The 70502-nt window shown below is 45.1% G+C and overlaps 1 protein-coding gene across 1 annotated transcript; it reads right to left on the bottom strand.

Moving 5' to 3' along the window:
• Positions 1 to 10098: 10098 nt before the first annotated feature.
• On the bottom strand, positions 10099 to 55236 carry PALM3 (paralemmin 3). Its single transcript, XM_063449608.1, has 6 exons — positions 55144 to 55236; positions 25592 to 25644; positions 25019 to 25099; positions 22353 to 22474; positions 19541 to 19607; positions 10099 to 12019 (listed from the first exon to the last, which is right to left on the bottom strand). The coding sequence occupies exons 2-6, from the start codon at positions 25634 to 25636 to the stop codon at positions 10508 to 10510; spliced, it is 1827 nt and encodes a 608-aa protein (XP_063305678.1). The 5' UTR covers positions 25637 to 25644; positions 55144 to 55236; the 3' UTR covers positions 10099 to 10507.
• Positions 55237 to 70502: the final 15266 nt, after the last annotated feature.

The following is a 70502-nucleotide window of genomic DNA, read 5'->3' as shown; positions in this document are numbered from 1 at the left end:
CTATCTCAGTGTCCTTTAGAGAGTGTGTTAGAAAGAATCCCCTCCAGGCCCTATTAGAGACTACAATGGAGTCTAATAGGCTTGGAAGGGGGTCTTTCTAACAGAGGCCATCTCAGTGTCCCTGCTGGAAACAGTCGCCTCCAGGCCCCAGTAGAGACTACAATTGAGGGCTAATGGGCCATGGAGGGGGGGGGGGAAGCATTCTAGCAGAGGCTATCTCAGTGTTCTTTAGAGAGTGTGTTAGAAAGAATTTCCTCCAGGTCCCATTAGAGACTACAATGGAGTCTAATGGGGCCTGGAGGGGGGTCTCCAACACTGGTTCCTATTCACAATATAGCTACACAACATAGCTCGCTGATACCTAGGCCAAGTTGGCTCCTCTTACCTTAATTACTGTTGCTGGCTGGCAGTCTGTGGGCTTGCTGGAAGGCTGTGGGCTTACTGGCTGCAGCTGGCAGGCTGTGGGCTTGCTGGCTACTGCCGGCAGGCTGTGGGCTTGCTGGCTGCGACTGGCAGGCTGTGGGTTTGCTGGCTGCGGCTGGCAGGCTGTGGCTTGCTGGCTGGGGCTTGCTGGCTGGCAGGCTGTGGCTTGCTGGCTGCGGTTGGCAGGCTGTGGGCTTGCTGGCTGTAAGCCTAACTGGTGGCCTGTTGGCTGGCTGGCTGGCTACTGGCCAGCCTGTGGGCTGGCTGGCTGGCTGGCCGGCCTGTGGGCTGGCTGGCTTGCTGGCTACTGGGGCACTTGTAGATTATTTAATGAAATAATCCATGCACAATAACCACTACTGCTCTGTGTAGTCGTTATGGTGCCAGGAGGGCCGGGCCCCCCTCCCAGAGTAAGTAGTCAAACCGTTTAAGAACAGTTTGACAACTTACCTGGGGTCTGCTGGGATATGAGGCTGTAGTAGGGTATAGGAGCAGTGGTGCAATGTGTAAGGGGTGCAGTGTGTGTGAAAGGTTCAGTGTGTGTGAGTGGGTGTAGTGTGTAAATGTGTAGGGTGTGTGGGGCAATGTGTGTATGAGGGGGCTGTGTATGTGTGTGGCAATGTTAGTATGGGGGGCTGTGTGTGTATGGGTGGGCAGTGTGTATGTGTGTGTGAGGCAATGTGTGTAAATGTGTATGGTGTGTGTGGGGGCAGTGTGTGTGTGTATGGGGGGCAGTGTGATGAATGTGTATGGTGTGTGGGGGCAGTGTGTTTATGGGGCTAGAGTTCACTCTCACCACTGCGACCACCAGGAATCCCTGGTGGTCACAGTGTTGAGAGTGAACTCTAGCCCGTAGCTCCAGGGCTAGAGTTTACTCTCGCAAGAGCCGTAACGTTGCCGTGGTAACCGCGGCAACGATCTGTGCTCGCGCAAGAAGGACCCAGAGGAGCTGCAGGCTGAGCTCCCGGGTCCTCTCTTCCTCCCTCCCCTGCCGGCTGCCCGCACGGTGCCTGCGGACAGGGGAGGGGGCAATTGCCCTCCTCTTACTCCCCCCTCCCCCTCTTCTTACCCCCCCTCCCCCTCTTCTTACCCCCCTTCTTACTCTCCCCCTCTTCTTACTCCCCCTCCCTCTCTTTTTACCCCCCTCCCTCTCTCTTCTTACCCCCCCTCCCTCTCTTCTTACCCACCCTCCCTCTCTTCTTACCCCTCCCTCTCTCTTCTTACCCCCCCTCCCTCTCTATTTTTACCCCCCTCTCTCTCTTTTTACCCCCCCTCTCTCTTTTTACCCCCTCCCTCTCTCCCCCCCTCCCTCTCTCTTTTTACCCCCTCTCTTTTTACCCCCCTCCCTCTTTACCCCCTTCCCTCTCTCTTTTTACCCCCCTCCCTCTTTACCCCCTCCCTCTTTACCCCCCTCCCTCTTTACCCCATTCCCTCTCTCTTTTTACCCCCCTCCCTCTTTACCCCCTCCCTCTTTACCCCCTTCCCTCTCTCTTTTTACACCCCCTCTCTCTTTTTACCCCCATCCCACTCTCTTTTTACCCCCTCTCTCTTTTTACCCCCCCACTCTCTTTTTACCCCCCCTCCCACTCTCTTTTTAACCCCCCCTCCCAATCTCTTTTTAACCCCCCCCCGTCCCACTCTCTTTTTAACCCCCCCCTCCCACTCTCTTTTTAACCCCCCGTCTCACTCTCTTTTTAACCCCCCCACTCTCTTTTTAACCCCCCCTCCCACTCTCTTTTTAACCCCCCCCCCCCCACTCTCTTTTTACCCCCTCCCCTGTAGCGTGGCCGAGCTGCTGTGTGGTCTGCGGTGCCCGGCCGGAGTGATAGGAACCTTCCTGTCAGTCCGGCCGGGTACAGGAAACAGAAACTCCTGTTCCGCGTGGAACAGAAGTTTCTGTTTCCTGTACCCGGCCGGACTGACAGGAAGGTGCACACTGAGCACCTTCCTATCACTCCGGCCGGGCACCGCGGACCGCACAGCTACAGGGGAGGGGAGGTGAGAAGCTGCAGCCGCCTGAGGCTCTTAAGAGAGCGCTCAGGCGGCTGCAACATTTAAAGGGGCGGCCGGGCCCCCTGATGGCAGGCCCCCCTCCCGGCCGGGCCCTCGGACCATGTCCGAAGTGCCCGACCGGTCAGTCCGCCCCTGCACTCAGACACATTACTGGGGGTATTATTGCTGTGGAGCTCTGTTATACACTCAGACACATTACTGGGGGTATTATTGCTGTGGAGCTCTGTTATACACTCAGACACGTTACTGGGAGTATTATTGCTGTGGAGCTCTGTTATACACTCAGACACATTACTGGGAGTATTATTGCTGTGGAGCTCTTTTATACACTCAGACACATTACTGGGAGTATTATTGCTGTGGAGCTCTGTTATACACTCAGACACGTTACTGGGAGTATTATTGCTGTGGAGCTCTTTTATACACTCAGACACATTACTGGGAGTATTATTGCTGTGGAGCTCTTTTATACACTCAGACACATTACTGGGAGTATTATTGCTGTGGAGCTCTGTTATACACTCAGACACATTACTGGGAGTATTATTGCTGTGGAGCTCTGTTATACACTCAGACACATTACTGGGAGTATTATTGCTGTGGAGCTCTTTTATACACTCAGACACATTACTGGGAGTATTATTGCTGTGGAGCTCTGTTATACACTCAGACACGTTACTGGGAGTATTATTGCTGTGGAGCTCTGTTATACACGCAGACACATTACTGGGAGTATTATTGCTGTGGAGCTCTGTTATACACTCAGACCAGGGCCGGATTAAGAGCCCAGTGGGCCTGGTGCTGACAATTATGATGGGCCTATTTACAGAATCTTATCGACCAAAAACACTAAAACGGTCATACCTCCCAAGCGTCATGTATCTGATGGAGATTTAATTTATGCTTTCATCTTTCCAATAAATCCATACCCCCTAACAGCAGTGTCCAGTGAAGCAGGAAGTCAATGGGCAGGGTAAAAGGGTGGGCCATTGGTGCGAATCACGTCACCAGACCTGCCAAAAGGGGAGAACATGCCCAAAAAGGCGGCATGTCTGTCCAAAGAATTTGAAGGACAGCCTGGCATGAATGCATGTCAGGCTGCCCGCCAATCCTGCAGGCTGGCCAAATAAGGGCATACTATGCAGGCAGCATTCTGAGCTTGACATAAATGCGTCTAATGATGCGCTCACTCCATGCTTTCTAAGGACTGTCCCCTAGCACTCGCTGGTCCACTTGTCTCCTTATCTTCTTACTAGCAGACAGAAGTTCCTGATATACAGTCTGAGACAGAGAAAAGGTGTATGTAGTGAGTGTAGAAGAAAGGAGGGGACATACCACAGTGTTAGAGAGACCAACAGCATTACCTAAACTAATTTTATTGTCAGCCAGTCCACACAGGTTTTGTTCCCATACATCCCTCTTAAGCTTCCAAACTTAAAGGGACACTATAGTCACCAGAACAACTACAGCTTATTGTATTTGTTCTGGTAAGCAGAATCATTCCATTCAGGCCTTTTGCAGTAAACACTGTCTTTTCAGAGAAAATAACTCCACTGGCCACTCCTTAGATGGCTGCTAGAGGTGCTTCATGGGGCAGTACTGCCTAGTGTGCAGCACTGCCATTCAGTGTCTCCACCCTCTGCATGCAGACACTGAACTTTCCTCATAGAGATGCATTGATTCAATTTATCTTTATGAGGAGATGCTGATTGGCCAGGGCTATGTTGGACTTGTGCTGGCTCTGACCCTGATCTGCCTAGTTAACAGTCTCAGCCAATCCTATGGGCAAGTATTGACTGTCTGCTGACATCATCAGACCACCACTTCTGATGATGTCAGCAGACAGTCAGTTCAGAGGCAGAGCCAGCAGTTGCAGACTTGAATACAAGTTATATTTTACTATACTTAGGGAGGCAAGAAGGGGCCAGAGTGGTGGTTTTAACATATCAGGGTCAGAAATACATGATTGTGTTCCTGACCCTGTAGTGCTCCTTTAAGCAAGAGTATGTGAAGAGTAGTTAGGGTTGCCACCTTTCTTGGGGAAAAAATACCAGCCTTAATCATTTGTATAATCACAAGGAGTGACATCAGAGAAAATTCTGTAAAATCACCAACAAACTACTCACAGTTTGATTCTGCTGTATAGATGGATTGCTCCCAAAGTCTCCCTGTCTCCCAGTGTCTCAGTCTCGCAAGTCACCCAGTGTCTCAGTGTCCCTATGTATCACAGTGTCAGTGTACCCATGTCGCCCAGTCCCCTAGTCTCCCAGTGTCTCAGTGTCCCCATTTCTCCCAGTGTCCCAATGTCTCAGTGTGTCCCCATGTCACTAGGAGACCCGGGAACACACAGACATGGGGACACTGGGAGACATGGGGACACTGAGACATTTAGGGAAACTGGGAGAAATGGGGACACTGAGACACTAGGGACACAGACACTGAGACATGGGGAAACTGAAACATTTGGGGACACTAAGACACTAGGGGCACAGAGACATGGGGACACAGACACTGGAAGACTAGGGGACACTGGGAGACTAGGGGACACTGGCTGGGAGACAGACACTTGGGGACACTGGGAGACATGGGGACAGTTGTGGACATAGACATGGGGACACTGGGACATATAGGGACACTAGACACACTGAGAGACATGGGACACAGACACTGGGAGACTTGGGGACACTGAGACACTAGGGACACTGGCTGGGGGACATGGGGACACTGGGAGAAATGGGGACATAGTGTCTCTGTGTCCCAATGTCTCAGTGTCTCCCAATGTCCCCATGTGTCTCAGCGTCCCCATGTGTCTCAGTGTCCCCATGTGTCTCAGCGTCCCCATGTGTCTCAGCGTCCCCATGTGTCCCAGCGTCCCCATGTGTCTGTGTTCCCAGGTCTCCCAGTGTCTGTGTCCCCATATGCCCTAGTGTCTCAGTGTCCCCTAGTGTCTGTGTCCCCTAGGTCCCTTAGTGTCCCCTAGTGTCTCAGTGTCCCCTAGTGTCCCTTAGTGTCCCTACTATCTTTCCCCCCATCCCTCACTTACTGTAGAGCTGTTGTCTGGACTCTGTGCTGTGTAGCTGCTCCCCCACAGATCAGTGAGTAGTAGAGAGAGGCAGGGATATGCTGTAACTTCCTATCCCTGGCTCTCTCCACACACAGTGACCCCTACTGGCCGGTGCTGGTATCGCAGAGTAATCTCCATTTATTCTGAGAAAAATACCTGCATTTGTATTGCTGGTATTACTGCAATACCGGCACGGCCACACAGCCTCAAATACCGGCTGTGCCAGTAAAATACCAGTCAGGTTGCAAACCTAAGAGTAGTGTGTGTAAAAAAAACAAAACTTTTTTTTTTTTTTTTTTTTAAATGGGCCTATTCCATGGGCCTGGAGCTGCAGCTCCATCAGCCCCTATGTTAATCCGGCCCTGACTCAGACACGTTACTGGGAGTATTATTGCTGTGGAGCTCTGTTATACACCCAGACACACCGACAATATGGAGCTCCTAGAAAAGATGGACATGAAGGATTTGGGCCCTAAATTGGGAGAGATGGGAGGTGTGAAAGTGTATTTGTAGATTTTTCCAATATTATTATTTGTTGAATTATTGTGGTCTAAAATTTGAAATTCAATTTGAATTCACAAACTAGCCAATAACCCTCAGAGGATTTGACAATTCTGATACATTTCCAAGATGGCCACCTCCCCCTTCAAGTGCTAATTCCATTACTATAACCCATATCTTACTCCGTCCCCATAGGCGTGCGCACGGGGTGTGCCTGGGCACACGCTAATCACACCTCCGTGCTGCACTGCCTCTGGGCAGACTGACATGTCGGGTCCTCGAACCGACACAGGAGGGGGCCCGGCGGCTTGCCCACAATGCCGCCGGGTGCGAGGCCCCTCCTGTCAGTCTGCCCTGACAGAGATCCGGCCTCAGTCTGCAGTTCCGCTGGGAGTGAGCTGCAGACTGAGGTGTCTCGCGATCTCCAGCCTGTAAGAGCGTTGCCGCGGCAACGCTCTGACTGGAGATCGCGAGACTCACCATGTGGTCTGCAGCTCACTCCCAGCGGAGCTGCAGACTGAAGAGAGAGGGCGGCCACTGGACCACCAGGGCAGGTATTTATAAACCCCCCTTCTACCCTCTGACACTCACTGCTCCACCACCCCATCTACTCACTGCCCCCCCACCCCATTCACTCACCCCCTTCTACCCACTGCCCCCCCACCCCACCCCACCCCCTTCTACCCCCTGTCACTCACTCACTGCCCCCCATCCAACCCCCTGTCACTGCCCCTACCCCCTTCCCCTCTACCCCCTGCCACTGCCCCTCTACCCCGCCAACCCCTGTCACTACCCCTCCACTCCCCCACACCCCCTTTTACTGCCCCTCTACCCCCCTAACCCCTGTCATTGCCCCTCTACCCCCTGCCACTGCCCCTCGACCCCCCTAACCCATGTCACTACCCCCCTACCCCCTGTCACTGCCCCTCCACTCCCCCACAGCCCCTGTTACTGCCCCTCTACCCCCCTAACCCCTGTCACTACCCCCCTACCCTCCCTAACCCCTGTCACTACCCCCTACCCCCTGCCACTGCCCTTCCACTCCCCCACACCCCCTGTTACTGCCCCTTACCCCTGTCAGTACCCCCCAACCCCTGTCACTGCCCCTCTACCCCCTAACCCCCTGTCACTGCCCATCCACTCACCCACGCTGCCCCTCTACCCCCTAACCCCTGTCACTGCCCCTAACCTCTTACACTGCCCCTCTACCCCAACCCCTGTCACTAACATCTACCCCTGCTGCCTCCTGTCACTGCCCCTTGACCCCCCAACCACCTGTCCCTCTACCCCCCTTACCCCCTGTTGCTGCCCCTCCACCCCCCCGTCACTGCCCCTCCAACCACCAAACCCCTGTCACCCACACAGTGCACCCCTCACAATCATACACACTGTACCCCACACACATTGCATCCCTCACAATCACACACACTGTACCCCTCACAATTACACACACTGTACCCCTTACAATTACACACACTGTACCCTTCACAATCATACACACTGCACCCTTCACAATTACAACACACTGTACCTTTCACAATTACACACACACACTGTACCCCTTGCAATCACACACACTGCACCCCTTACACGCTGCACTGCTGACAATCACACACTGCACCTATGTATATTTGTATTTGTGTGTATGCATGTATGTATATATATGTATGTGTGTGTATGTGTATATAAAAATACATATACACGCGGCCTGTGTTTGTGCTTTAGGGTGCACACCCTAATGCAACAGGCTGCGCACGCCTATGTCCGTCCCTCTTGATTTATGTTTTGGACGGCCTCTTTCCTATTTCTAACTGGATAGCTGCTCATTTCCTTAAACTCGACCTCTCCATAACATATCTCCTTAAAACACGGCTACCACTATGCCTGTGGTAACTTATACCACAGACTCGGTTTCTTGCCATTCTGTTTGATTCCAGCCTCTCCTTCACCCCGCATGTCTAGACAACCGCCAAATCCTGCTGCTTCCATCTCAAAATAATAGCTCACATCCACCCCTACCTAACACTGGATGTGGCTAAGTTGTTCGACAATGCCATTATCTTCTACTGCCTTGGGTACTGCAAGCCGCTTCTCACTGGTTTTACATTCACCCAGCTCGCCCTGCTTCATTCTATAATGAATGTTGCAACAAGACTCATCTTCTTGTCCTGCAGCACCTCCCACCGCTGTTAGTCCTTACATTGGCTTTCCCCACGTTGTTTAAAATTTGGGTTCTGACTTACATATCTCTTCATAACACCGCTACCTTGTTATGATTATTTATAAAGCGCCAACAGATTCTGCAGGGCTGTACGATAGGTGGACGAACAGCTAAGTATTTGCAACACGACGTGTCGGACGCACTGGAACAGAAGGTGTTGAGAGCTCTGCTCTTACATTCTAATACACTAATACACAGTATGTCCCATCCAGGCCCCTACGATGTGCAGAAGACCTGTATCTTTTCTCTGATCATACTGGCACGCCTGACTCTCACATTCAAGACTTCTCTAAGATTGCACCATTCCTATGGAACTCCCTATCCTTCCCCATCAGACTCTCACCCAGTCTCAGTTACTTAAAAAAAAAATCACTTAAAACAGACTTCTTTAGCAACGCATATCAATTAAACTAGTAACAGCATTCCCTCCCCTAATCTCAGTAACCAAACTTCTCCCCTGGAACTGCATCATCTAATAAATTAAGCCTTCATTGTAAACTCTTTTAGAAACCTAATTTTCCATTACATGAGATACACCTTAACTCTTGTGCCATTTTACCCCACTCTCCTTAAAACAGGGGTCCTCAAACTCAGGCCCCCCCGGATGTTGCTGAACTACAGCTCCCATGATTCTTTGCATTACATAGATAGCCAGAGAATCATGGGAGTTATAGTTCAGCAACATCTGGGGGGCCGGAGTTTGAGGACCCCTGCCTTAGAAGGTAAGTTGCTTGAGCAGGGCCCTCAGCATTGTCTGTTCCTGTGTGCCCAACATGTCTTGCTGTGACTATTGTTTGTTAGTCCCTCTATTGTACAGCACTGCGGAATTTGTTGGCATTTTATTATATAAATATATTATACATACAGTGTGACTTGTGGTAATACATCACAAGTTATAATATATTTATTTCAGACTCCGTATTATGCAGCTTCTACACATGCAGCACAATCTGATGGGTAATGTAAGAACAGTTTATTCTTATTACTGATTTGTGGTTTCCTGATACACTCAGCGGAGGAACGGATATTCAGTTAGCAGAGCAAACCCAGCCCAATGGCATTTAACTGAGCAGAATATTCAACAGAAAGGATAACCAGAATTACTGGTTCAGTGGTTGTAGTAATAAACCTGTGCCATTATGAACCATGACAATGATTTGCATGGGACTACGCTTGATTTAGGTTTAAAACAGCGTGTATTCCTGTGCCCCTCCCCCTTTTTTTGAAACACGGCGTTCTATCCTACCCTCCGTGACATTCTGCACAACGACCCAGCCATAAAGGCATTGCAATGGGAATGAAAACTGCTCAGAACCCCACAATTCCAGAGCAGCGATTCAAATCAAAATTAGTTTCACTGATTCTGGAGATTTAAAGGGGAACTGTCACTTCTGTGGAATTTACACCATTGAATAAAAAAATTGTAAACAATTATAACTTGGGCAAACCATTTTTAATAAGATTTTTTTTTTTTGTAAATTAATTTTAAAGATTTAACAAATGGCATAATGATTCCATTCAGACAAGGCAATGCCATGACAAATAGTACAAATGAAGGGGTGAAATAAAAGCATGGCTTCATTTCTCCCCCTCCTCTGTGTGCTACCCTCTATGGTGCCTGCCAGGTGCAAAGTAAAGAGTTTATAACAATGAATGACAGGAAGCTAAGATGGCAGCGCCCATTTGCAGGATAAATAGGTGTAGATTTTAAATGTTATTTCAATTGTTAAATATACAAGTAAGTAAACGTCATGCTGAAAATCCTGGGAAGTGACAGTGTCCCTTTAAAAAAAAACAGTTTATCGTGTTATTTGGTCACTGTGCAAAAGCAATAATTTTAAAATAAAAGAAAATAAAACTTTGATATAAAGCAAAATTAGGGAAATACTCTTACATTTTATTATGAATATTTCATGATCGCTATAATTAATAACATTTTAAATTGTTATCTACTACCCATTGTGTGCATTAAAATAAAAAGCTAACCATAAAAGGAAATAATATAATAATATATATTTCTATAAAGCAAAATTCATACCAGTGCTTATTGCTCATTTCACCAGCTTCACAAGTCAGTCTCCAGGGTACGGCATTTTTTAAAAGCAAGAATAATATTAGTTGGATCTAAAAATAAATGCTTCACCCTTTGCCTTTTAACATACAGTTTGATGCAGAGTGTCGTAACCGCCCCATATACACACTGTTTATTCTATATTATAATGTACATTATTTGTTTTCTCCACTTGTTTGTTCCTGGTCTTGTTAAATCAGGAACAATAGAGATCTCACATGACGACACAGCATTGGCATGTTTTTTCCTTTACCCGAGCCTTCTCCTTTCGTGATTCCGCTGTGTTGGAACTGGCATTTAGCTTCTCATCTTTCTTCAGTAATGGCTCAACTTCAAGAGGATATATTGCAGCACTGGAAACCTGCTGACTATTCGAGATATACTGGCCCGGGCCTGAATCAGAGGTATTGTACGCAACTACAACAACGTCATGGGAAATATGAGCTTGTGTCTCATGAACTAGGTTTTTAGACTGGAGTACAGTGCTTGGTTTCTGATCTTCAGAAAATGGAAAATATTCCTCATTTTGGTCTTCACAAGGTGGTGATATTTTCTGGCTTTGATCTTGGTCTGGCAGTGTTAAATCCTGAATTTGGGCATGATCATGAGATAACAGTTCTGTTATCTGTCCCTGATTTTGGTCTTGTGCTGTTAATATAAGTTCTTGGTTTTGGTCTTGGGTCACTGGAATGTGCTCAATGTTTTGGTCATTGGTTAGAACTAAGGTTGGGGTAATTGAAGCTGGTTCTTGGCTTTGGTCTTGGGTCAGTAATTTGTAGTCTTGGTCCTGGGTCGTTAGAGCAGGATTCAAATTTTGGTCTTTGGTAGATGAAGCGCACTCTTGGTTTCGGTCTTGCGTCTCTGATACTGGATCTAGGTAATGATCTTGTGAGGATGATTTGAGTTCTTGGTTTTGGTTTTCATTTGGTGACTGAATAACCAGGTTTTGGTCTTGGATAAATGCATGAAGATCTGCATTTTGGTCTTTGGTCTTTGTTGTGTCATCGTGCTTTTGGTCTAGGTTCACAGACATAAACTCCTGGTTTTGGTCAATCTCCTGATTGTTATCTGATGGAACTGATTCTTCAACATGGTCGCTGATAGTTGATGCTGATTTGTCATTTTGGTCCTGGGACTTGTATTCGGTTGTTACTATATCCACATCACTAATTTCTGAAGGCACTGCAATGGGTTTATGATCCAGTGTCTGGTCTCCACTCATTATTCCAGATTCTTGGCTTTGTGCTAATAATTTGGGCGATGGATTGTGCATTTCATCCACCTCTTCAGTGTTGGACAACGCTGAGTGTATGATGTCTCCTGGATTAAAGTGTTTTTCACTCTGATTTTGAAGTTCTTGGTTTTTGTCTGGAAGTCTCTCTTTCTGATTGTCAATGGCCTGCTCTTGAAATCCAACGTTTTTGTCCATTTGTCCAAAGTTATGATGTTTCTGGCCCTCAACCGGATCTTCTTGATTTTGGTCTAGAATTTTCACATTCTGTTTTTCATATATTTCAGACTGCTTGTCATCATTATGTACATCATGATTTTGGGTTTTTTCTGGAGCTCTGTTTGCTCTCAGAGCAGGAATGGGGCGTCCTGAGGCACTTTTATTCTCAATGTGGACGTTCAATAGGGAACTGTCATCTTTGTGGTCTTCAGTAGATTTTGAAATATTCTGGTCTTGATCGCCATTCACAAGATGTGTTTCTGGAGTAGGAGTAACCTAAAAGAAAATCAGAGTTTCATCTGTTACTATTGACACAATCGTTATTTTCACATATGCTTCAAACCTTAAACGTGGCAACCAATGTCATGTTTTTTTTAAACCAACGTATTACAGTTATACAAAAACACACATAAAATGCACACATCAAAGGTTTCTCGATTACCATCCTCCCCCTAACTCCAACACAGTAACACACACAAAGTTTCACAAAGAAGAATGACGTTACAATCTGTAAAAGATGATTGGTCAGTGAAATTCTTCAACACCAGACCAGTGACATAATGCTCAAGACAATGTGCTGCAGCAACTAAAGAAAGTTAATATAAACAAAGCTCCAGGGCCTGACGGTATCCATCCACGTGTACTTAAGGAACTAAGTGTAGAAATAAGTGAACCTCTGTTTTTAATCTTTCAAGATTCTTTTCTTTCAGGAAGTGTTCCGGAGGATTGGAGGAAGGCAGATGTGGTTCCTATATTCAAAAAGGGTTCAAAATCCTTGCCTGGAAATTATAGACCTGTGAGCTTAACTTCTGTGGCTGGTAAAATATTTGAAAGGTTATTAAGGGATAATATTCAAGAATTCCTTGAGAAGAATATGGTTATCAGCAAAAATCAGCACGGTTTTATGAAGCACAGGTCATGTCAAACTAACTTGATTGCGTTCTACGAAGAAGTAAGTAGAAGTATAGATCAGGGTGTTGCAGTGGATGTGATCTATTTGGATTTTGCCAAGGCATTTGATACAGTTCCACACAAAAGATTAGTGTTCAAACTCAAGGAAATCGGTCTCGATGAAAATGCTTGTTCTTGGGTAGAACATTGGCTTAAAAACAGAATACAAAGAGTTGTCGTTAATGGTAAATTTTCAAGCTGGACAGAGGTGGCAAGTGGTGTCCCTCAGGGGTCTGTTCTGGGACCCCTTCTATTTAACATTTTTATAAATGATCTTGAAGACAGCATTGAAAGTCATGTTTCAGTGTTTGCAGATGACACAAAACTTTGTAAAATAATACAATGTGAGCAAGATATTACTTTGCTGCAGAAGGATTTAGATAGACTGGAGGACTGGGCACTCAAATGGCAGATGAAATTTAATGTTGAAAAATGCAAAGTTATGCACTTCGGCGTAAAGAATACACAAGCAACGTATACCCTTAATGGAAGCGAATTAGGGATAACAACACTCGAAAAGGACTTGGGAATTGTTATAGACAACAAACTATGCAACAATGTGCAATGTCAATCAGCAGTGGCCAAGGCCAGTAAGGTATTGTCATGCATGAAAAAGGGCATTCATTCTCGGGACGAGAATATCATTTTGCCTCTCTATAAATCACTGGTAAGACCACATATTGAATATGCTGTGCAATTTTGGGCACCTGTTCTAAAGAAGGATATCATGGCACTAGAAAAAGTGCAGAGGCGGGCTACAAAATTAATAAAAGGAATGGAACATATCAGCTATGAAGAAAGGTTAACAAATTTAAACCTATTTAGTTTAGAAAAACGTCGCCTGAGAGGGGATATGATAACATTATACAAATATATTCGGGGCCAATACAAACCATTGTGTGGAAATCTATTCACAAACCGGACTTTACATAGGACACGAGGCCATGCGTTTAGACTGGAAGAAAGAAGATTTCGTCTAAGGCAAAGGAAAGGTTTTTTTACTGTAAGAACAATCAGGATGTGGAATTCTCTGCCTGAAGAAGTGGTTTTATCAGAGTCCATACAGATGTTCAAACAGCTACTAGATGCATACTTGCAAAGACAGAATATTCAAGGATATAATCTTTCAATGTAGGGTAATAACTGCTTGATTCAAGGATAAATCTGACTGCCATTCTGGGGTCAAGAAGGAATTTTTTGTCCTAGCTTGTTGCAAAATTGTGCTTCAAACTGGGGTTTTGTTTTTTTTTGTTTTTTTTTTGGATCAACAGCAAAAAACAGGTGTGAGGAAGGCTGAACTTGATGGACGCAAGTCTCTTTTCAGCTATCTAACTATGTAACTATGTAACTATCTCCTGAAACAAGTGTACATCATGTAATGAGCACTCTTCGAACATAACTTTTCAGCTGCCAATGCATCAGAGTGGGGAGAGGACATTGATATGAAAACAATTTTTACTTCTTTATTCAGGAATTTCAGGTAAGGTAAGGTTTTACAATCTGTTTGAAAGCTTTTATTGGTTGCATTTTCTGTACGCAGTTAAACATCTATTTTGTGAAATCCACAAATGAGTGCAGGTAAGCATCAACCGAAAATTGAAGATTACAACTCAAGGACTCGACCAATGAGAAGCAGAGCGCTATCAAAAATATCTGGGAATAAGCTGGTTCCTCAGACTTGCCAATTAGTCATCTTCTGTATGTACTTACACAACCTTTAACCCCTGCAGGACACAATTTGCATTTTTTTTTTGTCATTGTGACTATCCCGATATGCCATCTATCCTGAAGAGCTAATATTTTTCCCCCGGTTATTTTAAAAAAGCAACAACGTTATTCCCTAAAGAAAAATTAACAGAACTGGATACAAAGCTCACTCTTTCCAATTCAGCTATTTTGGCCTTAAATTGGAAATTCACTTTGAATAACCCTGTTTGTTAAAGAAAAACTATAGTGTTAGGAAAACAAAGTTGATTTCCTGGCACAATAGCTCCCTATAGTGCCCCCCCCCCCCCCCACCCCCCATCCTGTGGGGGGTGCTGGCTCGAGGTCTGCCTTTGCTCATCCCCTAATGCACATGCGCGGCAATGGCCACGCTCGCATTAGAACAGCCCCATAGGAAAGCATTATAAAATGCTTTTCTATGAGGTTTTGGGCGACGCTGGATGTCCTTATGCATAGCGTGAGGACGTCCAGCGTCAGATAAGCAACCAAAAGTCGCCAAACGACCTTGAAGTCCCTCTAGTGGCTGGCTGGTAGACAGTCACTAGAGGTGGAGTTAACTCATAAAGGTAAGTATTGCAGTTAATTGAAACTGCAATAATTACCTTTCCAGGGTTAAGGGTCCTGGGAATATGCACCCTGGCCACTTTATTGAGTTGAAGTGGTCTGGGTGCCTAGAGTGACCCTTTAACTTTTAATTATTTATGTTAACTTTGAATAACCCTGTAATCTTATGTCAAATACCTTGCGTCAAATACCTCCTATCTCCTATCTGGGCTTTTAATGTCATGTTGCTTCTCATACTGTTTGGATTCAAAATTTACATATAATTCCACTATATTTCCACTTCAGCTACTCTCGCCTTAAAATTGACTTCTCAACAATTCTCACGTTAGGGATTAACCTTGTCAAGTGACCGGCTATTTCTAGTGTTCCTGAAATAATATTCACCGGCAAGGTTAGTCAGAATCTTGTAATAACTATTGAAACTTAACTACTTCATAACAGGAGTTAGCCAAATCCCTTCATGTAATGACAGCCCTGTCACGACAAGGATCATTTTTCAACCTACGTGACCTCGGTGGAAATACTTCTGTGAAATATTAAGTCAGTTATTCAACAGGTCAACATTAACAATAGCCTTCCCACAGGCAAAGAGAAATTGGTTATGTATTAAATGGTAGTTTTAACTCTATCCTCCCTCTTCTTTGTAAAACAGAGGCTGATCAGATGGAATCTTATCTTTTATTTGCATTTTTCCGAATAGATTTGCAAGTAATGTTACCAACGCATTTTACTACACGCAACAGCGAGTGTGATGTATATTGTCCATTCAGAGTTAATTGCACTGAACAAAGACACTGTACATCAAGTTAAGTCATTAGCATTTTCTGTTTGCTTTACTAATTACCCTGGATTTATGGCAAATTTGATACCAAAATAGCCAAAATCCATTTGCATATACTTGTTCTTTTGGATCAATAACAGCAATGGCAACATCAATATTGCTAATTGTGCCCCCAAATAAGGTAAAGTTCATTTTTCAAATCTCTTCCCTTCTTCTTTGATATTTGCTGCTTTTTCAAGATATCAGTTGTAGATGCACTAAAAGGAACGAATCCTGCTCTCTGACAGATTCGGAATCCTTCGCCCATGTGAATTCTATTAAAGCACTTCCCGGAGTAAGGAGTGCAGCGGAGTCAAGTACGAAACACACATAAATCCACAGTGCTTTACTTTGCAGGATGAAGTTATCGCCCCATGATGCTCCAGTATTGCACATATATGCTCCAGTATTCCTCCAAAATGCCAACAATTTGCACCAACCTGTTCAAATGGTCTTATAAGTGATTTGTGAAATATATCAATTCTTTATTTTTGGAAGCGCAATGACAGGCATTTAACAAGAAGTATAATCACAAGTATATGCTGAAAAGGTCAAGATGTTGTGCGCTTTTTTTTTTGTATGGTGTACAAGTAAGATTATACATGCAGAAAAAACAAATGTCGCTGAGTAGTCGATTTAAACAAGATAAAACGTTTCTAACTATGTGTTGCGCTTCACGGGTTGAGGGTATATGTCTAGCTTAAGCAGTACGGTAGTATAAATGCTGAGATGCTATGAATAAATCTTTGCTTATCATGCGTGAACGCCCCAGGACCCCCACCGCAGGTGGTTAACTACCAGCACCCCAACTGATGTTTAATGCGTTTCACATGTAATAAGGCTGAAGGTACTACTAGAAAATGTGACCACATAGAGTCCATGTTTATGGAGGCAGAATGCTGGAGAGTTCCCATTTGGCATAATGTTTGCCTCATCCAATATCCTCCAACTGTTAGGACCATCTTGTTGCGATTTAGCCGTCAATCGACGGGGTGCCACAATGGACGTGCTGCGGGTCAGATCCAGGAGAGGAAGCGTTGCTGTGCACCGGTTGCCTGCAACCTGGAGCAACCTGAAGGTATATCTGCTGGGTCCGGTTAGTGTGAGCTGGATCAAAGCTGTTTGCGGATGCTCACCTCCTCCCCGGCATCCATTTCGCGTGTTGCCCCGGGCTTTTCGGGAACATTAGTCGGGCTGGTGGCGATGCGCTCTGCATGTATTTAGGGCCCACCTGGGATTTGCGGTAGTTGCATCCCTCAAAGTGTAGCACCTAGCAGTTTCCTCGGTGCGAGTTGGTGAGTGTGTGGCTGCCGCCATTTTAGACGTGGCTTGCGGCCTGGGCTGTGGGTTGGCAGTTCTGTGGGGTCCCATGATCTCCTAACGCGGTAGCGGCCACAGGGCGTGGGCCGGGATCACCCCCGCCGGCCCAAAGGGGGGAGGGGGGAGGGGGGAAGGGGCTGGTACATACGGTTAGGTGAGTCCAGCTTTATACCACTGTGCAGGATAGGTAGGCCTCATCCAGTGAGAACAGTGTGTATCTCCCCGAGGGACTAAAACAGTTGCCGCTAGCCTCTCCTGAGGCCCGGAGCTCCAATGGGTGTAAGTCCATAACTTTTGGTCGTCAGGCGTGTTCAGGAGTTACTCTTTTAGGCTTAAAAAGTCAGAAAGTCGTTGGAGCTGTTGTTTCGTGCGACCATGCAGCATGACAGTCAGGCCCCGCCCCAGAAGCAAATAATGTTTAACTTATTTATTACCTTATGGATTAAAGCTTCTAATTGCCATTGTTAAGACATTTCTTTTTCTATATAATGTACCTTCAACTGTCTGTAGAGAATTAGCCTTCTGATTAAACTGTATTATCTCAACTAAAATGATATTTGAAAACTCTGAAACATAGTTTTCAAAGCATTTGGCAAAATCTTTCATTAATGCCTTTAATAAACGGCAAACCATGAGAAAAGTGGACCCTGGCCAGTCTCGTCTTACCAACGCTGTTTGTTTTGTAAATGTTCCACTGAAAACAACTCTATGCACTCTATCTTTTAGCCACTTTTCAATCAAAGCACAAATATCTAAACCTTTGCACAAATCCTTTTCAGCTGCTTTTTTCCCCCAATTTGTACATTTGTTTTCTATGTGGTAAAAAAGCAAGTACTTTTGAAAAATCTAAATATGTAAAATCTACAAAATCTACAGCAAAACCCTGATCTATGGTTTTACTCACATGTCATAGAACACTATTACATAAGTTTATTTGACATCATCTATCCTTCATAAAACATATTGACACCCAGTAATTATAGGGTTGTTTAAAATGTATTGATGAATTTTACTCTTTAACATTCCTTACTGTAATTCCTCTGCCAAAGTAAAGCCCACCGTTCTATAACATACAGTGGCCATCAAACAGGTGTCACCAGATATTTCATATGGAATGCATAGAGTGCATCTTGCACTTTCACAAAATATGAATCAGGGCTTTCTAAGCAAGGAACCAAATAGTTAACACTGTGTATTATGGAGGTAAGTAGGATCCTTAAATCCAAGGACTAATGTGTGACACACGGACTTTAAAGGTTGTTGACACATTAGTAAATTAGGAACTTGTTGAGCCTTTATTCCAGCAAAATAGAATGACAGAAACCTTAGGGCATCAATTAGTGGCGGACAGAATTAGCTGAAGATTACCGTGCGTCATAGCTTCAAAGTTGACAAATCGTACATTATGAGAATTTATATGGTAATAGCTTGTGAATTACATGTCTGTCTGTTTCACTGGGTATACGTACAGCAAACCCTGTATTTTTATGATATCATTAGGCTGAGGCCAGCCCATGGCTTAGTCTTACTGTTACTACGGGAAATATAACACAAGGAGTAAATTGAATGTCATGTAATTCAGGATATAGTGCGTGCCTCTACATATTGGCATTTACCAACTGATGCCATAGAGAAAGCCCAACTAGTCCTGAAACCCTCAATGCGTGGTACAAGCTGGTACGCGCCACTAACCAGCGCAATGCAGAAAAATCCTTAGGGAACGATTTAGCGGCTGTCAATAGATTGAGCACTGAGTGGCCCAACATGATATCACGTATCAAAACATAATCAGGATCCATACTACCATAAGGGGCCTATGATTGGTCACTCTTTGACAAGATCAGTTTGGAGCACTCTTCAACAAAACCTGGGTAGAGGCCAACCATAAAATGGAGAAAAAGTAAATAAAAAAACAATCAAACCAAAACCAAGTCGGCTCCAGGAGCCAGAAGAGGAGAGAGACGTCATCTTTTTATGGTCTGTGCAGTGTTACATTCAGCTGTCTGAACGTTCTATAAGTCCATTATTAAATATAAAAAAGTACATTACATTTGCGCATTATACAGCTTTTTAATACACACAGGGTTATTCACTATAACGAGAATATAGTCAAAGTGAATTTAAAATGTAAGGCCAAAACAGTCAAACTGGAAGAATTCTCCAAGCCAGCTATGCCTCCAGTTGGCTACTTTGGCCTTAAATCTGAAATTCACTTTGACTCCCTGGCTCTAGTTTTCACTTTAGTGAATATCTTATGCTTTCAATATTCTTGACACTCAAGGCGTTTAACCCCTTAAGGACACATGACATGTGTGACACGTCATGATTCCCTTTTATTCCAGAAGTTTGGTCCTTAAGGGATTAAATCCCTCTGCGATCTGTAATGGAGCAAATAATAAACAGATAGCTATAGCTACCTTAGTGCTTTCCGTTTTGATGTCTTTTATTCCAGGGTTTTCCAAATGGAACAAGCGAGACTGGAGGCTGAAAAGAAGAATTAATGTGTGAGAAGAATACTCACTAATATGTTAATTTATACTAATTTAACCATTATATCACATATACACTCCAGCAACAACATGATGCACACTCATTTCCAAAATCTTCAGTATGATCCTACTGCCAAAGGGGTCACCGAGGTACTAACGCGCTCTTTGGCAATATGACAGACGGGGGTCTACAGAGAGGCTTTCGGAGTGTGCAGCAACTAGTCATAGTCCTAACATTTAACATGAATGGAAATAAAGACACAAGAGAGGCATTTAGAGAGTACAGCAACTAGTCATAGAAACATAAAAACATAGAATGTGACGGCAGATAAGAACCATTCGGCCCATCTAGTCTGCCCAATTTTCTAAATACTTTCATTAGTCCCTGGCATTATCTTATAGTTAGGATAGCCTTATGCCGATCCCACGCATGCTTAAACTCCTTTACTGTGTTAACCTCTACCATTTCAGCTGGAAGGCTATTCCATGCATCCACTACCCTCTCAGTAAAGTAAAACTTCCGGATATTATTTTTAAACCTTTGCCCCTCTAATTTAAGACTATGTCCTCTTGTTGTGGTAGTTTTTCTTCTTTTAAATATAGTCTCCTCCTTTACTGTGTTGATTCCCTTTATGTATTTAAATGTTTCTATCATATCCCCCCTGTCTCGTCTTTCCTCCAAGCTATACATGTTAAGATCCTTTAACCTTTCCTGGTAAGTTTTATCTTGCAATCCATGAACCAGTTTAGTAGCCCTTCTCTGAACTCTGACTAAGGTATCAATATCCTTCTGGAGATACGGTCTCCAGTACTGCGTACAATACTCCAAGTGAGGTCTCACCAGTGTCTTGTACAATGGCATGAGCACTTCCTTTTTTCTACTGCTAATACCTCTCCCTATACAACCAAGCATTCTGCTAGCATTTCCTGCTGCTCTATTACATTGTCTGCCTACCTTCAAGTCATCAGAAATAATCACCCCTAAATCCCTTTCCTCAGATGTTGAGGTTAGAACTCTATCAAATATTCTGTACTCTGCCCTTGGGTTTTTACGTCCAAGATGCATTATCTTGCACTTATCCACATTAAATGTTAGTTGCCACAACTCTGACCATTTTTCTAGTTTACCTAAATCATTTGCCATTTGGCTTATTCCTCCTGGAACATCAACCCTGTTAAATATCTTAGTATCATCAGCAAAAATACACACCTTACCATCAAGACCTTCTGCAATATCACTAATAAAAATATTAAAGAGAAGTACAGATCCCTGAGGTACCCCACTGGTGACAAGCCCAAGCTTTTAATATACTCCATTGACTACAACCCTCTGTTGCCTGTCACTCAGCCACTGCCTTACCCATTCAACAATATTGGAATCCAAACTTAAAGATTACAGTTTATTGATAAGCCTTCTATGTGCAACAGTGTCAAAAGCCTTACTGAAATCTAGGTAAGCAATGTCTACTGCACCACCCTGATCTATAATTTTAGTTACCCAATCAAAAAATTCTATAAGATTAGTTTGGCATGATCTCCCTGCAGTAAACCCATATTGTCTCTGATCTTGAAATCCATGTGTTTGTAGATGTTCAACAATCCTATCCTTTAACATGGTTTCCATCACTTTCCCCACTACTGAAGTAAGGCTTACTGGCCTATAGTTGCCCGACTCATCCCTATTACCTTTCTTGTGAATGGGCACAACATTCCCTAACTTCCAATCTTCTGGGACTACTCCTGTTATCAATGATTGGTTAAAAAAATCTGTTAATGGTTTTAGTACACCACTAAGCTCTTTTAATAGCTTTGGGTGTATTCCATCAGGTCCCATTGACTTATTTGTGTTTACTTTTGACAGTCGAAACAGAACCTCTTCCTCTGTAAACTCACGTGTAATCTCACTCATCTGTAAATACCGAACAAAAATATTCATTGAGGCAGTCAGCTACACCTTTATCCTCTTCCACATACCTTCCTTCTTTTGTTTTTAATCTAACTAATCCTTGTTTTACTTTTCTTTTCTCATTTATGTATCTAAAAAAAAGTTTTGTCCCCCTTTTTTTACTGACTGTGCTATTTTCTCTTTTGTGTGTGATTTGGAAGCTCTTTTTATCTTGTTTAGCCTCTTTCTGTCTAATCTTATAGATCATTCTGTCTTCCTCACTCTGGGTTTTTTTTATAATTACTAAATGCTAACATTTTGTTTTTTACTATTTTGGCCACATCTGCGGAGTACCTGCGGAGGCTTCTTGAATTTTTTGCTTTTACTGACAAGCCTAATGCAATTTTCTGTTGCCTTTCGTAGTGCAACTTTTAAATAATCCCATTTCTCTTGGACTCCATTTAGATTGCTCCAGTCTGATAATGACTCCTTTACACATATTCTAATTTTAGAAAAGTCTGTTTTTCTAAAAGTCTGTTTTTCATAGGCCCAACTCTCAATCTTAATGGAAATAAAGACACAAGAGAGGCCTTTAGCGTTAACAGCAACTAGTCATAGGCCTAACCCTCAATCATAATGGAAATAAAGACACAGGGGAGGCCTTTAGAGTGTACAGCAACTAGTCATAGGCTTAACTCTCAATGGAAATAAAGTCACATGAGGGCTTATATAGAAGTATACCTGTGTGGCCATTTCCAGTTACCATGACGACGAGTACCTGGGTACACAGGGAACCAAAAATATTTTGCTGTGGATCTGACATCCATATCTTTTTACACTACGTATAACTCTTACCCCTCTAGTTCCTGCTCCAGTTGATGTATTTTACCCTCTGTCTGGGTCAGCGGACTCTCATTTTCTGCCTCTTGGGCTGATCCCAGTCCTTCCATCAGCCATCGATCTCGAAGGGATTTCCTCTGTGAGAGGAATAGTGATTGACAGGTTAATATCAAGGGGGTCTCTGTCATCAAAACAATGTTTACAGAAATATAATACATAGACCAAGTAAAAACTTTATTATATTTATTTTGTCTGATCGATGGCACCAGAAAGCCCTGTGTGCTATTTACTCTCATACCTGGGAATTCCCCATGTTTTAGTCGGTGTGCAGCCTTGTTCAGACAGAGGATTGGTGTGAACCTCGGCCCAGTAACATGCATATTTACCCATTACACTCTCCAAAACACTGCATACTTTAAAGGCGTGTATCCCCCATTCCAGACAGGGCCTACTATTTTATATACCTTAATTATCTTTGAACATCCCCTGCACCAACTTCAGAAAAACAATTACATTTTTAAAGGAGTGTTCCTTTATAAGAAAGATTACACTACACTATATCTACCAAATGCCCCTATTTAGAAGGGACAGTACCTATTTTGGACTCAAATCCCCCTGTCCCTCTTTTTTGTATCCTATTGTCCCTCCTTTGTCCCTCCTTTCTAGGAGCTCCATATTGTCTGTGTGTCTGAGTGTATAACAGAGCTCCACAGCAATAATACTCCCAGTAATGTGTCTGAGTGTATAACAGAGCGCCACAGCAATAATACTCCCAGTAATGTGTCTGTGTGTATAACAGAGCTCCACAGCAATGATACTCCCAGTAATGTGTCTGAGCGTATAACAGAGCTCCACAGCAATAATACTCCCAGTAATGTGTCTGTGTGTATAACAGAGCTCCACAGCAATGATACTCCCAGTAATGTGTCTGAGTGTATAACAGAGCTCCACAGCAATGATACTCCCAGTAATGTGTCTGAGTGTATAACAGAGCTCCACAGCAATGATACTCCCAGTAATGTGTCTGAGTGTATAACAGAGCTCCACAGCAATAATACTCCCAGTAATGTGTCTGAGTGTATAACAGAGCTCCACAGCAATAATACTCCCAGTAATGTGTCTGAGTGTATAACAGAGCTCCACAGCAATAATACCCCCGGTAATGTGTCTGCGTGTATAACAGAGCTCCACAGCAATAATACTCCCAGTAATGTGTCTGAGTGTATAACAGAGCTCCACAGCAATAATACTCCCAGTAATGTGTCTGAGTGTATAACAGAGCTCCACAGCAATAATACTCCCAGTAATGTGTCTGCGTGTATAACAGAGCTCCACAGAAAAAATACTCCCAGTAATGTGTCTGAGTGTATAACAGAGCTCCACAGAAATAATACTCCCAGTAATGTGTCTGAGTGTATAACAGAGCTCCACAGCAATAATACTCCCAGTAATGTGTCTGAGTGTATAACAGAGCTCCACAGTAATAATACTCCCAGTAATGTGTCTGTGTGTATAACAGAGCTCCACAACAATAATACTCCCAGTAATGTGTCTTTAAACTACAATAAATGTGTTTAGAAATCAGTCTGTGTAAATAAGATACATTGTTCTAAATTACATTTTAGTTGTATAAATCATTAAGTCACCTAATATTTCTCAGAACTGCTCCGCCCCTGGGCACACCCGCACTCACACCCCTAAAATGTATCCCACTTTGTCAATTTGAAATGTTTGGAGTTATGGTATATTGCTGAGTATCAACTTCTAAGTTCCCCATTACGATTGACTTTTAAAAATCATATTAGTTAATGTGCATATATATCCAACAATCAGGGCACAAAATGTACACCTTTTCGATTGTGTTTGCATTAGCACTGATGTATTTTAAAGGGATTCTCTAGTGCCAGGAAAACAAACCCGTTTTCCTGGCACTATAGGCTCCTGCAGTGCCCCCCATCCCACGTCGCAAAAGGGGTGAAAACCCCTTCATACACTTACCAGAATCCAGCGCCGATGTCCCTCGGCGCTGGGTCAGGGTCTGCCCACACTCCTCCCCCACCAGCAAGACCTAATGCGCAATGGCCGTACGCGCATTAGACCTCCCCATAGGAAAGCGTTATTCAAGGCTTTCCTATGGGGATTCCGGCGACGCTGGAGGTCCTCATGCATAGCGCAAGGACGTCCAGCGTCGTTTAGAAGACGTCTAAGAAGCTGGAAGTACCTCTTGTTTTAGACTAGCTTAACTTGGTGGTTTACTAAAAGTATGAATATGCCTGAGACAAGTTATTTTGTTTTTTACTTCCTATGTGGTTAAGGTTCATTAATCTGTTCAAATTTACAAAATTCTGCAGACATGACCACATATGATGTACGTTATCTTTTACCACTTCTTTGTTTCAATGTGACATGTATATATACCTGTTTGTGCTTTTGTCAACGGACTACAAAAAACATAAAAATTAAAAATATCAATTTCAGAGACAGTTTTCCCACAATTCCTGGATAGGTAAATACTCTGTAAGTGAAGTATAGTATTCATTAAAGTTCAGCCTGACGCATTTCGCATATTTTTCACGGTGCTGGGATTCTCACCATCATATGACAGAGGTAAAGTAGGGCTTTACAGTGAAAATACATGATATGTTAATAAAGGAAAATGTAAAGGGGTATTTAGATTTTACCTTAAGTTGCAGCAGTTTAAGTCTCTGTTGTTCCAGTTCCCGCTGTATATTTTCCACCTGAATGAGGATCCCGCGCTTTTCCTATAACAGAAACAGCAATAATTTTGAGTCGATTTGTGTATTAGAGTGCAAGCTGTGCAGGTTAGGCTTCCTTTCTCCCATTGTTTCTCACTATATTAGAGTATTAGAAGTGTAGCTCAGAATATTCCCCCTCTATGTATTAGAGTGCAAGCTCTTCAGACCCGATGCCCTATTCCTGGAGGCTCCTATTTCTGAGCATTACATCTTTACCTTTCTGAAATATATAATGTTTTTATTCCCTGCATTCTTGTCCAGTTGGAAGTTGCGCAAACATCTCCAAAGTATATATTTAGATTTTTTTTTTTTTTTAGAGTGTAAGCCCAAAGGCCAGAATCTCCCCTAGTAGTTCCGCTAGTGTAGCTTCCTCTAACTGTTTTTTATTTCTGTCCACCTGCAAATTAAATGCATTAATCCATTTCATTGGTGGTTCTGTCTGTAAAGCTAGTCTATTAGATTGTAAGCTCTTTGGAGCAGTGTTACAGTGATACCTACTGTGATTCCATGCAGCCGCTGGTTATATATCTGAGTCTCTTCCATCTTGACACTGCAGAGAAAGAGAGACAGGAGGTTACTCAAATAACATTTAATTGAACACCGGACCGCTGTTAACCCACAAACTGCCAGAGAAATGTGAGAACAAAGTTGTTCAATGCCAAAGACCGGGTAGACTTTTCAGTCTCATATTAACTCATCGACTACTTTTAGTCTATTAACTCATTCACTTTCTTAACCCATTCACTCTCGTTAATTCCTTTACTCATTAACGCGTTCACTTCCAGAGACCTATTCTTCAGTAAGCCATTCACTTACAGAGAGTAACAGACTATCAGTATCACACTATCCAATAATCCAATACCAAGGTCTTCCTATAAACTTCACTTAGTACAGAGACCTGCTGGGTATTAACGCAAACTTCCTTATGTACCTATTACCACCCCAAATCACACGCACACCCTGGCACATCTCCCCCCAAGCTAGATCTTTACGCAATCTCACCTGCAAGGCACCGACCTATTCCATAAAGCTGTACAATCAGATTCTCAATATATTCACTCTGCACGGACTATTTGCCTGTCAAAAGCCTGCACAGAGAGCTTTATTGCTGCTACCACTGTCACAGGATATCCTGTACGAATGTTCTCCTTATTTTTATTTATAGAGAGGCAGCATATACCACAGCACAGTATGAATGATGGCGAAGATGTGCAAGTAATATAAATAAATAAATAAAAATAAATAAGTAAAATGAACAAAGCAGTTTTGATTTACAGAAACAAGAGGCGGCGAGGCACCTGCTCTGAGAAGAGCTCACTGAGATGTCATTAAGGCTGCACATCCCCTAGGCTCCGGCTCGGCAGGGGTTAATGCTGGGCCGCAGATGCAAGTCATTTGATTCTACACGCTCTGTATACCTGAGGAATGTTTGACACACAGTTCATGTGACCTTGGCACATGCACACGCGCACACACACACACACGCACTCTAATGGGGTTGAATCGGCAAGCAGTGAATTGTAGTTAACACGTTTGCAAAATCTAGGCAATACATTTTTTTTTTTTTTTTTAAATCTAGCAGAGTTAGAATTTTTTTTTTAAAAATTAAGCTATTTTGTCTATATTTTCCTGTTTAATTCAGGAAGTAATCCTCAACGAGGTACAAAAAAATCCTTATTTATTTATAAATAAAACAAAATAGAGTGGGAGAACAGACACGCAATGCAAGCTACAAATGTTACTAATCCACATTTTACAAAACCACATAAAACCATTCTCCTCCGAAAAAAAAAAAAAATGAGAATTTGCTCTTATTATATAATGGAATATTATTCTTAATTTGCCGCTTGCGTGGATTATAATATAATGGTAAAATAATTTTAAATATTTTATTACAAGCACGGAAGCCAAGTTTATTCAACTTTAAATGCAAAGTGTCAGTTTATCAGTTATATAACCATGAGAAGATGGATATATAATGTGACTAAGTCACAGTTTTCCATTAGTGATTGAAGTTATTGGGCTGCTATTAATGAAACATGTAATTTGGGAATTAAGGACACATTATGATGTTACTGGCAGATTAATTATTTTTTTTAATGTAAGTCGCAGGTTTAGGCCCAGCCTGGCATTCAATGCAAATTAATTTTATTTCCACAATTCTGTTTGATTCAATGGCATCATGGGAAAAAAAAAAAACAAGAAGAAAACAATCAATGGTTTCAAGGTGACGGTTTCTTTTATAAACAAAATACACACATTTATTCATAGTTCTCTTTGTTAGGTCTAACTGATAATTTTTATTTATATATATTCTATATCACATCACATCTATGCCATAAAAAATGAATGCACCCATTTAGGAAAGATTATTGTAGTGCTATAACCTAAAAAATATTTTTAACTTCTGAACGGAGTGTGACAAAAATGCTAATTAATTATATTTCACATTTGTGCTTTCACAATAAAAAAAACAAAAAAACAATGAATCTGCATCATTGTGAAAAATAGTGAATAGATATCGGATTTTTTATATTATTTTTTTTTTACTTATATTCAAAATGTAACAGATACGTGAAGTCTGAAAAATAAAATTAAACCTAGAAATCCACTTTTTCATTTTTTTATTATCCTGGAACTGCGTGCCACCCTCTTAGCTCCCTGTCAGTCATTGTCCTTTGCACCTGGCAGTCTGCATAGTGAAAAACCGTGGGGGGTGGGGGAGCCATGGGTACACCAATGTCCAGAATCCGGCCCTATATATTTTTTTTATATATATATATATATATAATTTTTTTATTGACGGTTTTAAGTAAAACAAGGATTATTGGGCTCCTATTTAGCCATTCAGGGTTGGCTTTAAGCTGCCAAACTCCTGTCCTGGTGTTAGGAGGTATGTTGTTGTGGTATAAAAAGCTGTGCAAAGTACTAAAAGTGGCAAAATCACCAACAAAACCACGCCTTTTACATTTTTAACCACTTTTCAGGAAAAAAAAGGCAGCTAAATCTCAATTTTTTTTCTGTTTCCCCTCCATCAAAGCAATGTATTGCCACAAAGTATCTATTATTTATATATAGTATTTATTACTCGTTAACATTTATTTTCTTTCTATTAGTACGTAAAATCTCTAATAACAAAATGTTTGTTTTTTTAAATCTATTTATAAAAAAATTTGGGAAAGAAATATACTGTCATTTTCTTTGTAAGTTACATATGTATATCTGCTTGTAGACTGCCTGGTTAACAGACAGAAGTCAGCTGTTTGTGCGTTTTCCTTGCCCAATCCTAGTCGTGTGTAAACATGGACAAATATTTCCAGTAACCGGACACAGAACAAAAACATGTTTTTCCACATACAAGACATGTGACAAGGCTTATTCACTAAACAGTCAACTGATCGGAAATAAAAACCAATAGACTGCCCTCGGAATGTCTGGGTCATTTCCCCATCACGGTTATTTTGACATTACATTTTGAAAATTTGGGTTTTACTTCACTGCAATTCACTGATTAAAAAATAAAACACTTTACACTACTGCACATGCCATATACACTCTCCATACATTAAATACTTTGTTCATGTACAATACATATCTTGTAAAATAACACCCGAAAAACAATAAGTGTCCATGTTTATCAGATTACAAGTGTTCCCCTCTGTCAGATTCTGTGTAATATTCCAGCATACTGTGTCAAACACTATCCCACTTCTGTGAATATACATTGTTTACACATCCCCTATAAACCGTGCCCATACCAAGGATAAACTATAAACATTATGACACTTCCCGCACACACATATTGCACATACCGCACATACTAACACAGGCAAGACATACATTCCCTAAAAAACGACATTGCACAAAAGATTAACAAAGATACACCCTCCAGTCCCACATACAGAGTATTCCCTTCCAATTACACTCTAAATACACACAATGCACACTCCATACACCATTATACCCCAATACATACATTGCTGTCTCAAGCACTCAGTACACCCCAATACACACACACTGCACATTCCTGTACAGAGTATACCGTCCTTACATTTCACAACATACACAAAGCACAAATATATATATATAAATATATATATATATTTGTAGTCGGGGCAATATAGTTGTATACAGAAATCTAGCATATAATAACCATAACATTAATGAGTTAGGACCAGTCGGTTGTGGTGTGCTGGAACCGACAAAGCAGTAGGCCTGTAATAAAAGTGGGCCTACCTTAGAGGGTGTTACCTGTCCTGATGAAAGCTCCATGTTGGAGCTGAAACATTGATATTTTATATGGAATAAATAAAGGCTAAATTTTACTTCTTCAACCAAGTCCCAGGAGTGCGATTGTTTCTACACGCATATCTACCTTTGCCACAACCAGCACCGGGCACTACAAAAGTCTTCTTGGAGTGCAAGCTACTACGATGTGTATATATATATATATATATATATATATAAATATCCCCATAGAGTGCACCCATGCATACATTTTATTATCCCACATACAGTTCACTCTCATACAACCATTCCACCTCCCACAATCAGTACACATCCATCCATACATATACTACACCCCTATAAATGAACTCTACCCAGGGTTCAAGTCTTATGGCAGGAGTGTCCAGGATTTTTCCCGGCAGTTGGACACTTCATCAAAAATGTTTGTGTGCGTTGGCTGCACCCATTTTTCACTGAGATAAAATATGGCCTTGTAGCTGTGTAATGCCTGTTAATACCGGGTTAATCGTTGTGCGCTCCTGACTTACTTCCCTCGGACCCCTGTGCGTGACTTCACACACAGGGTAGGGGAAGAGTTATGCACGCTACACTTTCTGCGTCGCTCTGTGTCCCTGACGCTGCTTCAAGTTTAACACGTCACGTGCGGTCAGCAGTTGGAAGTCAGCAGTTGGAAGATCTCACACAGGCTGCACCTTCATGTCCGGTGGGTCGCATGTTGGACATCCCAGTCTTATGGGAACTCCTCAAGTTTGCAACCTTTCCCATTTATTATTTGCATCATTCCACCTTTAACCATCCACCCTCACACTTACATTTTGAGCCTTAGTGGCATTCTGTTAGAGTTTAATAACCCCCTAACAATGATCCTTCAAGTCTCCTCATTAATGTGAGACAGAGTGCTCAAAGTACAGACTGGGAACTGGGAGAAAATGCAGGTAGAGCATTTCTTACATTGTTTCTCTGCCAGTTTAAGATGTCACATGCTCTGTATAAATGATTCTGTACTGTAATCAGTCCTCCTCCATTCACTGTAAGAATTCTAGGAACTCAGTTCCTTCTGCAAAAATAGTAAGTGAACTGGGTTTCCACTAGAACCATGATACAACCCCAGGCACTTAGTGAATTAGCACACACAGGAATTCTCCCTCACACACATTCAAAACCATAGATTCTTATCATCCTCACACTCAGTCAGTACACTCCATACATTAATTTCACCTCACACACTCAGTCAGTACACTCCATACAATCATTTCCCCTCACACACTCAGTACACACCACACATATATTTCACCTCACAAACTCAGTACACACCACACATACATTTCACCTCACACACTCAGTCAGTACACTCCATACATACATTTCACCTCACACAATCAATCAGTACACACCACACATACAATTAACCTCACACACTCAGTCAATGCACTCCATGCATTTGGCCTCGCACTTTTAGTATACTCCTGTCAGGGTACCTGAAGCCTCTACCTCTGAGAGAGGTAGAGACTTAGAAGTTTATCCGTCCGGACGGCATGTCTCCTCGGTTCCTCGCGGTTCACCCGGTCTTGCAAACGCCGGCCGCGAGGGAGCCACTTCCTTTTATAGCAGGAGGCCCAGAGGCCGACGTCATGACGCCAACCCGGAACGCCCTGTCACTCAAATCTGTGGAGACGAATCAGGACTCGCCGGAGGCGTGTCTTCTCTCCCTAACCAGCATACTTAACAGTGGCTCTCTCATTTACTCATTGCCCTGTCGTGGTTCTAGTCTGCCTAGTCACACAGTGCTTTGTTATTCTCTTGCCTTTTGGTTCTGACCCGGCTTTGGTATTTACTCTCCTGTCTTTCTGTTATCCTTGACCCGGCTTGTCTCTCGTTTACCTGTCTTCTCGTTCCCTCGACCTCGGCTTGTCTCTGACCATTCTATCGTAGTTCTACGTTTAGTCCGGCCATTCTAAGGACCGGTATACGTATCTGCTACTCTTTGTACTCTGCGTGTTGGATCCCTGACCCGATCCTGACATTACGACAGGGCCATGGATCCTGCAGGTACAAATTGTCAGCTTGGTTCTCCTGATCCTAGGTTTGACGCCATGGATCATAGGATGGATCAGATGGCTCTAGCACTACAGGCGCTGCTATCACGTCCTATTAATCCACCTGAGGAGATGCGTAATACGTCTGCTTCCTCTGTGGGTTCAGGGCTAGAGGTAGCTACTGTAGGTGCTTCTTCCCGAGTTACCCCACCTGTACGTTATGCTGGTTCTCCTGAGAGGTGTCGTGGGTTTTTGAACCAGATCAGTATCCATTTCGAGCTACAGCCCCGTTCCTACCCTACTGATAGGGCAAAAGTGGGATTTATTATTACCTTACTCATTGAGAAAGCTCTGAGATGGGCTAATCCGTTGTGGGAGAATGATAATCCATTAGTCTATAACTATAATGCCTTTGTAGCTGCTTTTAAAAGAACTTTTGATCCTCCTGGCAGGAGGGTCAATGCAGCCAGATTACTGTTGCGCCTTAGACAAGACAACCAAACACTTGTGGATTACGCACTAGAGTTCAGGTCTTTGGCGGCAGAGGTAAAGTGGAATGAACAGGCCTATATAGACGTATTTTTAAATGGATTATCCGATGTAATACTTGATGAGGTAGCGACAAGAGAGCTTCCCGAGAACCTGGAAGACTTAATTTCCTTTATCTCTCGTATTGACGAACGTCTAAGGGAGAGGCAGAATACTCGAGATAGAACCGGTAAATCTTCCTTTAGACTAGCACCATTATTTCAAATTTCTGAAACCCAGACTCCACAGGTTTCAGAACCTATGCAGTTAGGCCTTACTCGTCTATCAGAGGAGGAGAGACAGTACAGGAGAAGGGAGGGACTATGTATGTATTGTGGAGCCAGAGGTCATGTACGTTTGAGCTGTCCCAGTCGTCCGGGAAACGCTCGCACCTAAGTTTCTCTAGAGGACAGACCTTGGGTGTTTCAATTTTGTCCTCTACTCATAACTACAAAGAACATAGACTCCTATTACCGGTCTCTTTAACTTGGGAAAAGGGAACTTTAGAGACTATGGCATTGATAGACTCCGGCGCTGCTGAGAGTTTTATCGACCAAGACTTTCTCACCAAACACACTATCCCATCCCAGTTAAGGAGGACACCTTTGGCTGTTGAGGCCATTGATGGTAGACCTTTAGTTGAGCCTGTGATTTTCCGGGAGACCACACCTCTTAACTTAACTACTGGTATTCTACACAAGGAGGAAATATCCCTACTACTCATTTCATCTCCTTCTGTTCCCATAGTCCTGGGATACTCCTGGCTTAAGAGACATAACCCCGTTATAGATTGGAGATCAGGGGAAATAGTTTCGTGGGGTCAGGATTGTCAAGAGAATTGTTTAAAGAAAGTGTCACCTCTTTGTAGTGTCAACGCACTTAATAACGCTACCGACTCTACCAAAGTACAGATACCGTCCTTGTATCAAGATTTAAAGGCAGTATTTGACAAAGGAAAGGCTGATACCTTACCACCACATAGGCCTTTTGATTGCAAAATTAATTTACTTTCTGGTACTATGCCCCCCAGGGGTCATGTATACCCTTTGTCTACGAATGAAAACTTAGTTCTAGAGGAGTATATTCGTGAAAACCTAGACAAGGGGTTCATTAGAAGATCCTCCTCCCCTGCTGGGGCTGGATTTTTTTTTGTTAAAAAGAAGGATGGTTCTTTAAGACCCTGCATTGACTACCGAGGTCTTAACAAGATAACCATTAGAAATGTATATCCGATTCCCTTGATCACCGAGCTTTTTGATCGATTAAAAAGTTCTAAGATGGGGGCGGGGCCTGATACCCAAGATGGCCGGACGTGTTATCTGAGGGCTCCTATAACAGGGGGCACATAAAAGCTCATACACAACATAACGATGAAACCCACGGCACATGCTGCCCGGAAAGTGAACCGGGACCCAACACAGAGCAGAATGACACCAATCTCGAGCCTAAACGCCACGGAGGAGCTCGAACCGACCACGAGGCCTAAAACGGAGCGGAGCCCAGGGCATGGGGGAGGCGGCCGATCCCCCGGCATGGGGCTTGCTCTCACACGAGGGAACACTAATGCCCTGCTACCCCCCCCCTTGGACCGGCGGGGGATATCCCGGTCCACGCTGGGAACAACCACCCCAGCGACATCGCATGATCCAGCGACAAAGCTCACAGCCAAACGAGACCAGCAAAGCCCAAACAAGATGGCGGCACAAGCACGGCCTGAGTTGCAGCGCACACTACATAAGCCTCCCAAAAGTGTAACAGAGTTCTTCGATAGGCTCTGTGCTCACCTCTGGTCAAAGCTCCACACCCGGAGACAGACCTACCGGCTGGCGAGGAAAGAAGCAGCTGCTTGGATCCGCCCAGCAACCAGACGGCAGTTAGGTGGAAACACACCACGGGCCCCCAGAGGGGCACTCCAAGGGCAACGCCGGAGACCACTATGGCGGGAAACGACACCAAGCTCTATGGACACCGGCGCTCACGCCCGCATACACCGGAGTGAGATCCGCAAACGAGCCCAACCTGATTACCAGCCGGGGGTTCCAGGAATCACAGACCAGCAGAAAATTAATTCACACATTGCCTGCAACAGCGCCCACCGAGCCACAGCATGGATCGGTACTGAGAAACGTAACGGCCGGAAAAGCTCCACCGCGACCACCGGAGTGGGAATCTCACAGGGACATCAACCCTGCCTCCAACCCCGGCTCGCAAGCCCAACACATAGAGCTGGCATCGGCTGATGGAGTCGAACAGCACCAAAGACACTGTACTCACCTTGTTAACACCACTTAGTTTGCATGTCTAAATATATTTTTTTTTTTTTTTATATATATTTTTATTTTATTTTTTATTATAAGCACAGATGGATCAAACATACTTAAAAATGTGTGATTAATCTTTAATAGTTTTCTTTTTTTTTTTTTTATTATCCTATATTTTGCAATGTGCTAGCTGTTAAGCGATTATTGCCTGCTCCTCCTATTATTAGTACAGATAGATCAAACATATTTCAAAACATGTGTGACTACTCTCTAACAGTTTTATATCTAATATTTTGCTATGTGCCAGCCGTTAAGCGACTATTGCCTACTCCTCCTATAATAAGCACAGCTGGATCAAACATACTCAAAAATGTGTGATTAATCTTTACTATTTTTTTATTTTTTTTTTTTTTTTTTTTTTTTTTATTTTTTATTATTTATCCTATATTTTGCAATGTTCTAGCCGTTAAGCGTTTATTGCCTGCTCCTCCTATTATTAGCATAGATAGATCAAATATAGTTCAAAAAATGTGTGACTACTCTCTAACAGTTTCAGATCTAATATCTTGCAATGTCCTAGCCGTTAAGCGACTATTACCTGCTCCTCCTAGTGTTAACACAAATAGATCGACCATGTTTCGGAGCTATATACTAACAGACCCACACTTTGCATATCACTTCGGTATTATAAGATCTATAAAAATGTGCAGAAATATTACTTGCCATGTTTGAAAATGTTTGATTTTGCGTGTAACTGCTGATGTGGCAACACACGCGAGTTGTTAAAACATGCACAACAAAAATAAAGAATTTAAAAAAAAAAAAAAAGTTCTAAGATTTTCACTAAGTTAGACCTTAGAGGTGCTTATAATTTGGTGAGAATTCACGACGGAGACGAGTGGAAAACTGCATTCAATTCTCGATATGGGCACTATGAGTATACTGTAATGCCTTTTGGTCTCTGCAATGCCCCGGCGGTATTTCAAGACCTTATTAATGAGGTTCTTAGGGAGTTTCAAGATGACTGTGTGATTGTATACCTTGATGATATACTTATACATTCCAGGGATATTGAAACTCACCACGGACAAGTCAGAAGGGTTTTACGCAAACTTCTTCAGCATGGCTTATACTGCAAATTAGAGAAATGCAGCTTTGACCAATCCCAAACTACCTTTCTTGGTTATGTGATTTCTGGGGAGGGGTTTGAAATGGATCCGGAGAAGCTCCAATCCATATTAGATTGGCCTTTACCTAAGGGTCTCAAGGCTATCCAGAGATTTATTGGTTTCTCCAATTACTACAGACGTTTCATTAAGGGATACTCCTCTATCATTGCTCCCATCACCAATATGACCAAACAAAGGGCTGACACTAAGAATTGGTCTACTGAAGCACTTCTGGCTTTTAAGACACTCAAGGAGCTGTTTGCTTCCGCACCAATTTTAGTTCACCCTGATACTACACTACCTTTCCTACTCGAAGTTGACGCTTCTGAGACAGGTATAGGTGCCGTCCTGTCCCAAAGGTTGGGTGTAGATAAACCATTACATCCTTGTGGATACTTTTCCAAAAAATTGTCGGGTACTGAAAGCAGATATGACATTGGTGACAGGGAACTACTAGCGGTTATAATGGCCTTAAAGGAGTGGAGACATTTATTGGAGGGTACTTTGCATCCTGTTACTATTTTGACAGATCATAAAAACTTATCCTATATTGGAGAGGCTAAACGACTATCATCTAGACAGGCTCGTTGGTCCATATTCCTCACTCACTTCAACTACGTACTCACATATAGGCCAGGTTCTAAGAATTCTAAAGCCGATGCCTTGTCTCGCCAATATGAACCTGCTGCCGTGTCTGAGCCGGTTTTGTCCTCTATAGTACCCAAGTGTAACATTATCGCTAACACTACTCTCAAAGTCCATTCTCCGCTACTTGATCAGATAAGGAGCTTGCAGCATCTGGCACCTAGACTGACTCCGGCTTCCAGACATTTCGTTCCTCCTGAACTCCAATTGGAGCTCTTACAGTGTCTTCACGAGAGTAAGGTGGCTGGTCATCCGGGTGTTCGCAAGACGTATTCTTTGATCTCCAAGGATTTCTGGTGGCCTTCGTTACGGAAGGATATTAAGGATTTTATCGGAGTTTGTGAGGTCTGTACTAGAACTAAACTACCGCATTCGCTTCCTTGTGGCCTTCTACAACCCCTGGAAATTCCTGACAAACCTTGGTCCTGTGTGGCAATGGACTTTATTGTGGATTTGCCTGTTTCTAAAAGGCACACTGTTATCCTCACCGTAGTCGATAGGTTTACCAAGATGGCACATTTCGTACCTTTGCCTAAACTCCCGACTTCTCCTGAATTGGCGGAGATCTTTGCTAAAGAGATTTTTCGTTTGCATGGGATTCCTTCGGAGATCACTTCTGATAGAGGCTCCCAATTTGTTTCACGTTTTTGGAGATCATTCTGTTCTCAATTGGGCATCAAATTGAATTTTTCGTCCGCCTATCATCCTCAGTCTAACGGAGCTGCCGAACGAACCAACCAGAAGATTGAGCAATACTTACGTTGTTTTGTTTCCGAACACCAGGACGATTGGGTCGGTTTGATTCCTTGCGCACAACAATCTCGTTTGTGACTCTACGCATTCAAGCCCCTTCTTCATGAACTATGGCTTTCATCCATCTATTCTTCCCTCGGTTTCTCCTTCCCAAGGAGTGCCGTCGGTTGATGTCCATGTGGCCAATTTGAGGAAGTTGTGGGATCAGACTCGACAGATTCTTCTACACAATTCTATGCTGGTTAAGAAACATGCTGACAAACGTAGAAGGGCGGCTCCGAATTTTGTTCCAGGCGATAGAGTTTGGTTGAGTACTAGGAATATTCGCCTTAAAGTTCCTTCCATGAAATTCGCTCCTCGTTATATTGGCCCCTACAGGATCTTGACTCGAATTAACCCAGTGGCGTATCGTCTAGCTCTCCCAGCTACTTTACGCATCCCGAACTCCTTTCACGTGTCATTGCTGAAACCTCTAATCTGTAACAGATTCTCCTCCACAATCGCCCCTCCGCGCCCTGTTCAGGTGGAGGGTCAGGAGGAGTATGAGGTTAACTCCATTATTGATTCTCGTGTCTCCCGGGGGAGAGTACAATATTTGGTTGACTGGAAGGGTTATGGTCCTGAGGAGAGGAGTTGGGTACCACAAGAGGATGTTCATGCTCCTCGCCTTCGCAGGGCATTTCACTCCCGCTTTCCATCTCGCCCGGGCTCCTTCCGCCCGGTGGGCGTATCTGAGAGGGGGGGTACTGTCAGGGTACCTGAAGCCTCTACCTCTGAGAGAGGTAGAGACTTAGAAGTTTATCCGTCCGGACGGCATGTCTCCTCGGTTCCTCGCGGTTCACCCGGTCTTGCAAACGCCGGCCGCGAGGGAGCCACTTCCTTTTATAGCAGGAGGCCCAGAGGCCGACGTCATGACGCCAACCCGGAACGCCCTGTCACTCAAATCTGTGGAGACGAATCAGGACTCGCCGGAGGCGTGTCTTCTCTCCCTAACCAGCATACTTAACAGTGGCTCTCTCATTTACTCATTGCCCTGTCGTGGTTCTAGTCTGCCTAGTCACACAGTGCTTTGTTATTCTCTTGCCTTTTGGTTCTGACCCGGCTTTGGTATTTACTCTCCTGTCTTTCTGTTATCCTTGACCCGGCTTGTCTCTCGTTTACCTGTCTTCTCGTTCCCTCGACCTCGGCTTGTCTCTGACCATTCTATCGTAGTTCTACGTTTAGTCCGGCCATTCTAAGGACCGGTATACGTATCTGCTACTCTTTGTACTCTGCGTGTTGGATCCCTGACCCGATCCTGACAACTCCATGTATGAATGTACGAGTGCTCTCATTGCTCATTCCAAAGACCAGAGCTTCTTTCAGAATATTAAGTCGTCATGCTTCATCAAAAAGTGCATCTTAGTGATATATCTGAATCAACAGACATAGATTAACAATGGCTTAAGACTCAGTGACGAACTTCCAATAATTCACAATGATTAGCAAATATAAAAATATCACAATGCACCTTAAGGCATGACTTATATCCTACATACACGCATACTGCATCCTATACACAAACTGCATCCCATATAAACATACTATATTTCACATACACAAACTACATTCCATACACACAAACTGCATCCTATACACGCATACTACATTCCATATACATGGAATGTGTCTCCCCACCTCCATGTCTCCCCACCCATAATGGTATGTTTTTTTTGTTTTTTGGTTTCTAACCCCAGACTTTTTATTTGAGACTGGGTCTCATATAACAGCATCGATTAGCAACACCTAGTACTCACAAGCATTCATGCACTGCAGAAACACCTAATCCGAGGTATCATCTCTGGAAGGCTGCCCACGCTCCTCACTTCACCCCATGGTCGTTACCATACTTATAGACAGGCCCGCACTGGCCATCGGGCAGTGGGCCGCGATGTCCATGGGCCGAGGCTGGAAGGGGAGATCACAGGATCTCCCCGGCCGGCCCATACAGGGCCCGTGCTATCTGAGCGCCGGCCCTGCTGTGTGCCTTCGTGGGCTGGTGGGGAGATCAAAAATCTGCAACTGGCTGGGCAGGGAGAGGAGGACCCGGTGGAGCTCTACCCTGCAGCTCTGCCGGGTTCCTCTCGTGAGGTCGGAGAGTTGCTGCGGTTACCACGGCAATGCTCAGACCTCGCGAGAGTGGAACTGCAGGGTAGAGTTCACTCACCACTAGGACCACCAGGGACTGCAGCACGGCCCCCTCCCAAGCTAAAGGTAAGAAGGGAGGGGGGATATAAAGTTTAATTTTTTTTATAAAAAAAAAAACTAATAACATTTAATATATTTTCATCTTGCCCCCTCACACACACAATCCCTCCAGACATATTCACTCACACAGCACACTCACACTAACAGCACACTCATACTAATAGCACACTCACACACACACACAGCACACTCACACTAACAGCACACTTACACACACACACACACACAGCACACTCACACTAATAGCACACACACAGTGCTCTCAGACACAACACCCTCACACACAAACAGGACCCTTACACACACAGCACCCTCAGACACGCATACTCAGACACACACACAGCACCCTCAGACACACACAGCGCACTCACACTAATAAGAACACCCTCACACACACATCACCCCTCTTACACACACACTGCACCCCTCTTTTACACACACTGCACCCCTCACACACATGCTGCACCCTTCACACATACACACAACACACCCAACACACTGCGCCATTTCATCTAATGTTTATTTAAGTAAGTTTTACCGTACTATCACTTATTATATTTACTTATTTTTTATCCTGCTGTCTTCTTTATATATTCCATCTTATGTTTACAGATTATTATTTTAGTATTATTACACATTTCCTCCCATATTTGTGACTAATATGTTTTTTAATATGTTGATTCCCCATGCCTCTTACTTATTTTCGGTAGTTAAACGCATTGTGTGGACAATAAAGTGGACAGTAAAGTGCGTTCCAAATGCAGATCGAAACCGGAAGCAAATCATTAGAATGAGGACGGCGGAGAAACACGTCATAGGAAGGAGACGGAAGTCACCCGTGGCTGCTAAAGGAGATCCGGATCAACAATCATAGGTTCCAATAAATTAGATTTTTATCACCATTCTATGCCCTGGGACGTTACTGAGTGGAAGATCTTTGGGATATCACCTTATCCTGCTCAGCTAGGGAGTGGGATCCCTCCTAACATTCCCACCAGCCTGCACTTTGAGCCTAATGTTATTGGCTCTGTATATGTGATTATTACATATGCACATGTACCACACTATATTGCACTAGGTTGTGTCTTTCTTTATATATTTTCAGCTGTCTGTGATACCTGAATTCAAGGTCCACCTTGCACTCCACCTGATTTGTATGTATATATAGAGACATACATACGCAGACATTCATACAGAGACATACAGACAAGACACACATACACAGACAGTCATAAAGGAACATACAGACTGCATGTCTCTGTATGACTGCCTGTGTATGTATGTCTGTGTATGTTCACAGGGTGGCTAAAAGATAGATCCCCATCTGTCGTGCAACTTCAACAATGCTTTGAAAGCTGGGGCTCTACCGATTCCCCATGCTTGCAGGATTGTATTTTGCACTGAGCAGTATTTGTATGTTTGAATGTAAGCATGTGTTTGTATGGAGTATGTTTGTGTGACTGCAGGGGTGTGTTTGTATGTAGTGTTTGCGTTTGAATGCAAGCATGCATTTATGTGTAGTGTTGGTTTTGAATGCAGGGGTGTGTTTATATATAATTTTGGTGTCTAATACAGAGGTGTGTTTGTATGAAGTGTTGACATTTGAATGCAGGTGTGTATTTGTATGTAGTGTTGACATTTGAATGCAGGGGTCTGTTTGTATGTAGTATTGACATTTGAATGCCGGGGTTTTTTGTATGTAGTGTTGATGTTTGCATGCAGGGGTATATTCGTGTGTAGTGTTGGTATTTGAATGCTGAGATGTATGCACATATACACATGCACTGCCACACACACTGTGATACATATACACGAAGATACAACACTGACACACATGCAGATACACAGATACAAAATATACACAAACTGATACACATTCAGATAGACAGACACACAGATACACACAGATACAGATACACACAAACACTGACAGACATACAGATAAACACACACTGACATACAGACACACTGACAGACATACAAATATATGCACACACTGACATACAGACACACAGATACACACTGACAGACATACAGATACACACACATACATATTGACAGACAAACAGACACACACAAAGACACACTGAAACACAAACAGATACACAGACACACTGACAGATATACACACACACAGACACACTGACACACACATACACACACTGACAGACATACACGCACTGACAGACACACACAAACACACATGCTGGTCAAAATATACACTTTTCTAGCCACCCTCCTGTTTCCTAACTTGTGGATTTAGGAGGGTGGCTTACCTGGGATCCAGAGTGCTGCCTGATGTAGTTGGAAGTTGGAGGAGATGGCTCTGCCCAGCCCCCCTCCTCTCTGCCTTCTCCTGCTCCAGTCTTCTTGGGAGGACATCACTTCCTCCCATGCCGATGAGAAGGGAGCCAGTGGTAGCTCCGCCCCTGCTGGGTGCCAGCCGCGCTGTGTGCTACAGAGGGAGCAGAGATATGACGTGTTCATATCCCCGTCCCCTCCACACAGTCTACGGCAATGCCTAGAGTGGAAGGCAGGATGGATGGAGTTGCTGCCGTTCGGCCATGCTACGAGAAGTGACCAGCAGGAGAGGAGCGCTGAGGGCTTCACTCCTGCTGGCCACCCAGACATTTGCGCCCCCGGGCCGGTGCGTCCTAAGGCAGCCGCCTGTGCCGCTTTATGGACGTGCCAAGCCCTGCATCTCAGCAAACCCACCACGTATTAATTCAAGGAACCACACCAATCTCATACCCATCTCATGTTACACTTCCTCTAAATCCTCCTTCAATACTGCCCTCTGGAATGCATGCTCTGTTTGCAATATTACTAAATCCACTGCTGTTTACAACCTCTTCATCTCTCGTTCCCTAGATTTAGTAGCCTTAACAGAATCATGGCTCTCCCCCTCTGACACTTCTACCCATGCATCTTTATCCTTTGGTGGTCTTCAACTAACCCACAACCCAAGACACTCTGAATGTAAAGGTGGTGGTGTAGGATTTCTCCTCTCACCTCACTGCTCCTTCAAACCTCTACCCACCCCTCCTTCCCTCTCTTTCCCATCATTAGAAATGCATTCAATTCGACCTTTTCTTTGCTAAGATTGCTATTATCTATCGTCCCCCTGGTTTCCCTCTCCTCTTCCTTTGCTGCCTGGCTACCCTACTTCCTGTCTTCTAATATTCCATCCCTAATTCTCGGGGACTTCAATATTCCCATTTACCCACTTTTGACCACAGCAGCCTTTAAACTTCTTTCAATTACTTCCTCCCTCGGGCTATCACAGTGGGCTAATTTCCCACCCATGTAGCTGGCAATACCCTTGACCTAATTTTCTCTTATGCATGTACAGTATCTAATATCTGCAACACTCCATTTCCTCTCTGTGATCACCACCTCTTATCGTTTGCTCTCGTGTACCCCCTCACTCAACAACCTCAGCCAAACCCCCCTCAACTCAGGTCGAACCAATTATATTGATCTCCAGCAGTTGTCAGCTGATATTGATTCACAACTGCTATCCATCCCTTCCCTCTCCTGTCCCTCACGAGTCATCTCCACATATAACATTACCCTCACCGCTGCCTTGAATGCTGCAACCCCGCTCCAAACATGCACCTTGAGGAGGACATGCCACCAACCGTGGCATACTAAATCAACACGCTACCTGCAAAGATGCTCCCTTTGTGCTAAACGCTCCTGTAGGAAGTCTCGCACCCAGGCAGACTATCTCTATTATCGATTTATATTGTGTTCATACAGCGCAGCCCTTTCCCTCACCAAACAGTCATACTTTTCCTCTGTCATTAGTTCATGCTCCCGCAATCCCAGGCGTCTCTGACACCTTTAACTTTCTTCTTCACCCTTCTGTGACCACCCCCCAAACTAACCTTCCAGCCGATAGCTTTGCATGCTACTTTACCAACAAAATTGAACAGCTAAGAAAAAAATTCTCCCCACCTTGCCGTTCTCTTTCACAACCACACGTAGATCATGCCTTTCCTACCCATCAGACTTTCTCCCCAGCTACTGAACAAGAGGTGGCTGCGCTTCTCCTTTCCTCTCGCCCCACCACTTGCGTGCTCGATCCTGTCCCACCCTATCAGATCTCTCTCCCCTTGTCTTGTGCCTTCCTTAACACACATCTTCAATTGCTCTCTCTCTTCTAGAGTTGTCCCTGCTGACCTTAAACATGCCACTGTAGTACCTATCCTGAAAAAAACATCTCTTGACCAGTCCTCTCCCTCTAACTATCGTCTCATATCCCTGCTCCCTTTTCCCTCAAAGCTTCTCACTTCCTCAATTCCAACTCTCTCATTAACCCTCTTTAAACTGGCTTCCGCCCTCTCCACTCTACTGAGACTGCTCTTATTAAAGTTACTAACAACCTAATCGCAGCTAAATCCAAAGGCCACTGCTCCATACTAATTCTTCTTGACCTCTCTGCTGCCTTTGACACCATTGATCATGCTCTCCTTCTTCAAACTCTACAATCACTCGGTCTCTGTGACTCTATCCTCTCGTGGTTTTCCTCTTATCTCTCCCAACGCTAATTCAGTGTCTCCTTTTCTAATGATACCTCTACATACACAAACTGCATCCTCTACACACATACTCCATTCCGTATAAACACACTGCATCCTATACACACAAACTACATCCAAGCTGAGCTATAATGCATTTACAGTAACCTGCCCTTAGCACAAGGACAATACAAACTTTCGTGGGTCCACAAGTTTCTTATTCATTTACTTGCAGGAAAACAAGCCAAACCAAGATTTGCTATTATTGCATAAGCTCTTCAGATGATTTAATATTTTGGGATAAACATTTAAAATGATTTAATATTTTGTAATATTTTGGTATATTGATATATTTTTGATATTTGATCGTGGTCGGCCCCCTACTCGCAAGATTATACAGAGAGGCACTAACGATGTGCTCTCACTGTGTTTCCAAAAACAGTTCCCTGGTGCTCCCGAATGCGGGACATCAGGGAATTAATTCCAAACAATTTTCAGGCCCCCAAAATCAGGACTGTCCCGACGAAAGTGAAACAGTCAGAAACCCTATCCATGTATTATTACCTGTTCATTATGTTACCATATGGAATTCTGAAACATAATGTACCAATAAAATGACAGGCTGAGCATGAGATATATTTATATATGCACATACACACAAAAATGTATACAATACTCACTACCATACCATACTGCTAGGACTGATGGTGAATCTACAACTAATATAATCATGATTATATATTAATTGTATAACTAAAGAATGGATTACCAAACTAGCCCCAATGTATGTCATTTGGATACGAGTTCAAATTTTTTTTAAGAACCACTGAAATAGGGAGATCCTTAGCTCCCAAAACGTTACAAAGAAGTCTATTGAAATAAATCAACAGGTTCCTACGCAACAATCTGTAACATGTTAATGATATCATAAAACAACAATTCACATTGTGAAAGCGTGTAGGTCTCTGAGATAACTGATTTCTGAAGAAATATAAATGTAAGAGATAAATGTGAGAGATAAACTCAGGAAAGAGGGTTATATGGAGTATGTAGCCAGAGGGGGAGAGATACAGGAAATGATAAGAGATGTTATCATTAGTAGATTACATCCGAAACTCTGCATGCTGAAACAATAACAGCGGTACTCTGCAGTACTACTGTGCACAGACACAATGACAGCAAGAGTACTAAAATACTTTCTGCTACATTCCAAATGTTTGGACAATCACAGAAAGAGTACTATACAAACTGCTATACTCAGTCTAGCAAACCAGTCACAGTACGCATACTGCAATACTCAACAATACTCTCCAATACTACCCAACATTCTGTAATACTCCGGATAATGAAACATTAATAGTTACTTGCAAAAATATAATTTTCAGGGACATAATACTTGTTAATTTGTGGGGAAATAGCTTCTTGATCTTAGGAGATATCTTACTGCCATTCTAGGGTCAAGGAGGAATTGTTTCCTAGTTTGTTGCAAAATTGGAAGTGTTTCAAAGAGGGTTTTTTTTGGGGGGGGGAGGGGGGGGGGGGTTTCCCTTCTTTTGGATCAACAGCAAAAACAGATGTGAGAAATGCTGAACTTGATGGACACGTGTAACTATGTAACAATGTAATAACAGACCTGGTACTGCAACATATTGCTAAACTCAGCATAGCAAAATAATCACAGTGGTGTGAACACTGCAATGCTCAGCAAAATACTCTGTAATAATCTGCATACTGAAACAATTACAGACAGCGTGCTGCAAAACTGAGCTGTACTTTCAATAGTCTGTAATACAAGACAAACTAATGACAGAAAGCATACTGCAATACTCTGTAATACTCTGTAATACTCTGGCTGCCAAAACAGTCACAGCAAGTGTGTGACAATACTCAGTCACATACTTTATAATACTCTGCCTATCAGGACAATCACTGTGAGTGTACTGCAATACTCAGCCACATACTCTATAATACTCTGCCTATCAAGACAATCGCAGTGAGTGTACTGTACTATGCAGTGCATACCATAACAACAGACTGCAATACTTTATAAAAAATGCTAGCATACGAAAAAATACATTATATATGATTTGTCCTGGGATAGCTTTGCCCCCTCCCCATAAAACATTGCTTAAAACCTTCTGGGTACCAGGGTGAAATATGATGTTTCTAAAATGGCTTCCTGTGGGAATATGCCTGTATATTGTCTTATTGCACCAGATATTTAATCTGTCTTGCCTCTCTGAGCATGTGGGCAATGTGTAGCATTATCAGACAGACAGGCAGACACATTGTAGTTATAGTGACCTGCGTTAGAGGGGTTTTTACAATATCCTAAAACTGTAGCAGTCCTGGATGTCACACACCCTATCACTTACAAACTGCTATTGTAATCATTGGATATCACACACTGAGATCACAGGTTATCCTCATTACACACACACTGTACCAGCTTTAAACACAGTCTCCTCAGCCTCCAGTCTCTCTGTATTAAAACATCACTCACAGACACTCTGAGCCCCATCATAGATCATACTGTACTGTGATACAGTAACACCAGCAAGCTTTATACTGTAGCCCCATGTAGCCAAAGCGCAGCTTAAGCGGAACAGGGCCTTGACAGGGGTTAGGAGGCGGGCCCAGGAGGAACAGACAGGACAGGTGGGTTATGGGATATGTGGGTTTGGCTATTTAAGGGAGGAGCCATTTTGTAAGGTTCACTTCTAATTTCCTACCCGGTTCAGTTTGTGTGCATCCCGGTGCTCTCTATACTTTCTGGGTAGGGTTTCTCTTTTGTCTCCTCTGCAGGGCCATGGATATCGTGGAGAAGCTTCTGGAGGGGATCAGGACAGCGGCGCGGCAACAAGGAGCGGATTGGGTGCAGGCCCAGCTGGGCCCGGTCCTTGCTGCGGCGGCAGGACAGGAGGCCGGAGACTCACGCCCGGCGAGGGCCAGGAGGCCCCCGAGGCGTTTGAGCCCGGGAGGAGAACCGGAGGTCGGTGGCACGGGAGTGCAGGAGACAGCCAGTGGAAGTCATAGCAGGCCCAGGAGCTGCCTGGTTGAGGCTCTGCCTCCCAGTGTGCGGCCGGGGCTTCGGCGTGGTGAGTCGAGACGGGCGGCTGCCCTGGACATCGCTGCACCAACCCCTAACACGGATGGGGCCGTGCGCGGAGCAGGATCCAAGATGGCGGCCGGACGGCCTGGTGCGGGGCCTGGCGGGGCGGGGTCTCGGCCCAGGAGGGCACCCCCATCGGTCTTGGCGGTGGACTGCGGCACGCGGACTGGGACGGTCCACGACGGGCCCAACGTACAGCAGGCAAGTGCAGGGGCCCCTTCCGGGGGTCCCCTTGGCGTGGTGGGCAGGCGGGGAGTGCGGCCCGATTCCAGGGAGCGGGCGGACGGGGGGGCGGGTAGGCGAGCGGCCCAAGGGGAGCAGGGGTCGGGCGGAGGGCCCCTGGGGGGGGTGCGGGATGCTGCGAAGGGGTCCCGCGGAGTGCAGACTGGGCGGGCTTCCGTGGGGGAGGATGGGGGGTCCCTCGGTAGTTCTCTTGCGGGGCGGAAGGTAGTGCCTGCGGGTTCGATGGATGTTAGGAGGGTGGTAGAGGGTAAGGGGAAAGGAAAGGCTCCGAGGTCCGGTCGGTCGGGGATAACTGTCTCGGGGAGCGGGGTGTCACCATCCGCGTCCGTGGAGGGCCCCGGGGGAGGTGCCCCTGGTCCGGGTTCCGTAGGTGTAGTGGTAGGTCGGGCTGCAGCGGGGTTGGGGCGCGGGGCGGGAAGCGGGGAGGGTGGGTCTAGTTCGGAGTCGGGTAGTGCTAGCCCCTCGCCGGTTAGGGCCCCCAGGACACGCAGACGGAGGCCCCGGCGCAGGCGCGCAATGTCAGGGAGTTCGGCAGGGTCCGGGTCCCCCAGGTTGCCTCAACGGGGGTTGGCATCCAAAGGCGATGGTAGGAGTCGTAGTCCACGTGGCAGGGCTCTCAGGGCCTTTGGGGCGCGACGGCGGGAGGATACCCGGCGGGAGGCTTTGGCGGTTAGCAGGCGCTCCCCGGTTCGGGACGGGAAGGTGGTGGGGGAACAGTACGCCTTGCCCAGGACTTCTTCTCCTCTTTCCAGGTCCCGGAGTCGCTCCTCATCTGATTTTTCCAGGCACCGGGTGGGATCCCTGGTTGGCGGGACATCGGCGGATGGCGTTCATCCTGGACGAGCAGTGACGGACTGCGCAGCCCCGGGTGTCATCGGCCCCAGGGGCTTGGCCGGTGAGTCTATTGAATCGCTACAGTCCAGTGCACTAGTACAAACACTGCAGTCACTACTCCACTCACTGGGGGCGGGGGGTGGCACACAAGGTAGCGTAGGGCAGGTGTGGACGCAAGGGGGAGGCGAGGCGGGGCCCGGCCTAGGGACCCCGGCGGCAGTTGCGGGCGGGGAAGCTGTGTCGGCTTCCAGCGTGGGTGAGGCGGGAAGCGAACGGGCGGAGTTAACGGGGGGGGGTGACGGAAGCAGCGAGGCAACATGCGTATGTGTCCTTCGCGGGCCCGCTGGGGGTGCACCTCAAGCAGGAGGTGAAAGATAAAATCTGGAAGGGGGAATTTTGCGAGATCTTCTCGCTTCTTCCCTTGGAGGACTTTCTTGACCTCAAGGAGGAGGACAAGAAGGACGAAAAGAAAGAGGAGGAGGAGAAACGGCGGAGGTATCGCAAGATACCGAAGTCTTTTGGTAACTGGCTAAGGGCATTCTGTATCCTGGCCAGCGTGATCGGGGAAAAATCGCCGGGCTCCTGCTCGTCCCTGTTTTGCTACTTGGACGGCATATGGGAGGCATACCGCACCTATGGCGGATTGGCATGGTGGCGGTATGATGAGCAGTTCCGGCAGCGGCTGGCGGCGAATCCGGGCATGCGGTGGGACCAGATGGACCTGCCTCTCTGGATGAAGCTCATGATGGCGCAGAAGGCGCAGCCCTTTCAGCACGCGGCTGGCGCTAAGGGTCAGTCCTCCTCGTCGGCCGCCTCGCAGAAGGGCTTATGCTGGCTCTTTAATGAGGGCCAGTGCAAGTGGGGCGCAGCCTGCCGCTTCAAGCACGAGTGCTCGGGCTGCGGTGGGGCTCATGGGCTCCAACGTTGTTTCAAGAAAGGGAAGTCCGGGGGGACGGGAGCCTCTGCCGCGGTTGGCGGCGGAGGGTCTCCCACTACCTCGGGGGCTAACCCCAGTGAAATTAGACGCGATGGAGCCCTGGCTAAACCGCTACGGTAACAGGGCAGACGCGGAGCTGCTTAGAGCGGGGTTTGGGCAAGGGTTTGTCATTCCGTTTCGGGAGAGGGGTGGCACTGCGTGCCCTCATAATCTCAAGTCTGTGGTGGAGTTTCCAGAGGTGGTTCGGGAGAAGTTGGACAAGGAGGTGCGGTTGGGTAGGATGGCGGGGCCTTTTGTGGCCCCGCCACTGGAGGGCCTTCGGGTCTCTCCCCTCGGGGTGGTCCCCAAGAAAGAAACAGGGAAGTTTCGGCTCATTCACCATCTTTCCTATCCTAAAGGGGAGTCGGTGAACGACGACATTGACAGGGACCTATGCTCGGTCTCTTACGCATCATTTGACCAGGCGGTCGAGCTGGTGAAGAGAGCCGGGCGTGGTGCGTTGATGGCCAAGGTGGACATCGAGGCTGCTTTTCGGTTGCTTCCGGTGCACCCGGCGTGTCACCACCTGTTAGGGTGCTTCTTTGAAGGGGGCTACTTTGTGGATTTGTGCCTTCCCATGGGGTGTTCCATTTCGTGCTCTTACTTTGAGAAGTTTAGTTCATTTCTCGAGTGGGTGGTGCGGACGGAAGCGGGAGATAAAGCGGTGGTGCACTATCTGGATGATTTCCTGTGTGTGGGGCCGGCCGGATCTCCCGCGTGCCAGCACTTGTTAGGTACCATTCAATGGGTGGCGGGCTGCTTTGGGGTGCCGCTGGCGGCGGATAAAACGGAGGGCCCGACTGAGTGCCTTAGTTTCCTGGGTCTGGAGATAGATTCAGTGCGGGGGGAATGTCGGCTGCCGCTGGCAAAGCTGGAAGGTTTGCGCGGCGTGGTGGCAGAGGTGCGTCGGGCACGGAAAGTGACCCTGCGCCGACTGCAGTCATTGGTCGGCATGCTCAATTTCGCCTGTAGGGTGATACCCATGGGTAGGGTGTTTAGCCGCAGCTTATCGGCGGCTACCGCGGGGATTAGGTCCCCTCACCATTTCATCCGGGTATCTTCGTCCATGCGGGCGGACTTGGGGGTGTGGGATACCTTCCTCAGGGACTTTAACGGGACGGTGTTCTTTCGGCAAGGGGGCGTGTCGACAGCTGAGCTGGAGCTGTACACCGACGCGTCGGGTAGCGTGGGTTTTGGGGCCTACTTCAGCGGGAGCTGGTGTGCAGAAAAATGGCCGGAGGCATGGGGGCAGAGCCCCCTCATGCGTAACCTGGCGTTTCTGGAGCTGTTCCCACTGGTGGTGGCGTTGGCGCTGTGGGGGGACCGGTTGAGGGACAGGAAAGTGGTTTTCTTCTCGGACAACATGTCCGTGGTGCACGCGGTTAATAATCAGTCTGCAGCATCGAGGCCGGTGGTGACTCTGCTGCGGCGCTTTGTTTTGTTGTGCATGTCCCTGAATGTGGTTTTTCGCGCGCGCCATGTGCCTGGGTACTTGAACGAGGTGGCTGACGCTCTGTCTCGTTTTCAGTGGTCCCGGTTTCGAACGATGGCCCCGGAGGCCCAGGACAGGGGTCAGCCGTGCCCGATCGAGATGTGGCAGCTAGGAGCGTCCTGCTTGGCGGACTCGTGAAGGCTTCGCTGGCACCGGCCACATGGGCCGCATACAGTAAGGTCTGGAGTTCATGGGAACGTTCCTGGGGCGGGCTGGGCCGAGGGGTACGAGGGGAGCCGCCTCTGGATGCCTTCTTGTGGTTTACCTTTCAATTACTGGCGGGGGGCGCCTCCCCGGCGGTGATTGACAGGAACATGGCTGCAATGGCGTTCTGGTTCAAGCTCCATGGGGGAGCGGACCTTACCAAGGCGTTTATCGTCCGGCAAGCACTCAAAGGGTATCGGAGGGCTCGGAGGGCCCCCGACGCTAGGCGCCCGGTGTCGGTGCATGTGCTGGAAGGGCTTGTTCAGGCGCTGCCCACCATTTGTTTCAATGCATTTGAGGTGTCGTTATTCCGTGTGGCATTTCTTTTGGCTTTCTTTGGGGCGTTCCGCGTCGGGGAGTTGGTGAGCAACACCCGGGCGGCCACGGGGGGCATACAGGTGTCTGGGGTACGTATACTGGATGGGAAGCTGGTAGTGCACTTGGCTAGGTCCAAGACGGATGTGGAAGGTAAGGGCCGGGACGTTACGCTGGGGGCCCTGCCGGGCTCGGCACTGTGCCCGGTAGCTGCGGTATCGGAGTATCTGGATCAGAGGCCCGCGGTTGGCGGGTCCCTGTTGGTCCACGCGGATGGCTCGTCGCTCTCTCGCTTCCAATTTCGGAAAGTTTTCAGCCTGGGTCTGGGTCGGATGGGATTGGATGCCGGCACATACGGTACCCACTCCTTTCGTATTGGGGCGGCCACGGAGGCCACACGTCTAGGTTTGGGGGATGAGGTAGTCAAGCGGATTGGGAGATGGGAATCTGTTAGGTTCCGCTCATATGTACGCTTGGGTTTGTTGGAACACTAAGGGGCATTGGGGCGGCCTGGGGGGTACGGGTGGTTTTATCCTGTGTTTTTCTTTCTTCCCCAGGCCGGGTCGCTTGGATCGTGGGTCATTCCTTCATTTTCTGGGCCGGACGGAGGGCTGCAGCTCGAGCTCAAGGCCAGCAGCTGGGCTTTCCGGAGGACCAGCTCGTAGTGCGCTGGTGGGGGTATCGGGGCTTCTGCTGGGGGGACGTCTGCAGGGCAATATTTGGTATGGTCGCAGGCGGGGCGCGGCCGGATATGCTAGTTTTACATGCAGGCGGTAATGACCTGGGCCTCACCCCGCAGCGGAGGCTGGTAAAATGGATGAAGCAGGATCTTAACCGGTTGGTTGATCTGCTTCCCGGGGTGATGCTGGTATGGTCTGAGATTGTTCCGAGGCAGCGGTGGCGTTACGCCCGGGACCCGGTAGCCATTGATAGATGCAGGGGTAAGGTGAACAGCCTGATGGCGAGTTTTGTCAGGAAACTGGGGGGAGTGGTGGTAAGGCACCAGGAACTGGAGGAGGGGTTGGATGGGTATTACCGCTCGGACGGTGTACACCTTTCGGCAGTGGGTTACGACCTGCTGAACTTGGGTCTGCAGGAAGGGATGCGGAGGGCGTTCCTTCTTCGGGGTGGCGGAGCTCAGACAGCTTAAGGGGTCAAGGTCTGAGCTTGTGGCGGGATAGGGAGCTGAGAGAGAGGACATAGGCTCCCTATGAGGAACGTGAGGAACATGGAAAAAATTGGAATTATGGTCAATGGTGGTTTCGAGTCCTGGAGGTGGCTCAGAACCTGGTGGGGCAGGGGTATCCGGGTATACCCCTGCCATGGTTACTTATGGTTGGCACTTGTTCGGTTCAAGTTGGCGAGGTTGGAAAATGTCGTTACATATTTGTATTTGTTATGTTGGGGGTCATTGCCCTCTATTAAAAAGAAGGATACGGATGAGAGGGGCGGAAGGTGGGGGCAATGACCCATGTTTATATGTTAACTTATTTAAAGCAATATTATCGTTATATATATTATAAATTATTTAATAAAGCTGTGGACAAAATTTTCCCATATACCAGGTGTCAGTGTGTTATTGGGTTAGGTATGTGGGGGGTTTTTTGTCCAAGGTTCCGCCAGCCCATATGGCGACTATACACCGGTCATGTAGCCCCATGTAGCCAAAGCGCAGCTTAAGCGGAACAGGGCCTTGACAGGGGTTAGGAGGCGGGCCCAGGAGGAACAGACAGGACAGGTGGGTTATGGGATATGTGGGTTTGGCTATTTAAGGGAGGAGCCATTTTGTAAGGTTCACTTCTAATTTCCTACCCGGTTCAGTTTGTCCCGCCCACCCTCCCTATATATTGATGTTTAGATAAGGGTTTCCCGTTTTTTCACAGCGGCGGGATAGGGAGCTGAGAGAGAGGACATAGGCTCCCTATGAGGAACGTGAGGAACATGGAAAAAATTGGAATTATGGTCAATGGTGGTTTCGAGTCCTGGAGGTGGCTCAGAACCTGGTGGGGCAGGGGTATCCGGGTATACCCCTGCCATGGTTACTTATGGTTGGCACTTGTTCGGTTCAAGTTGGCGAGGTTGGAAAATGTCGTTACATATTTGTATTTGTTATGTTGGGGGTCATTGCCCTCTATTAAAAAGAAGGATACGGATGAGAGGGGCGGAAGGTGGGGGCAATGACCCATGTTTATATGTTAACTTATTTAAAGCAATATTATCGTTATATATATTATAAATTATTTAATAAAGCTGTGGACAAAATTTTCCCATATACCAGGTGTCAGTGTGTTATTGGGTTAGGTATGTGGGGGGTTTTTTGTCCAAGGTTCCGCCAGCCCATATGGCGACTATACACCGGTCATGAGTTCCAATCACAGAACATCAACACCAGGAATCTGTGACAATCTGTGATACAGTAACACCAGCAAGCTTTATACTGAGTTCCAATCACAGAACATCAACACAAGGAATCTGTGACAATCTGTGATACAGTGACACCAGCAAGCTTTATACTGAGCTCCAATCACAGAACATCAACACAAGGAATCTGTGACAATCTGTGATACAGTGACACCAGCAAGCTTTATAATAAGCTCCAATCACAGAACATCAACACAAGGAATCTGTGACAATCTGTGATACAGTAACACCAGCAAGCTTTATACTGAGCTCCAATCATAGAACATCAACACAAGGAATCTGTGACAATCTGTGATACAGTAACACCAGCAAGCTTTATACTGAGTTCCAATCACAGAACATCAACACAAGGAATCTGTGACAATCTGTGATACAGTGACACCAGCAAGCTTTATACTGAGTATCAATCACAGAACATCAACACAAGGAATCTGTGACAATCTGTGATACAGTGACACCAGCAAGCTTTATACTGAGCTCCAATCACAGAACATCAACACAAGGAATCTGTGACAATCTGTGATACAGTGACACCAGCAAGCTTTATACTGAGCTCCAATCACAGAACATCAACACAAGGAATCTGTGACAATCTGTGATACAGTAACACCAGCAAGCTTTATACTGAGTTCCAATCACAGAACATCAACACAAGGAATCTGTGACAATCTGTGATACAGTGACACCAGCAAGCTTTATACTGAGCTCCAATCACAGAACATCAACACAAGGAATCTGTGACAATCTGTGATACAGTAACACCAGCAAGCTTTATACTGAGTTCCAATCACAGAACATCAACACAAGGAATCTGTGACAATCTGTGATACAGTAACACCAGCAAGCTTTATACTGAGTTCCAATCACAGAACATCAACACAAGGAATCTGTGACAATCTGTGATACAGTAACACCAGCAAGCTTTATACTGAGTTCCAATCACAGAACATCAACACAAGGAATCTGTGACAATCTGTGATACAGTGACACCAGCAAGCTTTATACTGAGCTCCAATCACAGAACATCAACACAAGGAATCTGTGACAATCTGTGATACAGTAACACCAGCAAGCTTTATACTGAGTTCCAATCACAGAACATCAACACAAGGAATCTGTGACAATCTGTGATACAGTAACACCAGCAAGCTTTATACTGAGTTCCAATCACAGAACATCAACACAAGGAATCTGTGACAATCTGTGATACAGTAACACCAGCAAGCTTTATACTGAGCTCCAATCACAGAACATCAACACAAGGAATCTGTGACAATCTGTGATACAGTAACACCAACAAGCTTTATACTGAGCTCCAATCACAGAATATCAACACAAGGAATCTGTGACAATCTGTGATACAGTAACACCAGCAAGCTTTATACTGAGTTCCAATCATATCAGGCTGAATAAAGTGAGCCATGAAATGCATTAGTTCTGGGAATAATTATCTGTCTCATAATTTACAGATGAGAAGCAGTTTTAAGGCTGTTTGAATTATCTATCTATCTATCTATCTATCTATCGATCTATCTAGTCAAAACCTGAATTGTATTGTTTGGAGACATCTCTCTTCTCCATCACATTGTATATAATAATATTATTATGATATTAAGTATCAGATAAAGGAGCACTGATAACTTTATTCCCCCTCTCACCCCTCAGTTTATTAATTAACCCACAATGTCCCCACATTCACTCTCTTACTATAGAGACATGATTCTCAGCTCCCCCCAGACATCACATCCACAAACAGACTTTTCACAACTCCTGCTTTTCAACCTGTTCCATATTTCATTTCGCTTTTGTTTGAACAGCTGTTACTGTAACTTCTTTTCCATGTCCTCTCCCTCCCCCTTTTACAGCCCCACCCCATATCAGATGCATTTACCCCCCCCCCCCACAAGCAGTTACCCCATCATATGCATTTAACCCCCATAACATGTACTGACACTCATTAGATGAATGTATCCCCCCCACTCCCATCACATGTATTTACTTCCCCATCAGATACCCTCCCCCCTGCCCCCAGTTTTCTCACCCCTGTCTGATGACTCTGCTCCCCTGCTCCAGCTCAGCCAGGTGACAGCCAGGGCTGCCCCTCCCGCAATGCCCTCTCCTGTGTCTCACACTCAGTGTGGGGAGGTAAGGGGGAGGCACAGGGCGGAGGGACACCAGGGGGAGGCGACACCTGAGCTTGTTTCACCGGTTCCACAGAGTGAGGAGCAGGGAGGGGCCACACTCAGTATATTAATCAGGGGACAGGGAGAGCATGGGATGCTCGGGGCACAATGCCAGGCTGGGTATCTGTATATCACAGTGCCAGGCTGAGTATCTGTATATCACAGTGCCAGGCTGAGTATCTATATATCACAGTGCCAGGCTGGGTATCTGTATATCACAGTGCCAGGCTGGGTATCTATATATCACAGAGCCAGGCTGGGTATCTATCTATCACAGTGCCAGGCTGGGTATCTGTATATCACAGTACCAGGCTGGGTATCTGTATATCACAGTGCCAGGCTGAGTATCTGTATATCACAGTGCCAGGCTGAGTATCTGTATATCACAGTACCAGGCTGGGTATCTATATATAACAGTACCAGGCTGGGTATCTATATATCACAATGCCAGGCTGGGTATCTGTATATCACAGTGCCAAGCTGGGTATCTATATATCACAGTGCCAGGCTGGGTATATATATATCGCAATGCCAGGCTGGGTATCTGTATATCACAGTGCCAGGCTGGGTATCTGTATATCACAGTGCCAGGCTGGGTATCTATATATCACAGTGCCAGGCTGGGTATCTGTATATCACAGTGCCAGGCTGGGTATCTGTATATCACAGTGCCAGGCTGGGTATCTATATATCACAGTGCCAGGCTGGGTATCTGTATATCACAATGCCAGGCTGGGTATCTGTATATCACAGTGCCAGGCTGGGTATCTGTATATCACAGTGCCAGGCTGGGTATCTGTATATCACAGTGCCAGGCTGGGTATCTGTATATCACAGTGCCAGGCTGGGTATCTGTATATCACAGTGCCAGGGTGGGTATCTGTATATCACAGTGCCAGGGTGGGTATCTGTATATCACAGTGCCAGGCTGGGTATCTATATATCACAGTGCCAGGCTGGGTATCTATATATCACAGTGCCAGGCTGGGTATCTATATATCATATGGCCAGGCTAGGTATCTATATATCAGAGTGCCAGGCTGGGTATATATATATCACAGAGCCAAGCTGGGTATCTGTATATCACAGTGCCAGGCTGGGTATCTATATATCACAGTGCCAGGCTGGGTATCTATATATCACAGTGCCAGGCTGGGTATCTATATATCACAGTGTCAGGATGGGTATCTATATATCACAGTGTCAGGATGGGTATCTATATATCACAGAGCCAAGCTGGGTATCTATATATCACAGTGCCAGGCTGGGTATCTATATATCACAGTGCCAGGCTGGGTATCTGTATATCACAGTGCCAGTCTAGGTATCTGTATATCACAGTACCAGGCTGGGTATCTATATATCACAGAGCCAGGCTGGGTATCTATATATCACAATGCCTGGCTTGGTATCTATATATCACAATGCCTTGCTGGGTATCTATATACCACAGAGCCAAGTGAGGGACAGATTGAGTGAGAGAGTGAGTGAGGGACAGGGTGAGTGAGAGAGTGAGTGAGGGACAGGGTGAGTGAGAGAGGGAGAGAGAAACAGAAAGGTATTGAGTGAAGGACAGAGAGAGAAAGTGAGTCAGAGTGAAGAATTAGGAGAGGTATACAGAGTAGAAGAGCGAGGGAGTGTGAAATGGTTAATAAGGGATGGAGAAACCGAGAGTGAGTAAAGGAAGGAGGGAATGTCAGAAAGGGAATGAGAAAGAGTGAATGAGAAAGAGTGAATGAGAAAGAGTGAATGAATTGGGCAAGTTTTATAAATAGAGATATAGAATGAGGGTCAGAAAGTAAGTGAGAAGAATAGACAGAGTGAGAGATAGAGAGAAGGACAGGGAGCAAATATAGGAATAAAGGTGTGATCGAGTGAGAGAATAAGAAAGAGATTGAGTGAGAAAGTGAGTTATGGAATGAAACAGAAATTCAGTGAATGATGAATGAGATATTGAGTGAGTGTGTGATGGAATGAGATATTGAGTGAGTGTGTGATGGAATGAGATATTGAGTGAGTGTGTGATGGAATGAGATTGGCAGGGTTAGTTACGAAAATGAGAATATAAAGTGAATTTCAAATTAAAGGTAAAACTAGTCTGACAGACCACCCAGTCACTCAGGACTAATACATGTCTCTCAACCATCACCTCCCTCTAAAAAGGACTATAATCACCATATATATCCCACCAGCCCATGCTTCCCAGCCCAGCCGCCCAAGAGGAAACACGGAGAGGCATGGCGCGCCTGAACGGGAGCAACTTCCAAACCCTCTGGAACTCCTGATCGCTTCGCAGAGTTGAGGCGGGTCGGTAAAAGTTTGTTACGGGTACTTTTGGTCCCAGAGTCAGAGCTCTATTTGGAGTGGTGACAGAGGAGTGAGTGAGGCATCGAACGAGTCCCAGGACTTGAGGGAGCGCCATATATCGAATGAAAGGGCCATCAATACCCAGGATTTAAGGGGGAGCTCCATGTATTGATGAAAAGCTCCCCACCAAGTGCTAAGGAACTCTGCGCCGGATTGGAGGATGATTGCAGCTCGACTTGCGCTAGCCACCTCCGATCCTGTCCTTTTTGGACAGAGTGGGTTTTCAGAAGAGAGCATTCCGGGGACAGGATTTGTTTAGGGATGTGGACACAGGAACCCTGATTTAATTATCTGGTCAGGTACAGACACCTAGGCACCGGGTATGTTGGAGTATGCATTGTTTTCCTGGGAACCTCCTATGGAGAAGCCAGGTATAAAAGTGTGCCATCCACACAATAAAAACAGCTCTACCTCATGCTACACTAAGTCTCGGCTAGTGCTTGGGGTGAATGCGCTATAACAGCTATAAACACTAAGCTATCATCTCGAGCTATAATAACTGAGGGAAATGGAGTCCTTCTCTGGGACACTCGGGGCCCCTGCGAGTAGGCCGCCACATTGCCGATATATAAAGATTCTCTTCATTAGCTATGCTTTCAGTTTGGCCTTAAATTTGAAATTCACTTTGAATTCTCACGTTAGTAAAAACCCTGTGTGAGTAAGGTAAATTGCAGGGCAGTGAGAACTGGAGGGGGAGATGGATAGATAATGGGATAGATTAAATTGAAGAGGTTTCCATTGAGTGAGAGATATCACTCCTCTTTATGCCCGAATGTTTGGAAATCTCTCTCACTATAGTGCATCGGCAGGAAAGAATAAAACAGAAAACAGCTTTCTCTAAAACAGGAGCGGATAAGAGGTAGATCCCCAGCTGTTGCAAAACTACAAATCCCATGATGCTTTACCAACCTTACAGCTGATACGACAAAATGGGAGTCCTCGTTCTACATCAGCCGGTGATAGAAACTTTGTGAATCTGTGCCCTAAAAAGATGGAAACGTCTCATCCGTGTGTATCTACCCTGGCAGTTTATTCACCCAGTTTCGTTGTCACATTAACTGGGGGATCCCACATTTTAGCCTAAATATCCGAGTTATTAAAATGGCTGGATTGGTGAACTTTCCTAAACTCAACAATTTTGATATAAAATGATAAAGTGCGAAATCGAGTAATCTAGTCCCAAAAACCCCTGGTTTAGCGAATAGCTCTCTGTAAGACAGGATAGATAGAGCGAGAGACAGCGAGAGGCAATAACAAAACGCAAAGGGAATGGAAAAACAGAGAGAGAGAATAACATGGGGGAGGGGGAGGGAGTTATAGAGAATTAGAGGCAGACTGGGATGTATTAAATTGCCTTGCATTATTCATCCCTGCCTGGCTATTGATCCCACCTCTCTCCTGACACTTCAAGTGCCAGCCGCAGGGAGCACCGAAGGGCAGATTTGTGACAAACAGAGGGCAGAGAAAGCCAAATCTCAGCGAATCTGAAGAGCAAATGGGGCACGTTCATATCAAACCAAAATGGGGAACGTTCATATCAAACCAATGCAGATTCCAGAACGGTGCCGGAGGGCGAAGACAGGGGCCTGGCCGCCTCTCAGTTCATACACTAAATCAGACTCCAAAATAAAGTTGGCAGATTTGCGTGAGCTCCTGTCTTAGAGCAGGGAAAATTCCCGTAAGGACCCGTGATAAGAGATGGCTTATTCCAGTAAACACCTGCGTTAAAAACGGTCATATTCCAGCCACCAGGTGTGTTATAGCAGGGGGAATTGCAGTAAGGCATCCCAGCTCCAGTATTAACACAGGAACGATTAATGCCAACACTAGTGTTTAATAACTATTTAATAAAAGCAATTCCTGGGGTTAGTATAGACATATTACGGGTTAATACATATGACAGAAGCAAAGTTATCTGCAGGATGGTGAAGCAAAACTGATACGTTATGGAAGTGTTTATTTATTTAGGGGACAGTTCTTATACAGCGCTGTTAGCCAGTAGTGATGTCGCGAACACAAAATTTTCGGGACGCGAACTTCCGCAAACGTTCGCGAACCGGGCGAACCGCCATAGACTTCAATGGGCAGGCGAATTTTAAAACCCACAGGGACTCTTTCTGGCCACAATAGTGATGGAGAAGTTGTTTCAAGGGGACTAACACCTGGACTGTGGCATGCCGGTGGGGGATCCATGGCAAAACTCCCATGGAAAATTACACAGTTGATGCAGAGTCTGGTTTTAATCCATAAAGGGCAGAAATCACCTAACATTCCTAAATCACAATGGATATGGATTGACACCTGACATATGACATATTGACACCTTGACATATGGATTGTCAATCCATATCTGCCAAGTGACCCTATGTAGGGGGAACAGTCCCTATTCTGCTCTGTGTCAGTGTGTATCAGGGATCCTTAGGATAGGTGTCAATCCATATCTGCCAAGTGACCCTATGTAGGGGGAACAGTCCCTATTCTGCTCTGTGTCAGTGTGTATCAGGGATCCTTAGGATAGGTGTTAATCCATATCTGCCAAGTGACCCTATGTAGGGGGAACAGTCCCTATTCTGCTCCGTGTCAGTGTGTATCAGGGATCCTTAGGATAGGTGTCAATCCATATCTGCCAAGTGACCCTATGTAGGGGGAACAGTCCCTATTCTGCTCTGTGTCATTGTGTATCAGGGATCCTTAGGATAGGTGTCAATCCATATCTGCCAAGTGACCCTATGTAGGGGGAACAGTCCCTATTCTGCTCTGTGTCAGTGTGTATCAGGGATCCGTAGGATAGGTGTCAATCCATATCTGCCAAGTGACCCTATGTAGGGGGAACAGTCCCTATTCTGCTCTGTGTCATTGTGCATCAGGGATCCTTAGGATAGGTGTCAATCCATATCTGCCAAGTGACCCTATGTAGGGGGAACAGTCCCTATTCTGCTCTGTGTCATTGTGCATCAGGGATCCTTAGGATAGGTGTCAATCCATATCTGCCAAGTGACCCTATGTAGGGGGAACAGTCCCTATTCTGCTCTGTGTCAGTGTGTATCAGGGATCCTTAGGATAGGTGTCAATCCATATCTGCCAAGTGACCCTATGTAGGGGGAACAGTCCCTATTCTGCTCTGTGTCAGTGTGTATCAGGGATCCTTAGGATAGGTGTTAATCCATATCTGCCAAGTGACCCTATGTAGGGGGAACAGTCCCTATTCTGCTCCGTGTCAGTGTGTATCAGGGATCCTTAGGATAGGTGTCAATCCATATCTGCCAAGTGACCCTATGTAGGGGGAACAGTCCCTATTCTGCTCTGTGTCATTGTGTATCAGGGATCCTTAGGATAGGTGTCAATCCATATCTGCCAAGTGACCCTATGTAGGGGGAACAGTCCCTATTCTGCTCTGTGTCAGTGTGTATCAGGGATCCGTAGGATAGGTGTCAATCCATATCTGCCAAGTGACCCTATGTAGGGGGAACAGTCCCTATTCTGCTCTGTGTCATTGTGCATCAGGGATCCTTAGGATAGGTGTCAATCCATATCTGCCAAGTGACCCTATGTAGGGGGAACAGTCCCTATTCTGCTCTGTGTCATTGTGCATCAGGGATCCTTAGGATAGGTGTCAATCCATATCTGCCAAGTGACCCTATGTAGGGGGAACAGTCCCTATTCTGCTCTGTGTCAGTGTGTATCAGGGATCCTTAGGATAGGTGTTAATCCATATCTGCCAAGTGACCCTATGTAGGGGGAACAGTCCCTATTCTGCTCCGTGTCAGTGTGTATCAGGGATCCTTAGGATAGGTGTCAATCCATTTCTGCCAAGTGACCCTATGTAGGGGGAACAGTCCCTATTCTGCTCTGTGTCAGTGTGTATCAGGGATCCTTAGGATAGGTGTCAATCCATATCTGCCAAGTGACCCTATGTAGGGGGAACAGTCCCTATTCTGCTCTGTGTCATTGTGCATCAGGGATCCTTAGGATAGGTGTCAATCCATATCTGCCAAGTGACCCTATGTAGGGGGAACAGTCCCTATTCTGCTCTGTGTCAGTGTGTATCAGGGATCCTTAGGATAGGTGTCAATCCATATCTGCCAAGTGACCCTATGTAGGGGGAACAGTCCCTATTCTGCTCTGTGTCATTGTGCATCAGGGATCCTTAGGATAGGTGTCAATCCATATCTGCCAAGTGACCCTATGTAGGGGGAACAGTCCCTATTCTGCTCTGTGTCAGTGTGTATCAGGGATCCTTAGGATAGGTGTCAATCCATATCTGCCAAGTGACCCTATGTAGGGGGAACAGTCCCTATTCTGCTCTGTGTCATTGTGCATCAGGGATCCTTAGGATAGGTGTCAATCCATATCTGCCAAGTGACCCTATGTAGGGGGAACAGTCCCTATTCTGCTCTGTGTCAGTGTGTATCAGGGATCCTTAGGATAGGTGTCAATCCATATCTGCCAAGTGACCCTATGTAGGGGGAACAGTCCCTATTCTGCTCTGTGTCAGTGTGTATCAGGGATCCTTAGGATAGGTGTTAATCCATATCTGCCAAGTGACCCTATGTAGGGGGAACAGTCCCTATTCTGCTCCGTGTCAGTGTGTATCAGGGATCCTTAGGATAGGTGTCAATCCATATCTGCCAAGTGACCCTATGTAGGGGGAACAGTCCCTATTCTGCTCTGTGTCATTGTGTATCAGGGATCCTTAGGATAGGTGTCAATCCATATCTGCCAAGTGACCCTATGTAGGGGGAACAGTCCCTATTCTGCTCTGTGTCAGTGTGTATCAGGGATCCATAGGATAGGTGTCAATCCATATCTGCCAAGTGACCCTATGTAGGGGGAACAGTCCCTATTCTGCTCTGTGTCATTGTGCATCAGGGATCCTTAGGATAGGTGTCAATCCATATCTGCCAAGTGACCCTATGTAGGGGGAACAGTCCCTATTCTGCTCTGTGTCATTGTGCATCAGGGATCCTTAGGATAGGTGTCAATCCATATCTGCCAAGTGACCCTATGTAGGGGGAACAGTCCCTATTCTGCTCTGTGTCAGTGTGTATCAGGGATCCTTAGGATAGGTGTTAATCCATATCTGCCAAGTGACCCTATGTAGGGGGAACAGTCCCTATTCTGCTCCGTGTCAGTGTGTATCAGGGATCCTTAGGATAGGTGTCAATCCATATCTGCCAAGTGACCCTATGTAGGGGGAACAGTCCCTATTCTGCTCTGTGTCAGTGTGTATCAGGGATCCTTAGGATAGGTGTTAATCCATATCTGCCAAGTGACCCTATGTAGGGGGAACAGTCCCTATTCTGCTCCGTGTCAGTGTGTATCAGGGATCCTTAGGATAGGTGTCAATCCATTTCTGCCAAGTGACCCTATGTAGGGGGAACAGTCCCTATTCTGCTCTGTGTCAGTGTGTATCAGGGATCCTTAGGATAGGTGTCAATCCATATCTGCCAAGTGACCCTATGTAGGGGGAACAGTCCCTATTCTGCTCTGTGTCATTGTGCATCAGGGATCCTTAGGATAGGTGTCAATCCATATCTGCCAAGTGACCCTATGTAGGGGGAACAGTCCCTATTCTGCTCTGTGTCATTGTGCATCAGGGATCCTTAGGATAGGTGTCAATCCATATCTGCCAAGTGACCCTATGTAGGGGGAACAGTCCCTATTCTGCTCTGTGTCAGTGTGTATCAGGGATCATTAGGATAGGTGTTAATCCATATCTGCCAAATGACCCTATGTAGGGCGAACAGTCCCTATTCTGCTCCGTGTCAGTGTGTATCAGGGATCCTTAGGATAGGTGTCAATCCATTTCTGCCAAGTGACCATATGTAGGGGGAACAGTCCATATTCTGCTCTGTGTCAGTGTGTATCAGGGATCCTTAGGATAGGTGTCAATCCATATCTGCCAAGCGACCTTATGTAGGGGGAACAGTCCCTATTCTGCTCTGTGTCATTGTGTATCAGGGATCCTTAGGATAGGTGTCTGGAGGGAGTATCTGCAGTGATACAGAGTGTCTGGAGGGAGTATCTGCAGTAATACAGAGTGTCTGGAGGGAGTATCTGCAGTAATAGAGAGTGTCTGGAGGGAGTATCTGCAGTAACACAGGGTGTCTGGAGGGAGTATCTGCAGTAACACAGAGTGTCTGGAGGGAGTATCTGCAGTAACACAGAGTGTCTGGGGGGAGTATCTGCAGTAACACAGAGTGTCTGGAGTTAGTATCTGCAGTAACACAGAGTGTCTGGAGGGAGTATCTGCAGTAACACAGGGTGTCTGGAGGGAGTATCTGCAGTAATACAGAGTATCTGGAGGGAGTATCTGCAGTAATACACAGTGTCTGTAAGGAGTATCTGCAGTAACACAGAGTATCTGGAGGGAGTATCTGCAGTAACACAGGGTGTCTGGGGGGAGTATCTGCAGTAACACAGGGTGTCTGGGGGGAGTATCTGCAGTAACACAGAGTGTCTGGAGGGAGTATCTGCAGTAACACAGAGTGTCTGGAGGGAGTATCTGCAGTAATACAGAGTGTCTGGGGGGAGTATCTGCTTGTAACATTTATATGCACTAAAAAAAAAAAATAATAATAATAAATTGAAAAAAATAAATAAAATGGTTGCAGCTTCCGAATGAATCTAAAATGGATGCTGTCCAGTAGGTGGGATGGTCTGCTAGGGAGGGTCTGCTGACTGTGAGGTACAGGGTCAAAGTTTACTCAATGATAAAGAATAGGGGCGGACCGAACATCGCATGTGTTCGCCCGCGGTGGCGAACGCGAACATGCTATGTTCGCCAGGAACTATTCGCCAGCAAACCGTTCGGGACATCACTATTAGCCAGAGAGCAAATTCTAGCAACTAATCATAGGTTGAGTTACAGACAAAGGCGTGTATAATTATATGTACAGTATCAGGTACCCTGGCTTTAACGGAAGATTTGTAGCACTTTAAAGGACCACTAAAAGCACGCAGACCATTTCATCTCAATAACATGCTCTGGGTGCAGTAACCCTGTAGTTTTATAATGTAATTTTGTAGTAACTGCAATGTATACATTGCAAGGTTAACACATCTCTAGTGACTTTCCTCTGGACAGCCACTAGAGGCGCTTCTCTGTGAGAACCAAGTCAGACTCAGTTCTCATTCAAAATGCTGCTCAAAGTGCAAATGGCGCAACTCGCCCATTTGCTGCACATGTATACTAGACTCCCGATGATTCCCTATGATGGCTGATGTGAAAAAGGCTCTTTTAATGGAGGATCCGACAGTCTCCTTCATAGACATAAGTGTTGTACTCTCTGGCATGCGCAACAGTACAGCAGCGGCACCCAAAATATACAAAGACCCCATAAGGCACGGTTTGCCAGACACCTAACCTGTTAGTAGGAGACTATACATTTGTACTTAAAGAAGGCCCATGAGCTTACAATCAAAATCATGGGATAGAAGCATTACAGATACATGTTATTTAGATAAGAAAGAAACATGGAAAACACATGTAATCTCCAGAGGTTAGAGGCAGGGATGTCTTGCGAAGGAATTGAATTCCAGCCTGCCAGAGGTGTGAAAACAGAACAAATTCCAGCAAGCCCCTGAGGGTGATGTGGACACATTCCTTCCTGTCCCGAGGACACAGTTGAAGAGATATTAACAAGCCCGAACCTGTCAAACATCCAAAGCTTCCAATGGCTTTCCATTTTCCTGTCCCTATCCTTCTGACACTCAGTGTGTCCTGACCCTAAATGGGCTTTTACACCAGGAAAATCTCCTTTCCAGTTCATAACCTTTTATTAGTTTGCCCTTTGAGAGTCAGTGAATCATGTTTCAGCCAGTGCATATCTACTTTGCAAAACATTATATACAATGTATGCCCTTATATTATCAGACAGGTCGAGCACTATCTAATTTTATTGACAGTTCTTGTATTACCCCAAATGGCTTGTGTGACAACTTGCTGCTAGCTAAGACCCATAATGGGCATGATGTCAGCAAGGGTTGGGGTCTTGTGACCGGTCATTTCCTCTCAGTGACATAATCGAGAAGCTACATCAGGCTCCAATGACATGCTTAGTTAATAAGCAGGTGTCCCTGTCAGTCTGCATGAAAGGGTTACTTCAAGCACCATAACTAATCCAGTGATTTGAAGTGGTCATGGTGCCTGGAGTCATCTGTATGTGCAGCATTTTTGCTATGAAAGATTAACCCCTTTTCTGTTGGATCCAGGTACAAGAGTTCTGGCTAATATGAATTCTGTGCAAAATTGGAATCTGATGCCAACATGCACAGGATACTGTCGTCATACAGCCAAAGGCGGCATGGCACCCCTCTGTGTCACCTATGTTATCCCCCCGGCCCGTCCTTCCCAACCTCCCTCCACCTCTAGCAAGGGGGTGGGGGGTGACATCACTAGAGGAAGACTGTGCTGAGGAAGAACTTGGTCCTGACACTGGAATTGGGGTAAAAAAAATCTTTATTTTTTTTTTTTATAAATGTTGGATGAGTTACTCCCACCACAACCAGTGCTTTCTTAACATATTGTTTTTTTGTTGTTGCAGGAACCCTTTGACCGGACCCGGACCGGAGGGCCGGATTAAAATAGGGGCTAAAGGAACTGAAGCTGCAGGTTCATGCCAACTGAACAGGCCCATTGATTAAAAAAAACACACATATAGATATATACATGTATATATATATTTTTTTTTTACATTTTAACTACTCCACTTTTTTTCAGAGGAAATGAAGCATTGGAATGTAGGAGGGATGTAGGGGAACAAAACTTGTGTGGACTGGCTGACTATATATTAGTTATGGTAACGTTGACAGTGCACTGTCCCCTTTTTCTACACTCACTTCATCCACCTTTATTCTGTCCCAGACTGCATACCAGGAGCTTTTGCCGGCTAGTAAGACGGGAAGGAGAGTGCTGGTGGATATCAGTGAACTGTCCCCAAAGAGCGTAGAGCGAGTGCATCATTAGATTAATTCTCTCCAAGCTCAGGTTGCTGGAACAGTGCTATCTGCATAATATGCCATTAGTTCCAATTTTCTGGGCAGATCCTCCCCCGCTCCCCAACATTCCCTTTCACAGGACGCCAGCGGTGGGTGTATGGATTTGTTTGATAGATTAAAGCGACAGATTAGCACAGTATATAGTGTATTACCATAGGGTATGTGTATTCTAATAAATGCATCCTGTGAGTTCCCTCCAGCACCACTGCCACCAGATAGATGACACTTGAAAGGTGTGACTGTTTCAGTGTTTTCTGTCGATAATATTCTGTAATTAGGCCAATTGTAATTGTAATCGTAAACGTCGGTACTAGGCCCAGCGTTCTCTTAATCCTGCCTTGCCTTTAAGGATAGATTACCTATGATTTCCTCAAGGCCCCGAGACCATTTCAGTCTGCCCGTGTGTTTTCCAATATGTGATCATGAAAAAACATCTGGGATCTTAGAATAATCAAGTTTGAATACTTTGTTTATTAATTACTGCAGGTAGATTTGTAAGATCGACTATGTGTTCCTGCACATATCACTTCTTCATACTGATGGCTGGTACAAAGTATATAGATCTGATAGACGTTATGAAGGAAATAATTGCATTAATTAATAAAGACAGTACCTCTTAATTAATTTAATTTCCTCCTACAAAGATAAATGTTACATAGCACAGTCCAGCGATTTATGTGTGCTGTTTATTAGCGTGAATATGTTATAAACGCGTTAGATTTTAGCAGGTTTCTGATCCATGCGAATACGCTGATTAATCTGAATTGGTGAGTTCATTTAACCCAAATATTACAAGAATCCAGCTCAGGGTGTTAGTAAATTCATACTCGCTGACATGGAGGTGACCGTGTCACATTGAGTGACAGATTCCCATCCAGCCCAATGAAATATGTAATATACTCAATAAAGGATGAATTAATGAGCTGATTAGTGTATTACATGGCACACCTCGTAACTAAATGCCTACATGACAAAAGTGTCACACACAAACTCTCTGAGAGCTTTCGACATGAGCAATGCCTTGCTGATCAATGACTTCTTCGACCCCTTTGGCAATTAAAGGGTTTCCTCTAATTACACGTTGTTTATTTGTTTTCTAAATAGGATGTGTGAACCGCAATTATCTAAAGCAACATGCCAGTGTTTTTATATCACATCGTATAATATTATCGCATAATTTATTATATGTAAGGCATGCCGTGATGGGTGGGAACTTTTTATCATTCGTGTCTCACTGACTCCTAAAATGACAGAGCTATTCGTTACAAAGGAAGCTGCATATGTATAGAGGAATACATAATGTAATACAAAATGTCAGAAATGGGGAAAAAAAATTGCAATATCTCAAACTTCCCAGTTTGATGAATAATCCTGTCCTGTATAAAACACAGAGACATATCCCTCTCACCTCCTCCTAATACAAAGACACTTCCTAGACCTTCACTTCATGTAGGTCCCAGCATGATTTTAAGTAACTGTGGCAAAACTAGCCACTTCAGACTATGGAAATAGTTCCCTAAAGGTTGTCATACAAACTGCTAATATACTGTAATTGAATGTACTTTGTATTCTGCCTGTAAATGTATGGTTGCATGTATGTCTATGGTATTCGTATGCTAGCAGCCGAAAGCCACTAGCATTTACATGGTCGTTTCACGAACAGCAACTTTACCGGCTGTTCGTGAAACGAATTAGGTACCGAACGCAAGCCCACACACTTAGAGGCGTGTGGCACCAATTACCCGATTGCAACATTGTTGCAATCGGTAATTAAGTGGATTCTTAGGTGGCCGTCGTTCGGCTCCCGACCACGCGGCGGTCGGCCATCTTGAATCCTTTGTCTCCCCCAGCGGTATTTGGTCGTCGAGTGCATGGAACTAAAAACGGCTACTCGACGGCACGAACACCGCTGTACTTCCAGGCTGTTCGGGAGCTCTTCTTCTATTGGGAGACCCATTGACGTTCGGTACTTTTTATACGAACTAAAGAGATCAATGTATTTCGTGTGGCGTTCGGTTAGTTTAGCTGGGATCTGAGCGGTATTCCCACAAAATGTACCCGCAGACCCCAGCCATCTACCGAATGGCTGTTCATGCAAATTAGACGAATATTGTTCAAGTTACAGATTTTAATGTAAAATGCCGGTTCTGCTGCACGAGGGGATAATCCACTTAACAGTATATTTCAGTGGGAGTATCCCTCTCGTGCAGGGGTGCCTGATGGGAAAAATTTACCAAATGTTAAGTCCCCCATGTAGTCCCTTACTGTATCACCCCTGCTTTGTCAGTAAGGAAACCCCTTGCATGGGGACTTGCATAAATACTGGAAGTTCTGAATAAAGCTGCTTGTTGACTCCCAGACTGTTTCGTCCGGTTATTGGGAGGATTGGGAATATTGCCTTACTTTTCAGTGCTGACTGTGGATTTACCTGTTATACCAGCGGAGATCGTGGATTCTAATATTGCACTCCGCTACAGTAACCCTGTGCCCATTATAGGTGCAGGGTGTGTATTATTGTAATGTATTATGTTAAAGGTCTTGTGTGCTTTCTTGTCCTGCGTGTGTTCTGTACCAACTAGGTCGATTTGGCTGTGAAGCTTGTGCAGTGCCATCTGTTGGTTGCAACAATTATGTGCATTTCCTGAAGGGTAAGGTTAGTTCATTTACATATTTAGCTAGATATGCATATTATGGTTTATGCAGAGAGTGGACGTATTGCTTACACTCTTTGTATTCCCCACCCCTTTATAAATATTGTTTTGTATTATTATTGTTGCCTGTACAATTCCCTATATGACAAGTAAAAACAATAAAAAAGGCTGCGCCACAATCAGTAATAAAAAGTCCAGTTAAAAGGAAAAAGTCCAAATATTTTATCCTTACAAATGGTCTTTGGTGATGAGGTCTTCTACTATTGTAGAGGATCCGCTTTATATAAAAGATAAAAAAGAGAGAAGGACAACCAATGGTGCAGTATGTAAAATTCAAATGTAGACGTAAAGGAGTAATAATATAAAACTCACATTTACCAGAGCTAATAACCAGCTCTGGGGTGAAGCGCATACAGCGGTTTAATCCCCGCTTGTAGGATATAAATGGATTCCTCTCCGTCACTGTTGTCCAATTCTCGGATAAAAAGAGACAACCAATAGTGCTCACTGTATGGTAATGTTGATAAAAGAATAAAAGAATGTACTTACAAGACAAGAGCAGACCAACTGCTCTGTGATGACAGCGTGGGTGGATTTATCCCCACCTAAGGATTTCTTTAGGTACAGGAAACTTCCAAAGATGTATTTCAAAGGTTTTGCATAAAACCAATAAAAGGTGAATAAGATAGTACTAAAAAGCCAGGGTAAAAAAGATTATGTGTCTATAAAAAAGATATTGTTTTTACTTGTCTTATTCTAAAGGGTTTGAGGGATTCCTTTTAAAGTTGCTGCCTATAAGTTAAGTAAGCGCTGTCTCATTCTTCCATTCTTTTAACAATTCCCTATATACCTATAGACTGTAAGCTCGTTTGAGCAGGGTCCTCTTCAACCTATTGTTCCTGTACCTATCTCTATCAACCTATCCCCTCTCATAATATTGTAAAGCGCTACGGAATCTGTTGACGCTATATAAATGGCGATAATAATAATAATAATATTTTGTTATTTATATATATATATATATATATATATATATATATATATATATATATATATATACACACAGAATTGTAATCAAGGTCTTCTAGTGAAAAAATGTGATTTAATGTAATATAATTACATCCAGAAAAAAACAAATTGACGTTACGACCCTGTCGGATCTTTTTCAAGATCTTCAAGAAGACCGGACAGGGTTGAAACG

Source organism: Pelobates fuscus, chromosome 3, assembly GCF_036172605.1.
Source record: "Pelobates fuscus isolate aPelFus1 chromosome 3, aPelFus1.pri, whole genome shotgun sequence".
Lineage (NCBI taxonomy): Eukaryota > Metazoa > Chordata > Amphibia > Anura > Pelobatidae > Pelobates > Pelobates fuscus.
The sequence above is the reverse complement of the archived record's forward strand: the minus strand, read 5'-3'. Positions and strand labels throughout refer to the sequence as shown.

What these genes read in the sequence shown, in the direction of transcription:
- PALM3 (XM_063449608.1), bottom strand. Translation starts at nt 25,636, where the DNA reads ATGGAAGAGACTCAGATATATAACCAGCGGCTGCATGGAATCACA. An exon ending in AGCGGCTGCATGGAATCACA is followed by an intron (nt 25,100 to 25,591) that starts GTAGGTATCACT and finishes TTTCTGTTATAG; the next exon opens with GAAAAGCGCGGGATCCTCAT. An exon ending in TTAAACTGCTGCAACTTAAG is followed by an intron (nt 22,475 to 25,018) that starts GTAAAATCTAAA and finishes TTCCTCTCACAG; the next exon opens with AGGAAATCCCTTCGAGATCG.